The 71,238-nt window shown below is 48.7% G+C and overlaps 2 protein-coding genes across 3 annotated transcripts in view; both read right to left on the minus strand.

Moving 5' to 3' along the window:
• Positions 1 to 1,353: 1,353 nt before the first annotated feature.
• On the minus strand, positions 1,354 to 25,946 carry VSX2 (visual system homeobox 2). Of its 2 annotated transcripts, none has more exons than XM_030031728.1 (5): positions 25,347 to 25,946; positions 23,971 to 24,055; positions 20,980 to 21,103; positions 3,297 to 3,477; positions 1,354 to 2,286 (listed from the first exon to the last, which is right to left on the minus strand). In XM_030031728.1, the coding sequence occupies exons 1-5, from the start codon at positions 25,786 to 25,788 to the stop codon at positions 1,892 to 1,894; spliced, it is 1,227 nt and encodes a 408-aa protein (XP_029887588.1). In that variant the 5' UTR covers positions 25,789 to 25,946; the 3' UTR covers positions 1,354 to 1,891. The 2 variants fall into 2 exon arrangements, with proteins under 2 accessions (XP_029887588.1, XP_029887598.1); XM_030031738.1 differs by having other exon boundaries at positions 1,354 to 2,223; positions 25,347 to 25,935.
• Positions 25,947 to 48,723: 22,777 nt separating this feature from the next.
• LIN52 (lin-52 DREAM MuvB core complex component) overlaps positions 48,724 to 71,238 on the minus strand; it is a 73,008-nt gene continuing 50,493 nt past the window's right edge. The window contains exon 6 of the mRNA XM_030041805.2: positions 48,724 to 52,499. Coding sequence (XP_029897665.1) covers positions 52,375 to 52,499 — 125 coding nt within the window. The 3' untranslated portion in view covers positions 48,724 to 52,374. The remainder of the gene's footprint in view (positions 52,500 to 71,238) is intronic.

Genomic DNA, 71,238 nt, shown 5'->3' on the forward strand with positions numbered 1-71,238 from the left:
CCTTGCTGGAAATACCTGTTGGTGCCCTTCCCTCTCAACAAGCTCCCCTGCACTTGCAGCATCTGGCTGCCACATCTGCTCCTCAGGCTGGCTGGGCCCTGCAGCCTGCTCCTGGCGGAGAGACTGAGCCTGCCCAAAGGTCTGCCTGGCTCTCTAACGTCAGGGTGCATATGATATGGAGTGACCCAACGCACCAGAGCTGTTCTGGATGCCGAAGTGACTTGTTCTCTGACCAGTTGTATGCCATGACGCCTAACTTCTGTCCCATGTACAAGCACACCCCTTTCAGCTTTGTCTTTCACCACAAAGGCAGAGCAGCACCCAAGCCCTGTCTTCCCCATGCCTGGGTGGGGAGGAAGGTGCAGACGTCTCTCCGTGCTGCTTTGGAACTCTCACCTCTCTCTGGCTACAGTCTGATGTCCAACCCCCTCTCAGCTTTGGCTGAATTCACCCTCCTTGAACATCAGTGACCAGACTCATACATAGTATTCCCGTTTAGTTTTATTCTTGTTCATATCTTTACAGAAAATGGCACATAAATCACAGATGCTGGATGACTAGAAGTTGTTACAGCTCCATATCTCAAACACCTCAATACTGAATTCTTTTCTCACTGTATATACATTATTTACACACCATGGGCTATCATCTAACACGTCAAACGACCGGGGGACAAAGACAAACAGGGGCTGGATGGAGGGGCTTAACCTTTGACAGAAGAAAAACAGTAGCTCTGGGGAAAGGGTGCTCACAGCTGAAAGCAGGACAGAAAGGGTCGCCTGGAAGTCACTGTCCTACGGCTTTTGGGGGGGGGAACAGCGCCTTACCGGGATGGGAAGGTGATGGTACCATGGAGTGGGTTTGGCTGTGTGGGTCTGTGTGTGCTTGTGTGGGGCCGGCTGGGAGACGTATGTACACATTACAGGGTATATCGGGGTGGATGTGCATGGCTGTCATTCCCTTCAACACACAGAGGGCGAGCTGGACAAATTTAATTCAATAAATACATTAGGCGGATGTTGTTGTCTCGCCTGGAATAATGTATTCAGTAAATAAATTCACTGTTGGGCCCCTCTGCAGGGGTGCAGGGCTTTGGCGTTTGGGGCAGAGTCAGACCCGGCTGTGGTGGCCAGCCCTGCGGGAGCCAGCAACGTGGACTGGGGTCACCTCAAGGTTCCAGGTGGGACCCGGGTGTCGCACCCATCGGCTAAACCTGCCTCTCCCTGCCAAACGGAGCCAAAACTCAACCGCTCTAAAGCTGCAGCCCCTTCCCAGCAGACCCCAGCGCTGGGCAGGGAGAGACGGCTGGAAGGTGCAAACCACCCTGGACAGAGAGTCTCCATTTCATGCAAAAGCTGCCACGGGCTTGTCCTGCTGTGGCCTGGGCCAGAGGCAGAGATGATGGCCAGGGGAAGGTGGAGGGTCTGCCTGGAGCATGGCGGGACGGGGTGCCAGGGGAGGAGGCCCAGGCAGCACTGGGGGGAGACGTGCACCAAGGAGGGGCATGGCGGCAGGGGATAGGCTCGCTCCAAGATGGCAGATAGGGTCTGGGGCTGGAGCAGGAGGAGAGAGCGCCAGAGCTGGTCGTGAGGCTGGAGGGACCCAGAGCCTCGGTGTCCTCTCGGGTGCCGACGATGATGAGACACTTCCTGGTCCCCCAAAAGGAAGGGGAGGGGGTGAGTAAGGCCCGGCGGGGCAGAGGAGCGAGGGGCAGGGGGATGCTCGAGGGGAGCAGGCGGGGTGCACCCCTGCCAGGTAGCCCCAAACTCAGAGACCAAGGCCCCGCTCCCTGGGTAGGGGCGGCTGTGGGGACCTGGCAGTCCAAGGGGGAACGCGTCCCCCAGAGGACACAGTGTCTGTTGGGGCTGGCTTCCGCCACCTCTTCCCCCCCCTAGATCAGCTTCTCCTCCTTCTGCGACGAGTTCAACTTCTCCGTCTGTCTCTCATCCTCCGCCGCTGCCGCCTCCTCCCCTGTCTCCAGCTTCCTGCCTGGGGCCGGGGTATCCCCGGCGATGGTCCCCAGGACTTTGGTGCTGTGCTCCTGAGCTTTGGCCCTGAGGGCGGCAATGCTGTTTTCTCTCAGTTCCTCCTGGGAAATGGTGGTTTTGGGATCCGGGCCCCTCTCTTCCTTGTCACCCTTGTCAAGCTTGGGCAGGGCCTGGCGCTCCACCTCCGTCTTCCTCCCCGCCTCAGCCGCTGCCTCCAGAGACTTTTTGTGCATTCCTAAAAAGAATTGTTGGTATTCGGGTTTAGAAAAGCGCCTGGGCATGGGAAAGCCATCTTGAACTGAAAACAGCAAAGATAAAGAGAGGCCAGAATTAAGGAAAAGCAGAAACCCTCGCTTCATGCAGCAGTCACGGCGAGCCGCTCGCTCTGGCCCCCGCGCGAGGGCAGCCCAGGCAAGGCAGCTGCCTGCTGGGGCAGCCCGGCATCTGTGGCCTCGGGGCTGCCCCCGAAGGTCTATAATTACTTTCCCCTTCATTTCTCTGTGTGAACCTAAAGCTAACTTGTCCTCGCATGGGGATGAGAGTCTCAGACAGCAGCACAGTTGCCTGAGCTTCACCAAGGCTGGGCAGGGAGATCCCCCATTGCCTATTTCTGTATCAGCCTGCTCCTCACACAACCCTCCCTTCTGCCTCTTGCAGTTTCACACAGATAGAAGGACAGGACAGCCTGTCATCAAGATGCCAGACACTAGTTTTGGGGCAGAACCAGCCTGAAAGGTCAGAAAGTGGGAAGCAAAGAGCAGGAGTGCGGTAGGGTAGCTGCCACCTCTGTGTCTGCACAGAAAACCAAGCAAAACCAGGCAGAAATGCAGCTCCCCCAGGTACCAAGAGCAGGAGGAGGCAGCAGTGTGTTTCCCCTGGGATTTGGGGCAAGGAGAGTGCATTTGGGGGTCCCTGCACCCCACACAGCATCATGGGGCTGGGGAAGTCTGACTGGGATGACCTCCTGCCTTGGGAAAGGGTGGGAACCCCTGCTGCAGGGCTGGGCACGAGGGATGATCGTGCCACGGGAGTCGAAGGCTAACACCAGCCTGAGCACGGGGGGCAAATTCCTGCCCCAGCCAGAAACTGCAGGTCAGGATCCAAGCACCAGCAGAGATTTGGGATGAGTGGTGAGACCCTATTGACAACGGCTGTTGGGGGACGGGGGGGTGGAGGGCGGCAGGGTGGGGGGACCTCACCCTGCTGCCCTCCACCCGTGTTTTTGACATGGCTCCGGTTTCTTCCTTGCATCCCCCCACTTCATCTCGACCCACTTGCCATCCCTCATGAAGGCGGCTGCTCTCTTACCCAGGAGCCAAGGAGCGCAGGACTCCATGATGCCATCCTTGGCAGACTTGAGGATAGACTCGGGCAGTGGGATGGAGTGACGCACCATGGCACCGTAGAGTCCGTACTCGGCCATCACGCTGCTCCTGCCCCAGCACTTCTCCCTCTTCCGCCATTTGGCTCGGCGGTTCTGGAACCAAACCTGGGGCAGGCGACAAGGCAGGACATGGGGTTTTTGGGGAGAGAAGGTGTGTTGGTCCCCCTCCCGCATGGGAACACACATATGCTCGTGCAGTGGGATGAAGGCAGATGCGTGGATGCTCATCCCAAAAGCACCGCGACCTCTTCCCCATGCAGCAGCCACCAGGTATCTCTCCCTCCCTCCCTTACAGGAGCGGCAAGGGCCAAGCTTGAGAGCAGGTCCCATCCCTCTCCACAGGATGTAATTAATTTGCCATCGCAGCGTCTTTTTCTAGCGGCTTTTGGCTCTCATGCCTGGGATTTTCTTTCATTATTTACTGGGTGTCTGAGCTGCGGCACGGGGCTGTAGGCAGCGGTGCCTGCAGGGAGGGCTGGGATGGGGGCGGATGCTCAGGAAAGGCGGGAGAAGGGGGAAGCTGATCTGTGCGCTTTGCCCTGAATTCCCAGTTTGAAAAGCCCCTCATCTTCTCAGAAAATTGGCAGAATAATCTCTGAGCTGTGACCTGGGGGGCAGCGAGCAGAGAGGCGGGTGGCGATGGGGGGGGATGCTCGCAGAAATCTATTAGCGCTCTCTCTCTGATTTCCATTCCTCTTGTCTCCCTCGCCCTCCTCCCTCCCCGGCTCCCCTCCCTTTCTGCCGAGCAGAGGCATCAGCTTTAGATGAAAAATTGCTCGAGGTCTATTCAGAAGGAGGCAAAGGAAGAGTCAGCCCCAGGGGCAGCCCAGGCCTGATTGAAAAATAAGTTAATTTCAGTTTGAATCGATGGGCCTCAGGCACTGAAATATCACGGGAAATTAAAGCAGCTGGTCCCCAGGGAACCACGCCATTGACCTGCGCTAATTAATGCCATGGAGTTACCAGGCCCCTCTCCGAGAGGCAGCCCCTCCCTCCCCACGGACACCCCAAACACCTCCTCATTTAACTAATTAGACTCACAGAAAATTGGGTGTTAATTTGTTTAGGATTTTTTTTCTTTTCTTTTTTTTCCCCTCCCTTTCCCGGAAAGTACACGGCAGAATGGAAATGAATGGCGGGGTCTCGCTGGCAGATGGATGCTCGGGGTCACTCCGCAATCTTCTCCGACTTGATTGCTTGATTAGGTCGTTAGCACATTAAAAAAAAAAATTGCTTGCCGTCTGGCGCTGGCCTGATGAGTGGGATGAGGCGGGAATCGCCTGGGTAATTTATCTTTTTATACTGCAAAGAATTTGATTTCAATCTGCAGATATATGGAGGTGCCTTTGACACCTGTTTAACATTACAGAGCTGACAGCTTAACCCTCTCTTGTCCCCAACACCCGTAGCCGTGGGGGAGCTCAGGCTGCAGTGGGGGGGACTGGGGCACACCCCCAGCTCTGCTGTAGGGACCACGAGACTGATGCTGCAGTGTGATATCCTGCTCTCAGCTGGCAAGGCAAGCTCACCTCTTCTACCTGTGCAGAGGGGAACTGCCCAGCACCAAAACCTTATGGGGACAGAGCTGCAGGGTAGGCAGGTGGCTTGCTAGTGCTGGTGACAGCCAGCCTTGGCTGTTTCTGGGAGCCTGGCCAGCCTGGCCCCGCAGACAGGTCTGCAGGGCCGGTGGGGTGGTGGTCCCAGTGGCTGTGATCCCAGCTTCTCCCAGCAGAAGATACTCTGTGCATGTCAGAGGGGATTTTACAGCCAGGCTGCTTCACCACACGTCACCTCCTCTGCATGATAAACAGTCTGATTTACACTTCCATACTGCCGACGTGTAACCCCGTGCCGACCATGGATGGCTGCAAATGCACTGGGGCCTGAGGAAGGACCCTCAGGAGCATACAGCTTCTTCTCTCTGCCTACTCCTCCACGCCTGTGTGACACACGGGTTTGCTCGGTGGTCGTGCAGTCAGCAGGATGCTGGCAAGGTCTCTCACTCCAGGCCATGCGCTCCTCCCACTCCCAGAGCCCAGTGGGCAGACCTAGAGGGCACTGGTGCACTCCCTCTCCAACCTCAGCACAAACCCCTGTGGTTCCTTCTCACCCACCAGACCCGGGTGGTGGGGCAGCCACCCCCAACACCTCCATGCTGCGAGGGGGCAGCTTGACCCACCAGGGTCAGGAGAGGGATCCTGCCTGTTCTGCCCTGGATAAACCAGTACAGTTACGTCCCTCACCGCAGAGCTCCTCTATCTCCCTTGGCTTCAGGAAGAAATTCCTGCACAACCCAAAGGCCGGCGCCTGCAAATCTGCCTTGGTTTGGGGCTGCAGTGATACCTTTCCCTGTACCCAGAGCAGCTTGCAGGGCTGGGCTCTGCACAGCTGTTTTTGTCACCAGTTGCCACACCTGGGATCTCAGCCAGGAATAGGTTTTTCCATCAAGTACCAAGTGGGCAACTTTTTAAACTCTCAATCCTCTTTTATCCAGGTGCCTCTTCACTAATGCTTTCACCACCTCTCCCTTTCCCCTTGCTCCTGCCTTGATGCCCCAAACATCTTCCCCCATGCCTCATGCTCCCCTGCCCTTCTCCCTGGCCAGGTCTCAGCCTGCCCCAGCGCTGCCCACTGCCACTAAACCTGCTGCCTTGGAGCATCCCCTTTCCTGTGGCAGGGCCACGCAAATGCTGGAGCTAGCAGAAGCTTTGCCAGCTGGCAGTCCAATTTTGACTAGAGCTGGTGGAAAATTTTCAATCAAAAAATGCTGATTCAATCGCACAGGAAAAACTGCTTCCGGCCAGTGGAAGTGTAATCAAAATTATCTATGACTTTCTTCTGAATGCTGTATTTTAATCTTGGCCGCCTAAGACATGCAAAATCTATGCTTTAAAGCCAAATGGGAAAATCAAAATGACAGGAACACCTCAGTAAGATCATTCTGAGACTTCCCAAACTAATTTTTGTCATTTGATGGGAATTTCCTTAGTTTTGGCTAGGAAAAAGGAAAGTTTGAAATCTGAGAATTTCTAGCAGAACAGAAATCAGGAGGACTGACCATCTTGCTTTAATACCAGGAGCTGTATCTTCATTTCAGGCATGAAGCTGAGTGAAACCAATGGTGCTCAGTACTGAATATTGCTGGGATCAGACCCCAGCCCAGCACCTCTGCCACAAGCCCATCCCAAGGAGCACGGAGGGAAGAGCTCCAGCACTGGCAGTCCCCATGCCATTTCAGATCAGCAGAATTATTCCCCATGGTCCATTCTCAGGATTTTGCCCTCATTCAGATGGCTCCATCAGTGGGACTTTCTTCTGGGAGAAGATCTCACTGCTTTCTTCAAATTTCTTGACGTGCTACCAAAATTTTCCTGTGCTTTGATTCTGAGTTGAATTACACACCAGTTTTAGTAATTCTGAGGTATTTTCAGCAGTGTTGGTACATCGGCCACAACTTCCAAATAGGCAGTTATTTATTATTGCCACCTCACTTTTCCTGAAGAGGGTTTCACCCTTACACTTACATTTACTTGTGGTTAAGGTATTCCGTGTCTTCTTTGGCTGCTTGTTGTTTTTGCTTGGAGATATCTACTCTACAACTTCCTCTGGCTCTGTAAAATTCAGTCTGCTTCAAGCAATGTTTAGGTTTGTCCATGTTTCCTCTTGCCTCTTCGCATTATGTGGATCGGCTCAGCTTTGTGAAATACTTTATTGAAGTGGCTATGTACCATGCACCTTCCTTCTCACTTGCTTTCATCTGGTTCTCCATTGCACAGCCCCTCAGGGTACGATGAAAAGATTGTGTTTGTGCTTCCACACTTCACAAGCAGTGGTGAAAACCCCCAAGTAATTTTAGACTGAAACACATCAGATGTTTGTGCAAAGCTATCACAATCTGATGCGCAGAGGTGTCTTTTGGACCAATGTGGTACATCTTAAGATGATCTACAGCTTTTTATTATCACACAAGCACCCTCTGTGAAACACAGGAAGCTTGTTCCAGGAACCCTATCCTCAAAAAATGGACAACAGAGTAAAGAGGACAGGTTTGTCTTGCTATCCACCAGATGTGTTAGCATCTAAGTTCAGCCCATGCATCCATATTTGCTGTTTAGCAGCCCAAAGCCCTCTCCTGGTCTGCTCCCGAGGCTCTACAAGTGCCACCCTTGGCACACCAAGGGCTGGATCTGTGGTGGTCACTGCCATGGCTGAGCTGGGGGCAGCAGCCAAAGCATGCCTCTAACAAGGCTGCCAGACACCCGCTGTCCACTGGCAGCAGGATAAGATGATGCTCACTGCACACTGCATGCTGCAAGTCGGGTATGCCTGCACAGCCTACAGAAACTGCAGGCTCTTCTATAACCATGGGTTTTGGTCCTCTAGGCATAGAAAAGCTGCAAGACCAAAACCTGTCACCTTGCAAAACCTGCTCTCAATATGCAGGCAAATAGAGGGTGGTAACATAACACATCGCTCAGAGAGGATCTGCCCATCAACTCAATCCCTATCATTTGGTCAGAGCTGAGCATCACACTCTAACCCCGCTGGGCACATCACATTGACACTGGCTCCTCCAAGAGCAGCCACAGCCTATGAACCAAGATAGCAGCAAACGCCAGCACCTTCAGTGCCATCTCCTGGATCCTCGTTCCATATGCCTGTACTTCTGAGGCCCCCTCACCAAAATCAGTATTGCAAAGCCTTATAAATGGAGATGTTTATAACCTTAATCATCGTCTAATTCTCACCCTCAGTGCCTGCTGCCCAAACCAGTAAAAGTTGAGGCACTCTGTGCTCGACCGCAGGGTTGCAGTGTTTCGGAGTCAAGACTGGCAAGGTTATTCTTGCCAGTTTCCTCCTCTGAATCACAAATGATGACCGATACTTCTTCGGATTATTGATGATGCAGAAGAGCAAATTGTAGTAGGAGGAATCTCTCATTTTGCAAAGGGATGTGAGACTCAATGTGTCCTTGTTATCCGCATTCATCATATTAGTTAGTTTGTTTACCTAATCAGCTCCTGAAACATTGTCTGCTAAAGAGAGAAATCTCCCTGAGGTTGGCCATGAGCCAGGAATCTGAATTAGCAAAGGGATCTTTTAAGGCATCTAGGGTGTTACTGTGTATTGTTTCTGTATTGTTTCAACCTAAAATTTTCACTGGTTACACTCATTTTTTTGGCTGCTACTTTCCAAGCTGGGGCACGCAGACAGGAGAATTGGTAGTGGCCTTTTTTGTCTTTCTAATAAAAAAATGTTATTTTCCCTGCCCAAGCATTCCTCATCTCTTAAAGGAAGATTACAAGCTAGATAATGGGGAATTTTTGCTTCACTAAATCTCACATACTGCCTTTGACATAGCATTTCAACAGGGGCCTTTCAAGTAACAAGCTTTATGGAGCACAAGATGGTCCCAGCCCAAAGCAGTGCATGCTGAAATGTCCACTAGATGGCCACAAGCAAATGCACGTCCACACATGCACAGACACATAGACACACCAGCACTTGCCCCACCAGCACATGCCTTTGCACACGGCTGTTGGCAAACCAGCAACTAAGGCAAGGGACAAAATCCCAAGTCCACTCAGCAGCAACACTGAGACTATCTCCCCTGCCCATGGACTAACAGGCGTATCTTCTTTGCTCTCTGACAATTCCCGTTGTGCAAACCTTCAGCTTCGGGGAGCTGAACTGTCACTCTGTATGATCCCTGCAAAGAAGCCATTTCTGATACTGAGCTCTTCAAGTGAGGACAGAGCAGAGAAATCCTGTGCTGCCCAGCCAGGCAGCCTGGGAGCTTTCTGGACTTCTCCTGTGACACTGCCTTGGGTTGTAATCTGCTGTCATGGTCCCACCTGATGTGATGGTGCTAATGGCTTTCTGACCCAACACACTCATGTCCATCCAGCACCACACTCTTCTCCCAGGGGTCCAGACATCTCGGGCTGAACTATGCAGAACCTGAACTTCTCACGTTCATCCACCAGATCTCTTCCCTCTGTGGCATTTACTGCCATGGGAAACATCCAGGCATCTACACCAACACGCTGTAGTTGCTTATGTTCCTTTCCCTACCACGCTGCTCTGGACAGATCCTGTCACCTCACTGTATGCACAGCAAAGCACTGGCACAGAGAAGCTCTGTTTCTCAGTGCAAGCTCTTCACACCTCTGCCTGCATACTGGTTTCCACTGTCCTGGACTAGAAAAACCTGCTATCCCTCTCACAGCAGAATGCTGCTCCTAAAATCATGCCCAGTGGTATACCTGTCACTTCCCCAGTTGAAGCCCTTTGGTGGGTCCAGCTGCAGACCAGAGAACACCTCCAGCTCACCTCCATGCCCAGGGCCCTGCTGCCATCCCAACATTCAGTTCCTCCTGACAACCACACATCTGCCTTTCTACCTTCTTCCTTCCCAACCCAAGACTCTACAATGAGAGTAGTCAAAACAAAAACCTCCTCTGAAAAAATAGCAATGTCCTCATCTTAGTATGGGACAAGGCCAGTGGCCCTGGCTGGGTTCAGTCTGAGGATGTTAGCACTGCAAAGAAAAGCCTCATATCTTCCTCGGAGCATGTCCCCATCTGCACTCAGGGGCCCTGGAGCTTTATAATGAATTGCCACAGGAGTGTAGGGTCTGACCAGGTCCTGGGGCTTCCCCAAACACCTCCTCTGTAGCAATCACCCCAGGAAAGCTTCCTGTCCCCAGGCTGCTGGTAGAGACTGCACCACTTGTGCATGCCTGGAAACGGTTTATTGCTGTCTTTTCACATGTAATGTCAAAATTATTGGCACCATTTATAGTGGCATCACTTTCTATGGCTGGTGTAAAGTGGGTATGAAGTTAAATGAGAGCAGTAAAGATTGCACATGGGCTGCATGGCTGATCACAGGACTCATCATCCCTCCTCTTACTAAACACTGGGAAAGAGCTTTCTGAGCTCACATTAGAAAGAGCAATTCCCATACACAGCATGGCAAGAGTCCTTCCTGGTAATAGCTGGAGTCGTGTCTGGCCTACTCAGCTAACAGGTCCAACCAGACGTACCGAGATGAGCTGTGAGATGGTACTCATCCCTCTCGAGCAAAGACATGATGGTTCATCCAAGCCTAGGTCTCCTCTAAGCTAAACTAGCACAGGGGATACTTTGAATACAGGCTCAATACGGCACCCAGCAAAAATGTACACACTATTACCATGCCACCCGTCCTGCAGGCAAGGCCTGCGTCTGAATCCTGCTCTTAAAAGCACTAGGTGAGCCAAGTATAGCTACTTGTTGCAATTTATCTGACTTACGTAGCCAAAGCTGTAAAACCCCTCTCGACCAGGGAATGTGTCTTAAAGTCTGTCCCCTTGGCCACTCTGGGGTTTTCACCTGGCCTTGCCACTTCATGTGGTGACATGTTTTCTCACTTGTTGTTACCTTCAAAAAGTGGAGAACTTCATCAGGTGCAGGGCTCCCATCTTCCCAAAATAAAACAAGTGTGCACACGATGTGCGTGATAGGTATAGCGAGATCGGTGGTTCAGCACACAGTTGATCTGTGCAACACATCTGCACAGCAAATGCATACCTGAGACATTGACTTCATCATGGTCAGACCATGATGCCAGCTGACCAGCAGCTCAGCTGGAGCTACATATAGGCTGCCAGATGCTGGGACATGGCAGATAAACACCCAAATTCCTCTTTTCCTAACATGCCGATTGAAAAACAGGAAAAACATCAGGGTTGTGGGTGCATGATAGTCACAGAAAAGCTGGCAAGAGTGTTCCCATCATCCTAGTCCACACAAACCCAGGGAGACATTTGTCATCGTCACAAAGGGTGATACTGCACATCCATCCTTTGAGTGCTCACAATGCCTGGCTCCATTAACCAAACTGCTATCCTGCCTGTATAACTTCATTTTGCCTCCTTTTCCATCTCTAACACTGTTCTGCAGGTCCTCTGGCACAGAGGAAACCTTAGCATAGGTCTTCATAAACATCCATATGCAATGCACTCTGTGAACAAGTGGGGACACACCATATTATCACCTTCATGTTAGAGCAAGGTGAGTCAGGGCAGTCGGAGGAGAAATGTAAGATCCCCTTCATGATGCCTTTCAATGGGCACCAAAATCAGAGCTTAGGATGCCAGCCTTCCTCAAAGGCTGTGGAGCGTTGCCTGTGCTCTAGGGCTGTCCCTTGCATGCCAGAAGCAGCTGCATGTTGCCCTTTCGTTTATCAGTACACACAGAGCAAAGGACAAAGGTGCACTCTGGCCTTCTCCACAAAAAAACGCAGGAGCCAGAGGCTGTGCCCCAGCAGGAGATGGTGTCTGCAGCACTACCTGGTGCCCACCATTTCCCAAGATAAGCCTCAAGCCCACCCCTGGGTGCGTAGGGACAGCCCGCAAAGTCCCCCTTGAAGGCTACAGTGTAGGTTCACCAATGCACGGGAACTCTTGGTGCGTCGAAGCATTAGCTGGAAGATATCTACGGAAATGTGTTATGTATTGTAAAATGTTGTAACATGTTGTAGGAAGTTTCCATGCAGCAGCTTGGACTGGGCATCAAAAGGAGAAAGTTGCAGTCCTTTACAATCTTCCCTTAGGAAGACACATGGTAAGGACGGTGTTTCCAATTCCTTGACTCATGCAGTAAGAGGTATCTAATCACCCAACCTCAGCAAATCCTTCACTGGGCTCTCAAATCTGGGGAAGGAGGAGGACCACCAGAGCCAAAGAGCAGGCCAGAATAGCAGTCTGTCCCCTGACCACCACCCAAGAGGTCAGGACTGGCAGTTATGTTGGCTGCACTGGGGTGGCCCTTCAGCACTCTACTCCTACCATGTGTCCACTCCTGGCTCTAAATGTTCCTCAGCTCTCTGTACCCTTAACCTTCTTTGGTTAATTCATGACTCCAGGAGTTTTCATACGACACCTTACAGCTGCAGAAGACTCATGCTCCAGGCACTGGCTGCTGCTGTGCCACTGATGCCTGCAGCCAACATTGTCAGCTTGGGCTAGTGCACAGCACAGCTAATGGTGTGACCTGCAGATCTGGCGACACACAACATGCTTGTGGACGCTGCTCGCACCAGAGCAGCACATCTGAGCTCACCAGGACATTCCCAGGTATCCTGTATGCTTAGCCCACCCAAGCTAAGATCTCCCAGGCAGGGACCCTCCCTCAGTTGTCACTTAGCCACTGAAGCCTTGATCTCAGTCATGGTCATCATATAAGTTCAACAAGTTGATCCAACCAACTAACAAATGTTGGGGTGCTGTAGTGACAGTCATGGGAGACTCTGAGTTGGAAGGATGGCAGTGAAGCCAAAGATGCGAAGGGACCTAGAGATAACAGAAATACCTGATGGACATAAAACAAATTATCTTGGAATGGACATCACTGGCACGTCTGGCTAAGAGGAGTGACCAGCACACATACTCATCATGTACATTTACATGGATGGGTTGGCTAGATCCTTCCAAGGGTTTGTTTTCCAACAACACTCACAGTTCAGCCTCCCTCTGGGTGAGCCAAGCAGTGCCTTTAGAGAGGAAAGGGTAGCATGGATGAGAAGGTATTTCCCCCAGTGGCATACCCTGCAGACCCCACAGCTGCAGGTGAGCCAGAGCTTCCCAGAGGCATGGGTGGGCAGCCTGGCTGCACACCACTGGTACGGGCTAACCCAGCCTGCAAAGTGCTGCTGCTTATCCACATTGTAGCAGGTCGGCTTCAACAGCCAGGCAGGAGTCAGTCAGTAGGTTACTTCTAGACCACGAAGGGGACATAATCCCCATGTTTATGAATACGCACCATGCGTGCCATGGGCCCTTATACAAGTCACAGGAAGGTGACCAGGTGATAAGCAATGCTTCACTTGCATTCCCTTGCTATGAATTTGGAGAGAAAGCTGCAGCTGAAAGCTCTAATAACTACCAGCCAAAGTTTCAGCTCTGCCTTTGCTCAGACAGTCCGGAGCCTAACAGAAACCCACTAAAAGAAAGTGGGGAGAAAACCGTGCTTCTCACACCAGGCAGGTCCTAAACTGAACATCTCTTGCTGCTCTTAGGGCTGTGCCGCTCAGAGTAGACAGAAGAGCACCTAATGCTTTCTCACAGCCTCTGATGAAGGTGGTCTCTGGAAGCCACCTTTGCTGTAGGATATTGTAGCAACAGTTTGTTTTCCAACTCAGTTTCTCTTTTCTGCTCCACAGAAGGACCTCACATGTAGGGAGATCAGGGTCATCTGTAAGTCTGTTGAGGACTAGACTTCTCAACAGCTTGGGGCATGAGGGAGATGGTAGTATTATTTTATATTTCTGCAGAGGCCTGTGCAAAACCTGGTTCACAGAACACCCACAAAGAAGGACAATGAAAAGGCAGAGGAGGTTCGTGCTGCCAGAGAAGAATGAGAAGAACTTATTGAGATCTATCGGGGTAAAAGATAAACAGTACAGAGAAAAATAGATCCATTAAGAAATAAAGGGGAGAGTAAATTAACCGTGTCTCTAAAGTGCCTGTGTTATTGAACTGTTAAAAAAATCTCTATTCAAAATCAGGAAAGGAGGAAAACTTTATGATAAAGGGTCATTAAAGGAAAACCTGAACACACAACACTCAGCTGGTCCCTCTGCCAGGCATCCTAAGGCTGGAGGGGAATTAACTATTGAACTTGCTGGGCTGCCCAATTATTTTTTAAAAATCAGTTGTAGAAAACTGCAGCAGTATCAGGGGAGAGAAAAGAAAGTTCATCATTAAAAGAAGGAGTGAATGCAAGTGTTCCGAGCACACAGATTTAGGGTAGCATTTCCAGAAGAGCTTATGTGATCAAGGAACCACAGTGCCTAGGCTAACTCAGAGAAGTGTTACCTTTAAACTACTGTTGTTAAGAAAACAGGGGGATAAATGAGGGGAAGACAGTCTGAGTTGTCACAGCCTGGCATTAAGCCTGCAGAGCCATTCCTCATTGTCCTGGCCACAATGGGGAAAGTCCTTGACAAGGCACTCCCCAGCAGTGGGCTATGGCATATTTTGTTGCCTGCCTGTCTTTCCTCTCGCGGGGAGCTTGAGCGCCCCAACACTTGAAGGTATCTGACCCTCAGTGATGGTCTCCCCAACCCATGGAGAGAACAAGGAAGGAGCTGTCACTGCAAAGCCCCATTTCCCTCCCGATACTGTGGAGGAGCACACCAAAACCACACTGTCCCTCATGGGGACATGCTGTGACAGCCATAAACATCTTGCAAGAAACAGAGCAGAAGGCAAGGACAGTCAAGTTTAGTTTTATTTGTCTTCCTGTCCCATTTAGAAAACTGGTCAGTGGCTGAAGCAACTCAGGGACTGAACATAGAGGGATAAAGCGGTACCTGGGTATACAAAATATTCATAACTCTATACCTCCATCTCTGCCCTAAAAAACACCTTTTAAACTGTACCTACAGCCCCAGCTGTAGCAGGGTAAATCCCACAAGCTGGGCAGGTAACCTGCATGGTCTAGCAATGAGCAGGAGAGTCCCCACTTCACAGTAAGCTGAAGAGATGTTCCCAGCCCTCCATTTTCCTTCCTGTCTCCTGCCACATTTTCTTCCACTGTCCAAAGGCGTGCAGTGTAAGACTTTTCAGACAGTAATCCCTTTGGGAAGGCTTGCCGGGGCCCCTGCTCTTGCCCATCACCCACCCCCTCTGTCTGCAGCTCCGGTAATTAACTTGTAAACAAAGTTCTAGCACATGGACTGAAAACGGGCCATAGATAAAGGGTAATGAAAACACTCCATTACAGAAAGGGCCAAATTAAGTAACTCTTAATTGAAAAATGGAAATTAATATGAATTTAGATCAACTAAACAAGCATGTTATTGAAGAGGCAGCAAAGTGGATGAACTCCTCACATACCAATTAAAGACATGGAGGCAGAGACACACCATACGCCATGAGAAACACTCATAACAATATTCTCATCAAGCCAGTAAGTTTGATTAGTTTTATTACTCTCACTTGTACACTTCCTACATTTCTAAAAGCATAGGGGAAGTTAATGACACTTATCTGGTATCATACTGCCGTGGCTTGCCCCAGCGCTCAGGAATTATTGGCAAAGGTAGCCAGCATTAGCTGCTCAGCTCTATTTCATGATTAACTTCTTGCAGGGCTTGCAGGGTTCTTAAAAAAAATTAAGATATTGAAATGGTTGGCTCAGACAGCAGCAACACTTTCAGCTTCTCCACCACCTTGGTGATCTTGGTAATCTACCTCCAACCACACTAATCACTCTGGTAACTTCGCTCCAGCGACATGATCTCCACAAACATGCTGTATAGAGATACAGGTGGGAAGTCGCTGGCACTGTGCCTCATGCTGCCCTTTCTCCCAAGTGTGAGAGTCACCCAAAGTTTTAGCTAGAATAGACAGGTCCTCACTTCTTATTGAGAGTAATAGTGACAAGCATAAGCTTAGAAAAACCAACACCACCACTACTTTCTGCAGCACTAAGAAATCCCTTGGCGGCCATTCCAGGCACAGGTTCAGGAAAGATCAGCAACTGCATGGAGCAATCATCCCCATTCCACACTTACACCATGGGATTAGGACTACAATTCACTCTGCAGCAAGCAAGAAAAGCTGACAGGAGGGGGAGAAGCCAGGGCTGCTAAAGCTGCATAAAGCCCATTTTTCCTTCATACTTTCTATCATGGTTCCTGAGGGGACCCTGCAGGTTCACTCCTGAGCTCCTGCTCAGTGCAATACAGGTTCCTCAGGGCTTTCCAAATTACGTTCACCTCTAAATACAGAACATTTATGCAAAACTGAAGCAAGGTAAGCATCTTGTTCTGGAAAAATAATCTTGGTACAAATGCTTCCCTCCAAATGACCACCCCGCCCAATTCCTCCATCCCCATTCAACTCCTAAACGGGCCACAATGTTACTGTTGCCAGTGTTACTGAAATGTGTTAATCTGATAGCAGCTAAAACAATAAATTTTCAATTAGACTTTTAGTTGGCTTTGTTTTGTTTTTAGCCAAAATGTACCTCTTAGCTCCCTGACAAAGCTTGCTGGATACACAGACTACCCCCACTCCTCACATACAGCACCAGCATCTCCTTGGGGTTCCTTTTGCTTACGTAAGCAATTTTATTTGTCCCAAAATTCTTCATCCATGTAATTACCATACAATCATTTAACAACAAGAACTGACAATTTTTAGCACTTTTATTCTCTTTTTTAATTGATTAGTTCCCTTAAAAGGTGAATCTAGTGTCCCCACAATGGCAGTCAGGATCTTATTTTTTGAAAATACTGAACTGATTAATCGATTTGTTTGATCAGTAAGAGACATACTGTAATGACAGACATACACAGTCATTTCAATAATCCCAAATCAAACTGTTACTGAGCTTTAATATTGTAGATACTGGGTGTTTAAAGCCTGGAACTGTCACATACTAATAAATTCAATAGGGATAACTTATCTAAAATCTACACATTACACCTAGAGTATATGTTACGAGAAACATACTGATTTAAGCCAGGTGTCAGAATACTTGTCAGCTTGAGGCCATTTTGAGTACTTCAAGTTGTCTATTAAGGATATACTTCCCCACAGGAATCTACTTACCTCACCTGGATTTTACAGAACAGTCTGCGTTTATTGTAATAGCAGCACTTCAACTCTTCTGAATATTCTTTCAAATACATTACTTAACGTAGTCTTTTTCAAGTATCTTGCCAAATGGCCACAGTGACATCTGGTCTGACTTGTGCAAAGTGTCTCACTAGGAAAATTAAATTCTTTTCCCACATTGCCCAACGGGAGGATGCTCATGTTCCTTCCAGGAGCAGCCAGCTCAATACGGAAGGAAGATGCATGCAATGTGAAAGAGTGCTTCCTTGAAAAAAAAATACACGTTCATCTTCTCTTTAAACGGAGGATTTGAATATTTTTTCCTGAATTCAATGTTCTCTCAAACCAATAACTTTCTTGGCCTCTGATGGCTATTTGTAGTGTTCTGCTGAAGGTTTTACATGCAAGCAGTTCCTATATATCATTCTCTCAATTGTACTCTTTGAATTTCACTTTCATATTGAATTTCATAGGTGATTTACTTTCTCTTTGACTACTACCTCCTGAGAAATAATTCCATGAATGAAAATAAGGGGTAGATATCACTCTTAGGTGTGGATCCAGTGGGAACCCGCATGAAATGCTGTGAAAGTCCACAGTATGTGATGCTCACAACAATCTTAGAAAACACTTTCATTAATGACCTACAAGAGGGAGAGAACAATATTGAACAATGGGAGGAACTGCAAGCTACAATGAAAATGTAAAAATATAGAGCTCCCTTGAGCAGATAGAAACTCATGCAAGGAAAAAAAATACAATGATGTGAAATTATAAATATTATGAAGAAGGGAATAAAGATTAATTGTCAGCTGTCTTTTTCAAGGGGCATTAAATGATGCTAATAGATTCAAAGCAAGATTTACTTCACTTGTGCAGTTCTGCTGCAGAACGTCTTGCTGAGGGATATTAAGATATTTACATGTGTTCAAAATCCCAGGAGGCTGTCAAAGTACTCAGTAAGTATCACTAGACAGATGCCCTGCTCTCACACTCTTCTTTAACATCCACTTCTTGCCAGTGCCAGAGCAGGTAGGGCTGTATTATGCTTGTTAGCCAAAGTTAATAAAGTGCCATATGAAACCCAGAACACTGAAGGGAAAATCCTGAGGATAAAAAAAAATCTGTCTAAAAAAACCTGAAGTGACTGAATTAGATAAATAGAAAGAAATAAACATGGAGGCAAGTAGACCAGTGCTAATCCAAGGCTGCTTCTGCAAGGACTCAGAAATCCAGCTGAACTGGTGTGAACACACCCAGTGTGCAGCTGTAGGCGTGTGGTCCCTTATCTCCAGGAAGACTGACAGGCAGGATGGGCTTCACAGAAGAACAACCACATGATTAAGAGACTAGCATGTGATTTATGAAGAATGATTTAAGAAAAGATCTTCACAGCTTGCTTAAGCGATGAAGAAAACCAGAAGTGACAGCCAGAAGAAATAGCTTAGATTTATTTGAAGAGTGTGAACATCATAACAAGGGAGAAAGAATTAGGGTCATACAAAAGGGGCTGAAGTTGAAAAGGAACATGAGGTGAAATATCAAGAAGCATGACCAAGGCTGGGAATCATCTTGTCACAGCTTGTGACACACAAAAAAGAATGGACAAAGAAACTTCATAGAAGATGTGGTAAGGGACAATCGGGTGCTGACCCACTGGAAAGATCAGTGGTGCTTGAGACTCCTACGTGACCTTGATGCTCACCCTGGCAGGGTGCTCATGCTCACACACAACAGACACCACAGAAATTCTGCTGTTTCTTGTCATTTCCCCTTTCAGGATAAGCAAAAGTGTTACTCACAAACACTTTTTCCTGGAATACATGTGCCATTAGCAACACCTGATATTCAGAACAGCCACACCATGGGGTGCTTCTGCTGTCCAAGTTTAACCTGATCTCTAGGGCAGAAGGGTCACAGCAAGGAGCACTCCTAGGTTTAAAAACTCTGCAGTACAGAAGAGTAGACAGTTGTTCCTTAGCCAGCTGCAGAATGACATGCTGGCAGCAAGTCAGTGACAGCTAAGATACGTTAGCCACTATTTCACTCCCAAATCAGATAAAACCCTGAGACTCAGCACCAGAAGGATGTTCCAGATGCAGAAGCCGTACGTGCAGTGTCCAGCTCTGCGCTGTCTGCCATAACATCTCCTCCGCCTCATGTGTAGTGAAGGCCCTCAGCTCTGGCCAGAGAAATGGTGCCTCTGCAGTTCAACATATACTGTGCCACTAGATGAACCTCTTCCTTGAAAAGGCCCTTTATGGGAAATCAAAGGATCTTCTTCCCAGCCCAGCATCAGATGGTGGGTGCAGGCAACACTGAACTCCCAACAGCTCTCTCCTCTCTTGACTTGATGTCCTACAGGGTCACAAGTGGAGAAGTGACCTTCCATCCATCTCACTCTCTAGAGGCAAAGCATCAGGACCTGTTGCTCAGAGCAAAATCCTAATGCGTCAGGTAGGATTTCAGATGATGGGCCATTATTTCTGAAGACCAGTGGAAATCTTGTCAGCATGCAGGCCATCTACAAGCTGTTAGGTCAGCAGGAGCCCTGCCAGCACAACAGGATAAGAAGCCCAACTTGCTTTTATAAAAATGTCATTCTTGATTGAGCACAAGAATGAGGGTGGTGAGGGTGGCTCAGGACTGAGGGAAAAAGGGCTGCCCTTTTGTTTGGGAGGATATCCCCGTCCCTGCACAGGGTCATGCCTCAGCAGCTTCCAGCATCCACGTTATCTTGCTAAATGCCCTCTGAGCTACCTTCCAAACCCACGAGGGAGCAGCCTCCTGGGCAGTCTCTTTAGTAAAAAAAGAACACAGGCTGAAGGAACAGATCAGCGGGTGCTGGGCACACAGGAGGGACTGAGCAGAAGGAGGAACCAGGGAAACCAGGACCCTCCCAACACCACGTGGCAGTCAGGCCAATGCCTCTTGTAGAAACTGCTATGCACCAGCCACAGAGGTCAGCCACTGCCACTGTGCAGGGGACCAGGCCAGTTTAACACCCAGCCAGCCAAGAAACATCACCTGCACCAGCAAAAATGGGTTCAAGGCTTGGCGATTACAGCCCTGTGCCTCGTGCAGCAACCTGGCAGGAGCGGGGCATGGGGAGGAGAGAGGCAGCAGAAGCTGCTGGAGTCCACCCTTGTGAACGTCATGTTTGATCTGTCCAGGCACATTGTGCCTCCCACACTGTACACAGCCGCTCTAAGTCTTCTCCGGCTTTTTGGGCTGTAATGATTGCTTGCATACTGGCTGCCATGCATGCCAAAGGCTGGTGCTGGCACAGCCCTGTGGCTCAGGCTGCTCTTACCGCCGGAGGATTCACCACACAGTGGCAATACCCCACACAGCCTCATTCTACCTCTTCACAGTGGCACGACAGGACTGGCATGCAATTAAACCCCAAACATTAAAAATCATTAACTAAAAATTATCCCCAGAAACTTTCAGGGAAGCTTCACTCGAGGAGGCAAATGCAGTGAATGTGCAGAGATGGTACAAACACCTCGCTGGGACTCACCCGACATTCCCACGCTGCGGTCCTACCCACAGCAGTACTAGCTGCCTACGACATCCCTGTGCATCCTCCTGTGCTCAAAAGAGCAGAGATGAGCTCTCTCCCTCCCATACTGCCCACCCAGACCTGGTCTCCAGGAGGGTCTCTTCTTGCCTATACCACTAAGATCTCGAAACACTGCGGTCTTTCCTTGCACACCAGTTACCCTTCAATGATTTAGGATTCCCTCTGTTACATGCCCCCCGAATCACCAGTACCACACACCATGTACAGCACACATTGACATACAAACACCAAATACAAATCTGCCACGAACAGCTGATCTGGCTGCCTACCCATCGAGAGCAGGTGAGTGGACAGCCTGGGGAGGTTTATTCAGAGCAATGTCAGCCTGCCCATGCCGCTACCTTTTCTTCAGGGAGGGATGAACGTGGCTGAGAGGAGCAGGATGAGGGGTTCTGAGAGATATGATTACCTGTATCCTGTCTTCTGGCAACTCTGTTTTCATGGCCAACATCTCTCTAGCATATACGTCAGGATAGTGGGCCTCATTGAAGGCCTTTTCCAGCTCCTCCAGTTGGTAGGATGTGAAGATTGTCCTGAGGGAAGTAAAACTCTTTGATCAAAAAACAGAAGAAGCAGCAGCAAAGATGACGAAGAGTCAGAGAAATGGACACAGAAGCTAGAGAAACCTGGGTAACCTGCTAAGGCACAGCTTTCCCTCATCTCCTGTGCTTCTGTGCACAAAAGGTCAGGTGCCAGGGTGAAAGGAGAACCAGAAAATGCCAGAAGACAGCGCTTTAAACAGTTACAAATCACCTTCCCTTTCAGGGACTTGCCTCTGGAGACGGTCCCTCCCCAGCAGCGAGCACCCGCAACCAGCATAGATGGCAGCTGTTCTCACATCTCGGACTCTGCTGCCTCTTGTAAGGATCCGGGGGGTGTCCTTATCCCTCACCCCCCCCTACAACAGCGCACCCACCCCTGGCCTGGCTTAAAACCACCTCCCCCTCCTCCTCTTGCATCCAGAGGTTTCTTAACCCTTTGATAGTCACGCTGAGATAAAGCAGCATTCCCTCAGCGCCCCATCTGGAGGGGTGCTGAGCCCTTCCCCAGCTGCTGGTCCTTAGCCTCTTCAATCTCCACGAGTAAATAATCCTCCCCTGGAGCCCCGATCCTCCATCCTCGGCTGAATCCTCCAAAGGTTTTAACCACTCTGCTCCCCACTGCTTTTCACCAGTCCTTCCCCACGAGAGCCAGTGCCAGCTCCCTTCCTCTGCCTTTACCCTAGTTGCTTCCACTCTGATATCCCGTTAGCTGCTTCCTGCCAGTTTGCATTACCCCATTATCCTCTGGAAATCCTCCTGGACCGCCCTGGGCGGGCAGCAGCCCAACCTGCCTCTGCGCAGCCAGTTCTCAGCTCGGGACAACCAGATTGAAAAATCAGCAGCTGGAAAGCCGAGACAGATGAAAGCCCTTCTCCAGGGGATGGATGAGAGGTCTCGGACCACTTCCACTCCCCCGAGGGTTAAAACTCCCACCCTCCAACGGCCCCCCCCACCACCAAAATGCAATTTTTTATAAAAACTAACAACACTCCAATGGCAAAAAAACCCCCAAACAACGAATTGCAGCATTTGTTCAAGGTAAATGTATAAATATGCTATCAAACTAAGAAGCATGTAGCTCCCAGAAGGGGGAAGGAAAAAGGAAAAAAAATCTTTTTCTAAAAAAATCCAAATTTCAGAAAAGACCTGCAATTCCAGAGAGCATAAACAGAAAATCTCAGAAATATCCTCCACTATTCAGAATCGAAAGGATTCCACCAGATCGATAACATTACTAACAAAAGCAGCATGCAAATGCAAGGGACCTGCCTGCAATCAAAACCCCTTCTTTAAATTCACTCCTAAATCCATTCGCTTTTCAAACAGTTTTCCTTCAGCTCTGACAAATCTGTGAACTCTAGGGACAACAGACGCACATTAACTCGTGTATTTTTCTCTCTCTGGGACCCCAGGAAAAAATATTGCAATTTTGATCTGGTTTACATTTCAAGAATTCCCCTCCACCCTCCCGACAGAAGTGCCGAAGCCCAGCAAGGCTCACTGGCGGGAGGGTTTTGCCTGACATTCAGCCGAAGTTTTCTCCTTTTAGCTCTCATCCCTGGGTAGCCCCTGTCCCTTTTGCAATACACAATCCACCATCCCTTTTGGTGTTTCTATTCTGCAGCTATTTGCAGACTATTGGCCTGTCATCTCCCAGCCCTTTCTTGGTACAACTAGAGGTCTTAACCATTTAGTACAGAATATACAACTACAGCTAAATGTTGCAGGTCTGTTTCTGTCTAGAACTGAAAATAAAACAAATCTGAATTTCTTTTCCTCTCTCCCATTCAGACCATGACCTGTACACCAGCCCCTGCTGTGTTTTCACCCAGCCCTGTCCAGTCCACAAAGAAAACGAACCCGTATTTACTCCAGAGCACCCAAACTGGGAGAATTTGCCTGGCGAGAGACCCCGGCTTTGGGATGAGCCCTCCAGACCAAGCCTCCTGTTGCACGCATTGCAGGACGTCTCCTGGGATAGTCGGTCTCCTTCCACCCCGCATCCTGCTAAGCTTTCACTGGGGCATCTTTTAATCCACCCTTCCTGCATCGTGGCAGGATTGATTTAATTATTCCTAAATCACCCTCTGTGGATGGTGTCTGGCCTTCCTTTGTCCTGACTCTCTGGCCACAGCAATGCCAGAACCCAGCACGGGATTTTTCGTTTCTGTTTATAAGGCGCAGACAATCCAACTCCATTTTAACTGTGGGAGAAGTCAGGCAAGGTCTATTACCCTGACCGTTCCTGAGGGGAAACCAAATCCCCTCCGGATCTCCCAAAGTGGATCTCTATTTCTTTAACCAATTCTCCAGCCTTCTTCAGCTTCTCTGCAGGCTGTGGCTGATTCCCAACTATTTAATCTATTGGCAAAACATTTATTTACAGGTAATACGATATTTAAATCATTGATAGAAATTCTCTCTTGCTGACAGCCAATATTAAGATTGCTATGTGCGAAGCAGGGGACGTTTTTGATGATTTCGGAGAGGTTGATGATTTTTTTTTCCCCCTGAACACCGGTGATCCACATCCCACCCAAACGCTCACAGGCTGCTCAGGCTTGCGGCTCGGCATAGCTGGATCCGGAGCCAGAAAAATTAAATAAAATGATACCTGTGGCCGATCCCCCCTCTCCCTAAAGTCTCCAAATCCGATTTTGGACAGGGAGAAGGAAAAAAGGACAGTGCCCGGGGGAAAAGCCACAAGGGCGCCGGGGCTTTCCGGCGGCCGCTGCCGAGAGGGGTATTTCGCTCCGGGCCGGAGCGGGGCGGGCCCGCCGGGGCGGCGGGGCTCTGCGCTGCCGGTGCCCTGGGGAGGGGGGCGGCGGGAGCCGGCGCGGTGGCGGCCGCTAGCTTACCTGTGCCGCCTCTTCTTTCGTTTCTTGCTCTGGTTTAGGGAGGATTTGGACATTTTCCGGTCGCTGGAGGAGACATCCTCGGAATCTGCGGAGAGACAGGCAGCGGCCGTGGGCCGGGGCTCCCTCCCCGCCGGGGACCCCCGGGCAGGGCCCGGCCCGTCGGCTCCGCTCCCTCCGGCGGCTCCGGCCGAAGGTTTCGTTGCGATCGCGCCGCGGACGGGGCCGCGCCGCCGGCCGCTTCCTCCAGCCCGGCGCGGCCCCAGCGCTGCTCCCGGTCCCGGCGCCGGTCCCGGTCCCGGTCCGGGCGGCTCGGGGCGATCCGCCCCCGCCAGGGAAGGCTCCGGGCCGGGACCGGCCTCTCGCTCTCCCCTCTCTCCCCCCGGAGTCGTTTGCTGGGGCTGCTGTTGTCTCGCTGCTAAAATGCAGAGCCCGGCAAGCACAACAAAACCGTAGGAAAATAGGGGAGCTGCAGCCCCCTCCCCGCGGCTGGGCACCTGCCCCAGCCCGGGGATCCCGGACTTCCCCGCAGAAACACCGGAGCGGGGAGGGGAAAACTGATGCTCATGGAGCTTCCAGAAAAAAAAAAAAAAAAAAAAAAAGAAAAAAATCCCGGGAAGAGCCGGTGTCTGTCCGCGGCCCCCCCGCTCCCCAGGGGTGACCCGGCCGGGGGGTGTTAAGGGCAGCGCAGCGCCGCCTTTGCCCCGAAGGAGCAGCCGAAGGAGTGAACCGGGACTCGCATTTCGATGCGCGCCGTTCTGCCCCGCGGCTGCCGGGGCTGGCTCCGCGCTCCGGCCCCGTTCCTGCCCGCGGCGCCCCGCCACCCGCCCGGCCCCGGCGCCGCGCTGCCCGGCGGGCCGTGGTGCCGGCGGGCACCGCCCGGGCCGGGCACCGCGTCAGACGGCGCCGGCCGCTCCCGGGAGGAGGCTGGGGGTTGTCCCCGGGGCCGCGGCCGGAGCCGGGGCCGGGCGCTGCTGCCTGCCGCTCCGGGGGGACCCGAGGCGGCCTGGGAGCGGGGCCCGCGGGCAGGGTTGCGGGCGGCTGCTGCCGTCTAGGAAAGGGATGCCGAGCGGCCCCTAATTCCCCGGCAACGAGTTGGGGCCGCCGGGGCCGCGGAGGGGCCGCTCCGCCGGGGCTCCGCGCACCCCCGGGCCGGGCGCCCCCGGCCGCGCCATCACACCGCGGCCGCAGCCCCGGACGGCGGGGGGGAATACGGTCCCGCCCGCCCGCCCTTCCCCTCCTCTTCCTCCTTGGGACCGAAACGAAATCGCCTTCCCGCCGCCGGGCAGCGGGCCTCCCGCCGGGGCGCCGGGTGTCGGGGGCGGTCGGCGGCGCTGGCGGGGCGCGGCGGGGTCCCCGGGGGCCGGGGACGTGCCTACCTGAGCTGGCCGTCTGGCTGCTGTCCAGCTGCCCGGGGGCCCGGGCCAGGGGCTGCAGGTGGACGCTCTGGGGGTCGGAGAGCACCTCCAGGAAAGTGGGCTGGGTATAGAAGCCGGGGATGCCGCCGGCCCCCAGCAGCCCCATGCCCACGCCGCCCACGCCGGCGGGGCTGAGCACGGAGCGGGCCGCCAGCAGGTGCCCGGCGGGCAGCGAGTCCAGGGCGGCCCGAGGGTGCGACGGCGGCTCCTTGTTCAAACCCAGGATCTCCTGGATGCCGAAGCCGGTGCAGCGGGGAGGGGTGGGCCCGGAGCTGGGCTTGGCCCCCGCCGCGGGGGGCGGCGGAGGCGGCGGCGGCGGGGCGGCGGGGGCGGCGGCCGCGCCGTCGGGCTTAGGCTTACCGGGCAGGCTGGGGGCCAGCGCCGCGCCCGCTTTGCCCGTCATGCTGCGGCCGGCGGTCCCTGGTGCCCGCTCCGGGAATGCCTGGGAGCCCCCGGCTCAGGCCCCTTTTATCCGCCCAGCCGGGAGCCCGAGCGGGGTCAGAGCCGCGCAGCCAATCACAGGGGCCAGCCGCGATTAGGGATGCCAAAAAGCCGGCACCGGCGGCGGCGGGGCCGCTGCTCGGCGGGCTGGGGCCGGTGCCCGCCGGCGGGCTGGGGCCGCCGCCGCCCGCCCCCGCGCCGAGAAGGGCCGCCCCGGCGGGGCAGGCCCCGGCCCCGCTTCGCCTCCAGCCGCGCTGGGGGAGGTGGGCCTAGGGAGGGATGGAGGCATCCGTGCTTCCATAAACACGGCTCCCGCCTGGCCGCGCACGGCGCGGGGCACCGGCCGCGGAGGAGAGACGCGCAAAACTGCCGTGCCCGAAAACGCCGGCGTCCCCGGCTTTCTTGCTCAGCCCGTGTTCGGAGATAAAGACGGGTCAGCGGGGAGATATGAGTGCGCGGAGGAAACCTAAGGATTAAAGCCGAGCTGTGTTCCTTGAAAGCGTGGAGCTGGAAGCATCGGATTTTGGAGAAACGTCTGGCTTCACGCCATCAGAGGTGGTGAAATAGCTGCTTGGACTCCCGAGACACCCCTGCCCATGAGCACAGTGTCAGAGCCACACGGTTCTACAGGAACTGAGAGTGCCTTTTGCCACCCGTGGGCACGATACCACACACCTCGTCCCTGCCAGCCCTGCGCCAACCAAAGACATTAAATTAAGAGAAACCCTAAGGCATCCTCTGTTTCACTCCAGCTGAAGCAACAGCTCCACCACAGCATGTACCTTGGTAGTTGTAAATAGTCCTCAGCAATTTTAGGCCTGTTCGTGGTGGCCAGTTAATCAGTGAGATGCCAAGCTGGGGTGGGACAGCAGCTCCAGATCAGCACCAAAAGCCCATCTTCCACCTCAGCTCTGAGGGGGAGCATTTCCCTGTTCCACCTCTTCTCAGCTTTGCAGGCCTTTCCCTGTTCCACCTCTTCTCAGCTTTGCAGGCCTTTCCCTGTTCCACCTCTTCTCAGCTTTGCAGGCCTCTGGGCCAGTCTGTCAGGCCCAACGGCTCCTGCCTTCCTCCAAAGGGGAAGCTCTCCTGGTCTCCGGAGGAGGCTCTGCAATGCCCGGTGCGTTATGGCACAGCAACGGCTGGGAACTACCTCTGAAATTGGTGGGATCCATCCAGGACAGCCACAGGTGTTTTGGACTGCTCACATGCCATGTCCTGCATACTTTGGGAATCCTGGTTTAGAGTCTTGGCCTGCCAAAGGATTGGGGCTGCTGTGGATGTTGAATATCATGCCTTCCCTGAGCAAACCAAGGGCACCTCCACCCCAATGGCAGTATTGCTGAGGCCGTCTCCTGTCACAGCTGCAAGGGAGTCGTATACCAACTTGTTGTTCCAGATATTCCCAGCCGTGATTGTAAAGCAACTTCTGACTCCACAGTTATGGAAGTGGTTCATAAGAAATGAATGAAGACTGCCAGGGCACTGTGGGGGCCAGCTGCTCCATAAGGGACAGGGAGCTGGGAGCCAAGTGTGATAACACAGCCATCAGGGCAGGATCCCCCCCAGCCAGGGCCCCGTCCCACCATACCTGAGCAAGGCAAGCAGAGCAGTTTGTGGGCAGTAGCCAAGATCAGCCACCAGTGCAGACCATCAGACAAGTCAATGGCTATGAGGCAGATCCCAGTTCAAGCCGGGAAGACAAGTCGCCAGATGTGGCTCCAGATGAGTGGGGTACATGGCCAGGTACAGGCCACAGCTGCAGTGTAGCTCAGGCAGGAGCCAGGAATGAGAGCCTCAGCTTAAAACAGTTGCCAAGCAAAAGAGGGGAGAACCCCTACTGAGGGTCCCTCCAGGTTTTTCCTAACAATAGCCTGTATCGGTGAGCTGACCTTGAGCAGCCAGCTTCACTCCTAGAAGGTGGGGAAGTTGCACTACGGGCCCTGTCAGGGATGCCACAAGCCATCCTACCACCTCAAATCTTGGTTGTGTCTTGTCTGCATTACCTAATGCATGGTTTGCCCTCTGTCCCACCCCACTGGGGCTCCCCGGGTATGGTACGCGACTTCCTTCCCCAGCATTCAGCCTGAAGTTACACAAACCCTGCCTCAGCATGACTGGGTCTGTTAGGGTAAAAATGCAAGCTATCAGGTTGCCAATAAATTATTCAGAACTGTATTCTGATTATTCCTTTAATTCTCAAGTTCTCCAGGAACTGATTCAAATTTCTCCAGAAACAGCTCCTCCCCAGACATCTCCCATGCAGCACTGCATTACCTGCATTACGTGGCCCCAAGCTGTAGTCTGCTGCAGAACCAAGACCACCAGGTCTGAAGCCCTCTTGTTGCAACTACCTCTGTTCGGTACCAGCATCGGTGTGAGGAGATGCACGCTGTGGCTCTGCCAAGAACAGCCCGGGGCTCAGACAGGGTGTAGAAATGCACAGGGACTGCTTCTCAACTCGAGCCCATGTTGTCATCACTCTTTGTGCACCACCCTTCCTCCCCTTTTTCCTTCAGAGCTAGCTCTGCATCCCTACCCAAGGACAGGTACAGGGGTGTGGGTTATTTCAGTATGACAACATTTTCTAGCTCAAGCAGTACTGCCACAGAGCCCAACTTGACAAGCCCATCAGAGCTTATCAGCCTGAGGTCCACTCTACAGCATGCATCACCTCTATCATTTTGTGTCTCCTTGCCTGGTGATTTGAAGCAAGCACTGTAGTTCATATAAAGTTAATGCTCTGAGTGCTGCCAGGCTGTAGAGGTATAGACATAGGGTCTTGCTGATACATACCGGAGTTTCTTGGTGTTTTCATTGCTTTGCTCCAAACACTTCATCACCTGCCCATGGGGGTGTCTTGCTGGCTTTGCAGTGGAATGTCACCCAATGGTACCCTGCATATCCTCACCCCCGGTTCTCCTGGGGGTGCTGGAGGGCCCTCTGTTCTCCTGACTGTGCCTTCAAAGCTGTGAGGACAGCTCTGTCCCCCTCTGCCAAGTTCTTTGTGAGCCTCTGGTCACTGAGCTGCAAAACTCAGTGCTTGGCTGTCTGCTTTTCGGTATGCCTTCCCGCATTCCTCTTTGCCCCTCTGGAAGCTTTTGTGATTAGGAAATATAACTTATATTTCAATACTTACTTATATTTCAAAACCTTTGTGACTAACCTATGCCAGCATTTTCAACCTGTCTTGACCAGAAGAAATTCTGGCTTTATTTGAGCTTTCCTCAGCTAAATGGCTCGGACGCTCTCCTGGGGAGAGGAACTTCAGCAACCTCAGATCCTCCCACATTTTCCTGATCCAGCTCATCCTTTGCCTTCTTCCATTGTTCTGCTGCATTATCCTTGATGCTGAACTTTTCCACTTCTCCCATTTCAGTTTGTAACTCTGTCCTTCATCCAGGGCACACATATTGAGCTGACTTGGTTCTTCATCCAGTCTTGACTTTCTCCCAGCCTCCTTCTGTGTCCATGGACACAGCATCCTGAATCCCAGCAGAAGCAATGTTTGTCATCACCCCCTCAGCCTGCAAAGAAGTGTCACTTCTCCTCCATTTCTATCACGTAAGTATGTTGTGTGTCATTTCTTTCAGCACGCAGTTCAAAGCTGCCTTGCCCTTTGTCTAGACAAACTTCAGTGGATCACACCAATAGGTCACAGACCTGATCTCCCTGGGCTCTTCCATCTCTTCCACAATGGCTTTTGGGTCCTTCCAGCACAGCCCCACTTGTCTTGGTCTCCTCTGCATGTTCTCCCATTGGAAGTGGCCATGCAGCTCCTGTCTATCTCCTTTCAAATCCTATATGGGGAAAAATACTTCATATAATAGCCTCTCCCAGTACATTTTTATTTTAGCTGTGTTCTTTAACTTTGGGGAGCACTGGTGATCTACTGAATTCACAGGCATTTTCACGTTATCCTTGCACCATACGTTGCACTGTAGATGGATATAGGACATGATAGTACTAATATGACAAGAACAAACACTTGCCGTATTAATAAAAACTGCTGAGACAAAAAGAGCGACTAGAGCTACATACCCACAGATGTTGTAGATTCTCTCTGTCACATAAAGTCTTCAAATCAAAGCTGAAAGTCTTAAGAAATGATCTGTAACCCACCCAGAAGCTATTGGCCTGATGCAGAAATTATTTGGTCAATTTTTGTAGCCTATTTGATGTTGAAGTTCAGGCTAGAAGGTTGTATTGCTCCCTTCAGGCACTAAAATCTTGGACTCCATGGACTGCATGTTGTCTGTTAGATGTGTTCTATCTAAAAAAAAAGCCTTCACATATAAGAAGCTTCTGACGTCTATTCCAGTGTCCCATTGAACATATCTTTTTCTCTACATGTCAGTAGATTGATTTCTAAATAATTACTGGAGATACAAAGCACATGATGACAAGGAGATTATGGCACTTGTCATGCCCATTGCTAAATGGTCTCAGCTGGCAGCTGCTGGCCGAGTTACTGCAGCCCTGAGCAGACCTCTCCATTTCTGCCTGCTCTGAATTATCCTGGTAGTTTTGAGCTGCACCTCTTAACCCCTGGGTAAGATCCTCGTCCCACTGAAGTCAGTGGGACCTTGGTCACTGACACTTAACAGAGCTAGGATTTCACTTTGCGCAACACTTCTTCTGGCATTTTGCTTCTTTCCCATTATACTTCATCTTCTTTCCTGACACAGATGCATCCATATTTCTCCTGTTGTTTCTCTCCTGTGGTGGAGCACCTCCATACATGCCATGTAGAGCATCCAGCTGCTAGGACTCAACTGCACCACACCAGAGGCCGTTCCTCTGTCCTGCAGTTTTTCGGTGGTGAGGACAGAGTAACTCATGACACGTTTCCCTCTGGCATCTTTCAGCTTGAGGCATTGGGCAGCTCTGCCCTGCTCAGGACAAGGGGATAGACAATATCTTTTCTGCGTGGGGCTGCTGAGGGATAAGGGCTGGACACCAAGGCTCTCTGTTAGCTGAATATATCAGCTACTCCCAGTTACCTGTAAATCAGAGGGAAAAATTTTAACCCTTTGGGCCAATCTGGAGTGCATACTGCCTGTCAGTGCCCTGTCACATCTGATCCCACCTCCTCTCTCTGATACTGGGTAGTACTGGATGGGGCAGCACCAGTGGTTCCTTGCCACTCTTTCCCATCCCCTAAAATGGAAGAGAATAATATGCAATAAATAAATGTTTCTATCTCCTTTTGAAAAAAGTTTACTAAAAGTTATTTTTATACCAAGCTATACCCATAGTGTAGACATGCTTTTAACTCTTCTGGAGCAACCCAGCTTATTTTTGTTCAACCAGTTTCAAGTGCTTATGGTGTGAATTCATTAGAAAATAACAAAGTGACCAGACATGGGCTATACCACGATACAAGCGAATGGACTAAAATATATTCAGCAGAGATAATTTTAAAGCCAGCTAAAATGTGACATAGGAAAGTAATAATGCTTGACCTGGACATCCTAAAAGAAGCTGCCATGAATGTATATAAAGATTCGCTTGATCCACTGGGACTGTTGGCCATCTCATTAGCCATTTAATTCTAATATTAAGTTTTGTGTGAGGATGTTCTGCTCAGTTCTAAATAATGTTTTGGCATATAAGTACCACAGGTAAATTATACACTGTGCCAAAGAATTTTCTCTGATGCATGGTTCTTTAACTGTATTAAGTGTTCCCTTTTCTTGGTTTGTGAGAAAGAAGAAATTTGGGAATCAATTTGATGTCCTTTCCAAAATAGTCTGCCTCGTTTAAAGAAAAGGGGCAGGGGGGCTTGGGGGGAAATCCAGGGAGATCTAATTTTGTTCCAGGGCATGGAGCCTTTAAGGAAAATAAAAATATAGGAAAATATTACTAAATCCAACTTCTGCCCATAGGTGAGTGTCCATACTGGGGACAGTACACAAGATAAAGGCAAGTATCTAAAGCAACTTTCCAGCCAGCGCATGGCCTGGGTTGCACCCTGGTCTACCCGTTCTGGGTACGGAGCTTCAGGACAGATCTGGACTAATTGGTGAGGGACTGGAGAAAAATAATGAGAAATGAGAAAGCATAGATTTCTTTGGTCTAGAGAGAAGATGACTGAAGTAAGATACCATCAGGTCTTCAAATACATTTAAAAAAATGTAGCAGTGGTGAGCTTCCAAAATTGTCCACTATATCTACTGAGGATAGTAGATACAGTGGACAATTATTGGAGATGGCTTAGTCTGGAGCAAGACAGTAGGACAAACTCTCTAACAGTACAGAGAGTATAGTACAGGCATTAGGACAGGATGCCTATCTTGGAGAAACTTCATTGGGTAGATTTAAGGACAGGTTACACAAACATCTCAAATGATTGGTTTGTGTATAGTGGATCCCACTTACAGCTGGGGGAAGGACTAGAGGGCCTGCCGAGGTCCTTATGAGCTGTAATTGCTATATTTCTATGAATAAGACATCAAGATGCCAAGAACATCACTTATTCCACTGCCATTCAGAAGACAGAAACTCTCTACCAAGGGTGAAGTCTAACGATCAAATTTGGGAAGACGAGTGTTTTTTCTTCCCAGAGGAAGTAATCTTGTTTTCCAGACCCTAAGCATTAGCTAAAGAAAAGATTACCTTGCCTATAAAATTGCATCAATAATCTTAAAATAACATAGTGAACATAAAACGATGCTGGGGAACCTAAGCAGCCTGAAGCTCCAGCGCCACAGAGAACTGCTTTTACTCATGTCACATATTGCTAATGGGGACAGTTCAAATTTCACTGTCTCACTTTCTCCCTTTGGAAACAAGTTTGCGTTAGGTACAGGAGAGAGAAGTCTGAGCAGGTAAAGGCTTGTTCTTATGGATTTGCCAGATGTGTTTCACGAAGTTGGTTGTGAGGGAAGTCAGCATCTTCCCAGCTTTGGCAAATGTGCTTGGCTATAACCCATTGCAAACGTCACCTTGCCTGGGAGTGTGCCATGGGCTGGATTTAACTTGTGGCTGTAATGTTGGGAAGTGCCCTGGTGGGATTTTTCCTTCAGTGCACCCACAAAGAGGTTGGGGTTTCCAAAGCTGAAGCACACAGACAATCTCAAAATGATCTGACAAGGTGGTGGGACCAGCTGCAACCTTCCTCACCGCACCCAGTGCCCATGGGGAGCATGTGCGAGGAGGCAGGGTGCTGCGGCAGCACCCACCAGCAGCTGCCGTGCCGTCCTTCCCACACCCATGACCCCACCATGGGGTCCTGCCCCCTCCCACTGGTCCAGAGCACAGGTCATGCCTGGAAGCTGCTTTCCCATGGGCAGGGGCACTGTGGCCAGGACATTGGATGTGTCCAGGCAAGGAGCTTGGGAAGGCAGCGTGCCCCAGCAGTGGGGACGGGTTTCCCCTCTGCCTTGCCCCACTGCTTTTGAGCTGCTCAGGTAGCAGGAAAGGAGAGGAAACTCACAGTTCCCAGATCTCTGCTCAGGGTTTCTGTGCTCAACATAACCACCCTGGGTCCAGTGTGCAGCAAGCTGGGTTTCCAGGTCCCAGGGGTGATTTTGCCCAGGGAGGCCAGCTGGGTGAGCTCCTTGGGGACCCTCCTCCTCAACAGGGTTCTCCCATAGAGGGACATCACCCAGGTCCCAAGCTGGGCACCCTGCCATGCCCAGCATGAGCTCAGGGTGACACTGGGAGCTGCCACAATGCGTAACAAGTCCTGGAGCGTGGGGGAATCCAGCAACCCAACTGAAGATTGTGAGTGGAATAGAGACACCCTGGGCACACGGCATCAGCTGGGGCAGGGATGCTGGGGCCAGAGGCAATTATTGACATGGGCTGGTATAACCTCAGATGCTCAGGGGTTTGGGGATGCAGTACAGGGCCATGGTAGGACGTGGGTAAAAACCACCTTGGGGAGGTGGGGTCAGGAGCAAAACTTCTTCCCCGCAGCTACTCAGCACTGCATCCTGCCTTCCCCTGTATCCAGAGAGGCTGCGTAAGCCCCTGCGTACCAAGAAGGACCAAGACCGTCCAGTGGCCTCCTTACTCAGAACCCTTTTAGGAGGGATTTTAATTCGTGTAAATGAGTGATTTTAATTTGTTATACTGGCCTTTATCTCTATTACTATCTCATTTGCTTTTAAACCTAGTTTTGCCATCCTGACTGAATTCCATTTGATGCATTAGGAGTAATTCTCTTCCCAAAGGGTTAGACATTTTCTCTCCACATAAAAGTCGCTTATTTTGGATAAAGAGACGATTAGATTTATCTTTAATATTTTAATGGCAGCCAGGATTATTGGGTGGGCAGCCCCGGTTTCGGTTGTTGTTGGGGGATTAGACTCTAATAAACTCTTCAGATTGGGATTTTTTTTTCTGTTTTGCACAAAGTACTTGTATTTATTTAAAAAAAATTCACTTCTTTTTGAGTCATAAATTCCATTTGCTGTTTCCTATTAGTATTAAATCAAGTTGATTAAATTTGTAGTGACTATTTGCACATATATCTTTTTAATTTTAACATCCACAACATAAAATCTTTAATGGTGCAATTTGAAATACCTGCAACATACATTGCTGTTGCTGTTTAAACAGATGGAAATGAGGTTCCAGAAGGAGGGGGGGCAGGAGAGAGGAAGGGATGGAGAGATGGACAGACAGACAGATGTTGAAGAGGGGGTGAAGCGGGCACCCCCATCACGTGTAACGTTAACGATTTGGGGGGTTATAAGGAGATAGAATTTGGAAAGAGCTCCCTTCTTCCCCTCAAAATCACCAGCATCTCTGGTGCGCAAAAGGAGCTCGTAGCCCTCCCAGGGCCACAAGGCCAGCTCGCCTCCCAGCCTTCCCAGCGCCAGGAGCCAGGCAGCCCCTGGAAGGTGGCATTTGCGCAGAGCAGATGCTTGCGGGGCTGGGCGGGTGCAAACCCAAAGAGCGGGCGCCCCTCGGGGATCCGCACCCTGCCTTGGCTGTCACGGATCCACGTTTAGGCTAATCGGAAACTTGGTAATAGAATAAAATGTCAGCAAAGTAGAAATCAATAAGTGTTAATGCTCCAGGACTTTCACTGCTGGGCTCCCCTCTCGGGCTCCCCCCTCCCACACCATCCTGTCCCTTTGATTTCAGTCCCTTCTCTAATCCCCACCTCATCAGCTCCGGGAAGGGCTGATCTGCAGCAGAAAATCCCTCATTCGGGGCAAAATCAGCTTAATTTGCAGCAATTTGTAGCAGGTCTTTGCTGGGATTTGAGTCTCAAAATTATCCCGCGGGTGGGGGCCGCAGCCCCTTGCAATATGGGCAGAGATTTCCCCGCTCCTCTGTTTGCGGAGATTTGTCTGGGGAGTAATTACGGCCGGGGGGCGCAGCCCGGCCCCCGGCCCGGCTCCGCGCCCCCTCCGCCCGCGGGGCCTGGCACCGGGCGAGCGGCCGAACACGCAGCCACCCGGATTAGCAGCATTAGCAGCCAGCGCCGAGCCGCAATTAATCATTTGCTGGTAAATACAAGCGGGAGCCTCCCCCGGCTGGCGGGGCGGGGCGGGGCGGGGCGGGGCGGGCGGGCGGCGCGGCGCGGCCACCGCCCCAGCCTGCAATGGAGCAGTGAGGGCAGGGCTGGGCTGGGCTGGGCAGGGCTGGGGAGGGCATCGGGGGGGACCTCATGGCCTCGGGACGGGAGATCAAAGCAGGCAACTTTCCTTCCGCTAATGCCGCTAATTACAGGCGGCAGCTCCGGCGTCGGCCGAGGAGGGATCTCAGGCCCGGGCACCCCCCCCGGTTCCCCCGGGGCAGGGTCTCGCCGGCAGGACCCCCCCGACCCCGACCCGCAGCTTCGCCCGCGCCCCCGGGCGAGCGCCTTCCCGCGGGGCCAGCCCCCGGGCCAGCCCCGGTGGAGCCGGACCACCTCCAGGCTGCTGCCGTCCCGTCCCGCTTCGGACGGGGAGGGGTGAAGGTGCCCAAATCCACAATCCCGATAATCCCGGGGGATGGGTGCCCGAAGGGGAACGTTATTTGGAGTGCAACTCGTTTTCCAGGAGAGGGAGAAACAAAGCGGTGTGGAGGTAGCTGTTGTCGCGGCGGATTTAGGAGTGAGGTTAGCGCTTTGCTTGGCACCCCATCACCTTCTTGGTAAAAAATTAGCTGGAGGTGAAATCGGAATTACGCCCATTAAATGAATTAAAAACCAACTAATTAGTGGTTCTGAAAAATTCAGCCGGGAATTGTCCACTGGCGGGGAAGTTTTGAAGACGGGTGGCCTAGGGATCGGTTCTTGGTCCATCCTGTGTAATATCTTTGTGGCGACTTGGAAGAAAATACGAAATCAATGCTGGTAATGATTTCTACTTGACATAAAAATTGGTGGAGTGATAAATAATGATGGGAGTAGGTCAGTTATACCGAGCAATCTGGATCACTTGGCAGGCTCTGCTCATTTGAACAATATGTGATTTTAATATAGCCAAATGCAAGATCATATATCTCAGAACAGAAAATGAAGGTCACAGGATGCTGTCATGGGAAGCAGTGGCTCTGAGGAGGATGGAGGAGATGTGACAGATAATAAAAACTAAACGTGGATTTTTGGTGTAATCTGCTCTATCGGAGCTATGCGATTTTTGGCTGTATCAGCAAGAAAATATTACCTAGCAGGATGAGGACGAACTTGGCATCCCAAGAACATAACAGATTCATATTGTGTCCACTTCTGGTGTCTGCATTTCCAAAAATAACACCAAAGAACTGGAAACCATTCAGACAAGAGCTTCAGGAACAACCCATGAGCTGGAAAACCTGCCGTACAGTGAGAATTAAGAAGCTCAATCTATTCAGCTTGTTAGGGAGAAAATTAGGAGGTAGCTTGGTCACCCTCTGTAAGTAGTTAGGAGAGAAGCTTTCAGAGGGTGGAAGGTTCTTTAATTTGTTAGACAAAGGCATAACAGGATTCAGCACTGGAAGGTCAAGCTAACTAATTCATAATTAAATTAATTAAATATAAGTATTAATATAAGGCCTGGATTTTTCACAGTGAGGATAATTAGTAGAGTAGGCAAGACATTTTTTAAAAGAGCTTCTTGTTGGAAAAAAGCTATTTTGATGGAAACATTTGGGGTTTTGATAGAAAAATAGATAGTTGCTTCCAGAAATTCCTATAGCAATATATTTTGAAACAGTTTGTTTTACAAAATTGTTCTGAAACGTATTTTCTCATGTTAATTTATGCATTTTCATTCTATATTATTGTACCATTATCACATTATGTAATGAAAAATCATTGAAATCTATTTTCATTTTACTTTTCAGACTGTTAAGTACATTTGCTACATAGTTCTGAGTGAATACTAGATTGATGGAAAATTCTTTCATTATAACACAGCAGAGAATCTTCATGCTGCCAAAAGTGTGAAATATTTAATGTGCCGTGAAGTTTCTGATGACCTTAATGATTTTAAAATATAAAATAGGAATCACTATCTCTGTTGTCAGTCATGGTGTGTTGCCAGCAATAGGTGTGTGTATACTGCAGGCAGGGCTTGCTGTCAGCTGTTGCTGATGACCTGTAAGACTAGTAGAAAAAAAATGAAACGAAGTTACAAAACATCGTTTTAAAATTACGTTAATTCTCCACAGAAAGAAAACACTTTAAAATGTTAGAATTTCCCACAGTGTGAGCAAACCTGATTTACAGCCAACTCTAATATTCCAGCATTAAAACTCTTTACCTGAGGAATCGTCTTTCCAGCTTAGACCTTCTAAAATACGTGCTCCAGCACAGACAAAGTTTACAGCCTTGGCACAGGTCAGACTCGGTGACTAACGAGTCTGTCTACATTGAACATGGCTTTTGGATCCAGAGTGTGCTCTGGATGCTATCGTGGTTTAATCCCAGCTGGCAACTAAGCACCACGCAGCTGCTCGCTCACTCCCCAGCGGTGGAATGGGGGAGAAAATCGAAAAAAAACCCCAAACCTCGGGGGCTGAGATAAAGACAGTTTAATAGGTAAAGCAGAAGCCATGCGCGCAAGCAAAGCAAAACAAGGAATTCATTCACCACTTCCCATCGGCAGGCAGGTGTTCAGCCATCTCCAAGAAAGCAGGGCTCCAGCACACGTAACGGTTATTCAGGAAGACAAATGCCATCACTCTAAACGTCCCCGCTTCCTTCTTCTTTCCCCAGCTTTATATACTGAGCATGATGTCATATGGTCTGGAATATCCCTTGGGTCAGCTGGGGCCAGCTGTCCTGGCTGTGTCCCCTCCCAACTCCTTGTGCACCCCCAGCCTCCTCGCTGGTGGGTTCAGAAGCAGAAAAGGCCTTGACTCTGTGTAAGCACAGCTCAGCAATAACTAGAACATCCCTGTGTTATCAACATTGTTGTCAGCACAAATTCAAACCACAGCCACATACTAGCTACTGTGAAGAAAATTAACTCTATCCCAGCCAAAACCAGCAGAGGTGCAAAGGTCCAATCACCTCCATTGCTGTGCTTTGCATTGCGCAGGGGTCACAGGAGATGCAGCCTGGTGTCCTTGCGGATGAAACAGAGTGCGAAGATAAGGTGGTACGGGCCCCCCCCCTCCCAGCACCCTCCAGCTGCTAATGGGTCTTCAGTCCATGGCACCAGAGTAGAGCTAATCCAAAGAAATGGTCCCAAACATCTACAGTGGAGGTGCCAAGTCTTCAGCACCAACTGTCATTAGTGCCTTCTGGCCTCCCCTAATGAATTAATAACCTGCGGGGGAGGCAGAGCCATGAAATATCTAACCAAAGCCACGGAGCCAACAGAGAAGAGTCATGGGGAATCAAGGTGAAGGGATGGAGTCAAAAGATCCCTCATTTGGGCAACCCCAGGAGGGTGTAAACAGGTGATATTCCCAAAGCAGGACTGCGTGGAGGCTCACCGTGACCCCACGGTACCCTTGCTCCTACAGCGGGGAGGAAGGTTGTGCTCCAGCTGCGCAGGCATCTAGCAGCAGGTGTCACTTACAGCACTTTGGTGTGAATCACTGGAGTCCCATCAGCTCTCTGCTTGCCCCTTGGTGACCCAAAGGACTGAGATGGCAAAATGAGCCCAGGGTGCCCATTTGTTTCCTCAGACTCCGTATTAGCATCTGGGATATCTCATGTCTATCCCAACTTTGGGTTGCTTGGGATAGGCCCATGGTTTATGAATGCTTCTGGGCCTCTTTCTCATCTTACATCCTTGCATAATACCTGCCAACGTGCATCCCATTTTGTTGGAAAACATGTCCCGTTCTGTTGGAAAATAGCCTCTATGTAGCAACACATCTCTGCTTTCATCCTTGTGTGGAGCTGAGCAGCCCACCTTCAGGTCAACACGGATTTCTGAAAATGCCAGTCTCACTCCCCGGGCTCTTTACAACCCAACCTAGAAGACTTAAAAGAGCATTTTGACCATCTGGGCTGGGGGAAGCCTCTGTCAGTGCTGCTGCTCTGGTGTGATGGAGCACGGGCAAAGCTGGCTGACAGCCACCTGCCAGAGGTTTGGTTTGCGAGGCAGAGGTGGAGCCCAGGGGAACGAGTCAGGACATAGGCGTGTTTCTTAGATGGGAATGGGTGAAAGAGACAAGGAAATATTTTGAACTGAACTAAGGTGTTTGGAGGCCCTGGGAGGGAAGCGGTGCTCCCTCCTCGGGGCTGAGGCTGGGCGAAGCCAGTGGCGCAGGAAGGTGCCACTGCCTCTCCCTGGCGGCGTGCAGGGCTATCAGCTGGGGAAGGTCCTGCGCACACCTTGGCCCGGGGAAGTCACCCGGCTTTGGTGTGCTAGAAGCCGCTGCCTTCTGATGAAGTTAGGGTAGGACTGGACTGCAGTGCTCCTGGTTCCTCTGCTCATGCCACGGCACTGCCCTTCGTCTTCAGACTCCTGACAAAACCTGTGCTGAAAAACAAAGCTAAACGTTGCTCAGGGCATTGCAGTATGTTCTTAGATTTGTTGTAATTGAACATCCTTTCCCCCAAAACCTCCATAACAGCCATCAACAAAACCAGCTTCAAACTGAGGTTCCTCCAGAGGTTAATAACCATTAGAAAAGCAGATACCAAAACCCTGATGGAAACAATGCAAAAAAAAAGGAGAATGAAAAGGTAACGTGTGTTAAGGGTTTGATTATGCTTCCAGTTCACACATCCTCTAACATAAATCTAAACCTGGGAAAATTAACAGTAGGGAAACATTTGAGCAATCCCTTTAACTTTGAATCTCTGCAACAGAAGTACCAAGATGCTTAATGCTTTCATGTGGGCTTCAGAGATGGATTTATAAAACAGAACAAAACACTTTTTTCAAAACATAAAGCATTAATATACTTTCAGTAACTATGGCTTGTCTTGCATTAACCTAAGGGACAGATTTGCTACCCTCTCCTCATATTATCATATTGAATAATACTCATAGAAGTCAATGGAACTACTTGTGAGTAAAATATTACTCAAAAAGGTAAGACTATCAAAGCCAAATCATATGTAAATAATATTCTTCAAAGTCTGCTGAACACGTCTTCTAGCCACAGAGCACTAACATTTTAATTATCAAAATATAAAAATGCTCACTGCAAAAACCCAAGAATCCAAAGGTTTTGAATTAAGTCCATAAAAAAAAATATATTAGGATGAAAATTATGGAAGTCTTTAAATAATGTATTAAGCTTTTTTTTTTTTTTTGAGCATTAGAATGGCTCTAGCTGGTGTCAAACCTTTTGCAGCAGTGGTGGTGAAAACACTTTTTAATAAAAGCTGAAATTTTCTTGTAATCTCTTGATTCTTAGAGGTCTTTGTGAAAACCACAAATACAGTGAGATGCAAGGCAACATCATAAAATTTGGCAACAACATAGAAATTAAAATTAATGAATTCTTTTGCTTGCAGTGACCTGTAAAGGAGACATGTTAGCTTAACAAGATCTTGATCAGCTTCCTTTGGAACTGACAGTTCATCCTGGAGTTACCAACTAAACAGGGAAATATGGACCCTGTGCTTCCAGCACTTATACAGACTAGCTTACCAGAATAAACCTTCATAAATATTTTTGAAGGGCAGGGTGGGCTTTCCACAGGAAAAACAAGATAATTGACCCAGACTGCATGTTACTGGAATGATGAAGTAAATCTTCACATTTACATTTGTGCTAATGAAAGGGGATGAATGACAAGGTAATCAAAACTTTACACATTTTGTAGTAAGTAATTTCTATTACTTTTTAAATGGTTGGGTTTTTTTGATGCTAACATTCTTGAAACTTATTTTGTGAAACATTTGCTGGTTGTTGGTGCAGCTGTAGCGTTAACTAAATTCTAAGATGAAATTCCTTTATGTCTAGAAATACCCTTCTATTTTAAAGAAATAAAAGGTGCATTAAAGGGTAAAATAACCACCAACTGCCATCACAATGTCATCAGTGACCTCAGCAAAATGGTCTGCAGCCCATTAAATCATATGTTAATTTTTCTCTCTGGGCTTTAGACCTTTGGTCTCTCTGACCTCTGCTCCTCCTCAGTAGACACAACCAAGGTTATGCTCTCCAGCTGCACAGAGCCAGGCTGCATGCCTCAAAATGCAGCATCTGCTGTAAAGCTGGCAGTACAGTCTTTACCTAAGCTGAGGAAGTCTGTAATAATTAAAAAGGCAGAGAACTGATCACCATACCACTAAAAGAAACTCCTCCTTAAAGTTTTCTTTGACTAAGTGGTGTAGAAGATAACAAAAGGTATAGAATAAGGGGTGAATCCTGTCTTGGTTTTGGCTGGGATAGAGTTCATTTTCTTCCTAGTAGCTGTTATAGTGTTATGTCTTGGATTCAGTGTGAGAATAAAGTTGATAACACACTGATGTTTTCAGTTGTTGCTAAGTGGCGTTCAGACTAAGTCAAGGATTTTTCAGCTTTTCATGCCCAGCCAGCAAGAAGGCTGGAGGCGCACAAGAAGTTGGGAGGGGACACAGCCAGGGCAGCTGACCCAAACTGGCCAAAGGGGTATTCCATACCATGGGACATCATGCCCAGTATATAAACTGGGGAGACTTGGCCTGGGGAGATCGCTGCTCGGGAACTAACTGGGCATTGGTTGGCGAGTGGTGAGCAATTGCATAGTGCATCACTTGTATATTCCAATCCTATTATTATTGTTGTTGTTGTTGTTGTTGTCATTTTATTGTTGTTATTATTATCATTATTAGTTTATTCCTTTCTGTTTTATTGAACTGTTCTTATCTCAACCCATGAGCTTTACTTTTTTCCCTGAGTCTCTCCCCCAAGTGAGTGAGCAGCTGTGTGGTGCTTAGTTGCTGGCCAGGGCTAAACCACAACAGAGCATTGACATAGCAAGCCAAGACATTGAAGGTTTTAGATATCTGGTACCTTAGTACGGGTAGATGAGTCTATGACAGTGAATATGTTTGGGTTTTCAGCTTCATTTTTCTTGTAAAAGAGTGTTTCTCTAAGCCATATCCCTAATCATCACTTCCCACATCTGACAAGCTCCGTGTTGAACTAGGGGGTAAATCTGACTTCTCAGGTTGTTAGCTGCCAGTTTCCGAATCATATTATGAAATTACCTGAAATAAACGGTTCACTCCAGCTTGGCAGTGAACATCAGCAAATGATTTTTTTCCTTATTCTAATTTACAAGAGAAGTAAAAATAAACTAATAACAGTTTTTAGTTATTCAGCTTCATGCCATTGCAAATCACAGCAAATGATGGAGGTTTGCACCAGTAGTCCCAGCTGGGAGAGAGGGAGAGAGGTCTGTTAGACAAGGTGGGGGACAGTGGAGGATATGAAAGACACCCATGGAGTATTCAAGAAGCAGGGTGTTGTATTTTTCTCTCCAATTTTTTCTGCCTCCGATACTTAGACAAGTGCTGCACTCTCTCTTTCAGCCTGGCTCTGGGGTATTGTGGCTGTATGTTTGGGAGAGGAGAAAATATCACTGAAAAAATAAATCCATGACAAGTTTCCTGGAAAAGTCTGGGCACACTTCTGCAGGAGGAGACACCGTGGCGGCTTGGGGACTTGCTGCTGGTTCTTCCTGGTGCAAGAGGAGGACCCGGAGCCTCTGCACTGCTTATGGTTTTATTACATCCAGCACAATGTAGAAATTGCTCTGCACAGCTCCGAAAGACATGGAGAGGGAAACCTGAAAAGAGTTTGGCTTAGGAACCCAGGGAAAAAGCAGCAATTCCAGAAATGTTTAACAGAAAAGTGAGAGTATAAAGACACATCATTAACATGGCTTGAAAGACAGGACGTTAATGCAGCTGAAAGCTTTTGCTGGTCAGACCTGCCAGAACATCCCCAGCTACACGGGTATATCAGCAGCCAGAGACGCTTTGACTCTGTTGACGTAGGTACGTCAGGAGGAGAAAGTGGAGAGAAGGTGAAGGAGGGACAGAGACCAAGTAACGAAAAAGAAAAGAGAGAGGGGAGAGAGGGAGGAAAGAAAGGACAGAGAGAAAAGGGAAAAGGAGAAAGAGAGAAAATGGGGGGGGAGAAGAAGAGAAAAGGGGAAGGCGAGCAAGCGAGACTATTTCTATAATTACTGTGGATTGGCTCGGATTAAGGGCAACTAGCTATCTCTTGGTTTTTCCTTTTTATATAACAACTAATCTCCTTCTAATCAGTTATTATTAAATTATATTCCATTTTTAATTCATTCACAGATCACTCGTGGCACAATTCGGACATCTGGACAGATAATTGAATAGAGATAATTTATGTAAATGAGGAACAGTTGTGTACAGAGGTGGGGGAGGGGAGATTTCGGCTCCCAAGGCCGGTGACCTAATGAGGAGTCTCCAAAAGCTGCCCTTGCTCCCTGGGAGGACTCAGGTGCGAGGGGGGATGCTGGAGATATTTGGGTATTGTGTGCTGGATATTAACACATGTACAAGAGGCCATCAAGCCCGAGCTGTCTCACTTGACCCGAGGGACCAACCTGTATTGAACATCATTTCTCCCAAGGCAGAACATACCAGCCAAATTGGCATCTGAAGACACCCCTTGCCTCCCAGGAAGAGGTTGTTTCTAACCCAGTTCTATTCACCACCCCAATTTACTGTGTGATGCCCCAGCGCTGCACTGACCCAGCCATGGGGCTGGGGCAGCAGCGCAGGAGCTGCCCCATCTCAGTTATCCCAGGAGGAGCCGAGCAGGCTGCGGAAAGGCCCTGGGCGATGATGGTCTCTCCCGGGGAGTAAGTGTCCAGCTCAGCCCGCTCAGGGGAGCTGGGTGCCCTGAGCCAGGGCCAAGGGACAGAGCAGGCTTGGCTCAGTGCAGGCACACCAGGCTTCACAAGTGACCGAGTGTCATTGCCCTATGACCAGGGGCTGCTATCTTGCAAAATGAAAATCTCTCAACAGCTAGCCACCTGCCACCAGCACTGCTGGGTGGATGAACACCAGCCGGCTTCCCAGCCTAGTACCTTGTGCAGGCCCAATCTTAACCCCAGGGACTATTTCTTACTCTTCAAAAATGCCTCTGTGCTCTTTGATAGACGTGGTCCAATCCCTCATTGCTTGTCCCGAACCCTGAATTTGTGAATCAGGACAAACTTATGTAGGTAGCCTTCAAAGAGAGCTTTCATGATCAAAGGCAATAGCTGAGCACCACAGGGGACCTGAAGTAAAGCATTGTGTTAGCAGCAATAGGAAAAAACTTCCCCCAAATTTGTGCTTATTGTCATCTATATGGGAACTACCAGAATGAGCAAATGGACGTCTGGAGTCAAATAATGTCCAGAGAGAGAACACAATGCAGCAATGGCATTCATCAGACCCAGCGTGAACACCTACAGCATAGGGAGTCTACATTGAGCACATTCCCATTCTAGCCAGAGGGCTCTGGTCAACAGGCTCAACAGAGCCTAGGGCACAGTTCATCTTACCTTGAAATAGTTGTCCGCACTGGATTAGAGGAATTGCATCTCCATTGACTTTATTGACAAGATTGATATCAACTACAAAAGTAGCCCATGACTAGCTTAGGTGTAGGCATCTAAAGTTAGGCGAGATGGATCCCACGCTAAGGGAGACAACGTATTATTATGCTTTTGCAGTAATGGAACAGCACAAATGCATATTCCTCTGCCTCAGAACAAGGGCGAAGATTAAAAAGAAGTTCTTGTTCTGGGCTGTGGCTGTATTATTTTTCTGCTACATTTGGATGCCACAGAGCTAGGTGCTGAAGAAAGAAGCATGATAGGTAAATTTATCTTCCAAAGGGGGAAAGAATGCTAGACGCAATTGCTATGGCAAAAATCTAATTTCCATCACTCTGTCATAACAGGAGGAGTTTTGCTATGCATACTGAATTGTCTTAGCATTAGGGAAGTGTTAGAGGAAGGGAACACCACAGACGCATTCAACTTGTGGGAAAACTACTCACAAGATTTGTTTGTCAAAATAAATTCAGGTTGAATTGCCAAGGACACAATCCAAATGAAATTAAACTGGTTCAAGTGACCTTCTTGCCCGGTGTCAAAAATACACCGGGCTTTGTTCAGCTCTGTGGTTTATTTTGTTGACTAAAAAAATTCCCTTTTCAGGTCTGTTCTTGAGGTTCTAATTAGCAAAATGTGAAATTGTCACTGGGAAAACGACTGTGAATTTTCAGATAGGAGTTATCTGAAATGAGAATGAGAATGCAGCCAGATTACTGTAAATAATAGGCTCTGAGTGTAAGTGTCAGGCTGGGACAGAAGTTCTCCAGCAAGGAGAGTTTAAATCTGCCCTTCTTCAAGTCTTCATAAATGATGGAGAAAGCAAGCCAAGCTGTGTATTAATGCCATTTGCAGATGATACTGAGTTGGAAGAATTTGTGCCCATCACAGGGAAAGATCCAGAATGCAGCAGTGAAGAGAACATAGGTGGGAGTCAACTCAGCAAACTGTCATAGGGGGAAAATCCCAGAGCCAAAAATATTCCTGAGAGAGCTGGACAGTGAGAACAGCTGGAAATAATAATAGTTTGGTGTGATCACAATGTCCATTTGCAATATGACAAAACTCTAAAACGGATTGAGACAGCTCCACATTCAGAAGCATGACATTATGGAGCAGCCCACTGATGCTGTATTGCTCTGATGTTAAGACTCAAATTTTCTGTGCATAGTTTTGCGCATTTGTTTTTTAAAGAAATACTGACGAACTGAACGTAGTCTAGAGAAGAGGAAAGAAAATGACTGGGAACTTGTGGTTTTGGCCTGTGAGCCATGCATAGATGTGCCTGACTTGCTTAAGTGATAACTAAAGGGAGGGGAGTAGTAATCCTTCAGCTACCAGAAATGTACAAAATCTGATGAGGAAGACGAAAGATTTGGGCTCACATGAGGAAGAGGAGTGGTAGTCACTAAGTGAAATGCAGGTCACATATGCACAGGATAAAGGTGAGCACTGAGAGGGGATGGATGACATTAGACTGTAGACATTTGCCCAGAGTAACTGGTAGGACTGCGGGAGCTCTGTCATGGGGAGCATTTGATAGATCAGATGTTTTCACTCTCACACACTTGCCCTCTTACTGGTGGTAGCCACAATTGCCAGACACAGGAGCTGTGCAATGCTGCCCACCCCTTGCATCCTGCATGCTTGGCTTGTATGGGTCCTGGTGAAGGCATCTGCATTGCAGGAAAATCCTACACCATGTACCACATCCTGTCCCAAACCTCCTCACCCCCCTCCCCAACCTCTTTGATATGAGTTCCCGCAGTCTGTACACTGTGTTTTTCCCAATACTGCTCTTCCTTAAGCATACTGGGAGCTGCTGGATGTCTTAGGGTCTCAAACCATTCTTCCCTATGACCATTAAAATATTTTGGTAACTGCTAATATAGTCTGTTAAGAAGGGACTATTGCTTTTTGTTTGTTTGTTTGTTTTAGTTATACTTTATAATATTAAGCCCTCTTTTCTGTTGTAGTGGAAAAGCTTCTTAAGCAAGGGAGCATTGCTGTGTGTTCTAAACGTATCTAGTTCGGAGTAGCGTATTCCCTCTGCAAACTTATTCAGTAGCCAAACCTCCCTGACATTTATCTCCGTTTCATCTCCAGTTTCCCTCACTTTGTCATGGACTTAGTCAACTGCATTTTCCCAAAGGAACAGGTGGGCCGTGATGAAAATGCAGACTCAGACATAATTGACTCTGAGTGAACTTTGAAGACCAGAGCTAATAACCTGGCTTGGCAGACAATGCAATGTGAGAATCGGCACAACTGCAAGAGCACAGTGGTGAGCTGCTCATAGCAGCCCGAAGAAAGATGGAGCCTGGGAACGTGTCCACCTTTAATCCCGGATATAGCGAATTTAAGTCCAAGGCCCATCTGGCCAAGGGACCATGACCATCTCGTGGTCTGTCTCTCATCTCAAAAGAAAGCATGAAAGGCTTTGTGCTCCCCAGACAGACAAGGGTGTGTGGAACATGAAGTGTGATACAAGCATCTTGGCTTGTATCAGAAATAGTGTGGCCAGCAGGACTAGGGAAGTGATCATCCCCCTGTACTCGGCACTGGTGAGGCTGCACCTCAAATACTGTGTTCAGTTTTGGGCCCCTTGCTACAAGAAAGACATTGAGGTGCTGGAGCGTGTCCAGAGAAGGGCAACAGAGCCCTGAAGGGTCTAGAGCACAAGTCTTGTGAGGAGCGGCTGAGGGAGCTGGGGCTGTTTAGTCTGGAGAAAAGGAGGCTGAGGGGAGACCTTGTCGCTCTCTACAACTACCTGAAAGGAGGTTGTAGCGAGGTGGGTGTTGGTGTCTTCCCAAGTATCAAGTGATAGGACAAGAGGAAATGGCCTCAAGTTGTGCCAGGGGAGGTTTAGATTGGGTATTAGGAAAAATTTCTTCACTGAAAGGGTTGTCAAGCATTGGAACAGGCTGCCCACAGAAGTGGTTGAGTCACCATCCCTATTTAGGTATTTAAAAGACGTGTAGATGTGGCACTTAGGGACATGGTTTAGTGGTGGAATTCGGCAGTGTTAGGTTTACGGTTGGACTCAATGATCTTAAGGGTCTTTTCCAACCTAAATGATTCTATGATTCTGTGATTCTATTCTATGAACAGGAATGCATGGGGCCAAGGAAAGAAGGTGACAGAGGACAAACATACAGACTGAAAATAGCTGGCAATAGAGAGAAAGAGGCAAGGAAAAGATTTCAAACCTTTACTTGAAACTCCATTACTTGAGGTGGATACTCATTCCAGCCTGATACATTTCCAACCTTTCAAGATTTCCCCAAGGAAATGTTGCAGAAACAGATACTTCTATTAAGGTATATAGACAGTTCATAGTAAGTCTTCAAGCCATCGCTTGATTTAGATTTCCTAGCAGGGAGGAGCAGTACCAGTAATCAGGTCTGTCATCTGGTGGTGATAGGGAGGCAGATGCTCACACCACTGTTTTAACTCTAGCAGCAATGCTTAGTCAGTCATGGGCTGGCATGGCAGTGATCTGGGTGTCATGCTCCCGCCCTTTTCTTTTAGCCAGATCCCAGAAGGTGGTAGGGGCCAACACTTTGTCCATCCTAAGGGTCTGGTCATCTTTTAGGTCTCTGTCATCTCTCAGGTCTCCATCCTGTCATCATTCCTGGTTAGTAAGCATACGCTGGGGTGTGAGTGAGGAGGGCAGCGATGTGTTCAGTGAACCAGTGGCACTACCTTATGTCTCATCCCTCTCTGTGTACTTCCATCTCCAGTATTGCTGAAGGTTAGATGGTAGATGTCAGAAATGAGGAGATGGACTCCTAGAAAACTAGGGCTGGAAGGGACCTGGAGAGGCCATCTCTTCCTCCTCTCCATCTTGTGGCATGACTGGCTATACCTGTCTCATTCTTTACAGATGGACAAGCACCTAAGTCATCTCTCCCAGTGTCTCCCTTGCAGTCTCTGCTCCCCCCCCCCCCCCCCCCCCGCCTTTTTTCTTAATTTTGCTCCTAATGTCTAACACAGACCTTTCTTGTTACAATTTCCTGTGGACTTACCTGCCTGCCATGGGCACAGAGGACTGATTTTTCCCTCTCCCTTTACAAATTTGTGGCTGGGGATTTTCTTTTATCCTCTCTCAGTCTTCCCTCTTCAAGTTACGCCACACTACTTCATTCAGTTTTTCCTTGCAGGACATGTCTCAGATCTGTGATCATTCTTGTTGCTCTCCTTTAGACACCCTCCAATGGGTCCACATTGAAAGGCAATGCCAAAACTGGGCTCAAAACACCAACTAAAGTCTCACCAATGCTAATTAGAAGGAAAGGTAATTTCCAGAGGTCTTGACAGCTGTAGTCTTATTTATTCCTTACAGTAGGAGGTTTGCTTTTTTGTGACAGCATACTATTTTTGACAGGGCTTGTAATCCATTCTAACCCCTAGTGCTTTTTTTGAAGAATTGCTGCCTAACAAGTTATTTTCCAACCTCTGTTTATGTATTTCATTTTTTCTGCATCACCGACATTCTTTGCATGGTTTCTTACTGACTTTCATCTATGTTTTTTCAACCACTTTCCCAATTTGCCAAGATGATTTTGAATGCTAAGCCTGTCCTCCAGTGTACTTAAAGTGCCTTCCAGTTCTGTGTCTTCCTGATGTGCCCACTCTCTCTTTTGTCAACCATGTTGTTAATTAAATCAGTGAGCAGAACCAGACCCAGAATAGATCTTTGTGGAGCTATTCTCAATACATCCTTTCTTTTGATAGTAAACCACTAAGGACTATCTGCTGAGCACAGTTTTTCAACTAATTCTTTATCTATCTAACAGTAGCTTCTGCTAATTTATATTTCCCTAGTTTACTCATAAAGATAGCTTTTGAAATTGAGCCTAAACAGCTTATTGAAGTAAAGATACACAACATCTTCTGTTCCTTCCTTATCTACAAGACCTGTTGCCTTGCAAGAGCAAGAACTTAGAGTGACTGGAAGGGACTGACCTTGACAAATCCATACTGAATGCAATTGATTGTCTCATTTTGCCTTTGATATTTAGAGATAATTCTGTGATTTATTCCAGCATTTTAATGGGAATCGGAATTAAGCTGATTGGTCCATAATTACCCATCACTCTTTCCTTTGCTTTTTAAAGAGCGATGCCTGTGGTTTTCCTGTGCTCTACCACATCTCTACAGGTTCTGGAAGACAGCCACTACTGACTCTGAGAGTGCTGTAGCCAAATCTCTAAGTCCCTACAATGAAGCTCATTACACCCAATCAATCTGAATGCATCTAATTCAATAACATTACCTCTACCATACTCTTTCCTTATTCTATGCCAGGATCTTACCTCTTTATCACTGTTACTAGTTTCTCTGATATTATCCTCTGTCAATAATTTTCACTCCCTGTTGAGCAGTGATCCAATATTTTGCTTAGTCTTCTTCTTGCTACTAATGAATTTACAGAATGATTTCTTGTTCCCTTTGATTATCCTGCTACTTGCAAACTTCTTTTATGCTTGGCCTTTCTGATTATATTCCTGCATGCCTCTGCTGTTCTTCTATACTCACCTTTTGTGCTCCAACCTCCTTCTTATCTTCTGCATCCTTCCTTCACAGGTGCGAGGTCAATGGGGAATTTGTGAACTAACCAGGTTGGTTTTAAAATATTTTTTCCTATTTTACCAGGAGGCTGCCCCTCCTGGAGCAGAGAAGGATGAGGTGGCTCAGCTACACAAGGCTGGTGCTGCACAACCTTGCTGTTCTCCCACCTTGTTCCAGTGGAAGAAGAAGGTTAAGGGGCAGGTTGCAGGTTGGCAATTGGATTAGGAGATGCCAGAAGCAGTGAAATGCAGGAGAGCTCTTTTTCCCACAGTTGTGTTTGTTATGAAGGCAACTATGTTGAACATTATTAAAGATCATAATCATAGCTCTAACAACATTTGTGTGAAGGCAGTGTAGGCTGCATCCTTGGACTCTGCAGCCTGAGGTGTCAGCCTGCTACTCCAGCCCGGGTGAAGCTGGTTGGTCTGATCCTCAGCCCACTAACAGTGCCAGGAGTGGGTGGGTTGAGGAGGTGTGGGAGACCACTGTGCTGTGCTGCAAGGAGGCCCTGCACTGCAAGGCATCCAGGGACGATGCCAGGGCCCCGGCGTGCCCCCGCAGTGTGGCCCTGTCACCTCTCAGTATGCCACCACCAAGCCCTCCTCCAGCATCCCGCCTTGTCAAAGCCGGGGGCTGAGTGCATGGGCAGAGGGCCTGGGGGGATGCCAGGGTGAGGTCCTCCTCAGCACCCCGTCAGATCGCCTTGCCAATGCTGTCCCGTGCCCATGTCTTCTCCAGCATCCCAGCGCCAGTGTCCTTGCCCCTTTACACCCCCCTTTTTGCCCTGACAACAGGTCCTCCTCTTCCTCCTGGTACCCTGGGGGTCTCTGCAGACAGCTCCCCTCCCTGCGCTTCTCATTAACACCCCTCCGAACAGGCGCAGACACCACCAGCAGCTCCTTTCCCCTCCAATCCCCTCCCCTTCCCTTCCATAATCTATCTACATATTAAAATGAGTTTGTCCCTGATTTACATGCGTAAGAAGGGATGTAATAATGAGGACGTAGATTAGAAGATTTAGCACAATCGTTTGTGTAGATTGTGTCCCATCAAAGGGCAGCTCTGACGAGCCGAGATTAAGGAGCAAACAGCTGCCGCTGGAATTCAGTCCATTTGTTTGTTTGCTGTTTTCTCTCTTGACTCCAGGAAACAGTCTCATTAACATGCAAGTGATTTGCCCCTTAAGCCTTTTCCTGTTTATTATTGGGGGAGTTGCTGACGAGGGCTTTGTAGAGTCCCTGGCCCACTTCTGAGAGATCGACGTGCAAATCAAGATTAAAATGGGAAGTAATTAAAAACAAAGAAGGGGCCACGACACCTTGGTCCCCTCTTCCCTTTGAGGGGTCTTAAAGTTAGGGCACCGGGAGAAGGTGTGGGGTGGGAGGAAAGGGAGTGCTGCCCACCACGCCTGTGTGCTCGGGCGGGTCCCTCTTGGCCACGGCACCGGGCTCTCCCTTTCTCCCGCTCTCCTCCACTCCCCCCTCTGCCTCCCCCCTCCTCAAAATGTCTGGCTGTCTACTAAACTCATTTGCAGCCTTTGCTTCAACGGCCTCGTTTGGCGGCACCTTCCATATGGTCCCTGCTTGCTCCCCGCCACGGCCTCGGGACGCCGGGCAGCACGCCCCGCACAGGCTGCTGCTGCCTTCACATGCGTGGCCTCTAGCCCGGGCCCGTCTGTGCCCTCTGCCCCCTTAGCAGTGGTGTCCCCTTCCAGCGCCATGACCCCACCAACAGACCCTGCAGCCTTCAGCATCGGCGGTGGGTGAGGGACTGGGACGCGCAGGGATGGTGCAGCGGCCGCGCTCTCAGGCACGGACAGTGATGCACCGGGGGCTCCTCATGCAAGGGTCTCCTGGAGCCGCTCCGGTTGTGAAGGGTAGCTCAGGTCACTGGAGCAGCACTGGGAACAAGCTGGCACAGTGTCCGTCTTTCAGTAGCACTCAGATTCAGCTGGGTAACTCTGCCGTGGCCCCGGGCAGACGCCGCTGGTGAGAGCACAGAGACAGTGATGGCACGCTCATCCGCAGGCTCCCCGGGTCCGGTGCACCCTATCCGCAGCTGGCTAGGGATGCCAACCGTGAGGAACGGCACGAAGGATTTCCTGGGCTGAGAGGGAGACTGTCACATAAATCCCCTGCAAAGCAAGCAGCCCTTTCTCTTCATTTATCAGAGCGCCTGCTGTATCCCCTGCAAGACAAGTAAAAATATAATGAAGCCTAGAAACTTGCTCTGGGAAGCAGTAATGGTTATTAAGTGTGTGCCTACACAGACAAGCAGGGACAGATGCGGGTTTGCTGTGGCTGGCAGCCGGCTCCAGCCTGGCAGCACGGAGCTGTGCTGGAGCATCTCCACACCCAGCCTCATGTCTTGGCCCCCCTCAAGGCTCCTGGCTCGGACACAGCTGCTCCTGGACCCAAGGTGGCTCCTGCCCAGGAGCGCAGCGTGCTTACACCTTGCTAAACAGACTTGCACACCTGTGTGCACGCATACCCTCAGTGCCAGGATGAGGCTGTTCACCAGGTGCTACCACACGACATTGAATGGTTATGAAATTTGTGACCTTCTTTCACAGTTTTCTTAAGTGCCTGATGTTGACAGGCTGCTGTGCACCTTTCCGTGGGGCCCGGGGCCAGCAGGAGCTCAGGACAGGCAGCCCGCTCTAGGCTAGCCCAAAACCTCTGGCCCAGGGGGACTGGCCATTGTTATCGGTGAAGTTACCCAGTTATGGCTGAAGTTAGTTTCAGGCATGACCGGGGAGAGACTGCAGCACTGCAGCTATGTGATTGCAGATTGCATTGTAATGAACAGGTGTAGGAGAATCACAATGCACGTTGTAAGTATTTTCTAACCTGAGCACTTTCTTTTTATAATCTTGGGGTAGAGCTGCACAGAGGATTGGTCAGGAGGAGCTCACTCTCCACCTTGCTCCAGTTAGCTGTCAAGTCCAGAGGAGCTCACGCCTTTCATAGGATCAACTGTCTAGAGCAGCAGTGCCTTTCCCTCAAACCACTGCTGCTACTTGCCAGGGCAATGCAGCAAGGAATGACCAAACCAAAACGTGGCCGGCCTCGATGTTATGGCATTGCGCAAAGTAAACAAGATGGTGGTCGTGATTCTTACAAATACCCAGTGTTGCGTACAGACAGAATGACAGGTGGGTTGTTGTTAATTCCCTACTGTCGTTTCTAACTCCTTGGCCAAAACAATTAATGCAATAGTTACAGTCTTTGCTTTTTCAAACTCGGAAAATGGCACGGCTTCATTGCTCACCCAGCTTTTTTCTTGTGTTTGTTATGACGGTGCCAAGCAGGAGAAGACCATTTTCCCAGCTGGGGCACTACCTGCAGGACAGCAGAGTCTGGTACAGCTGGAGTGGCCAGTAAGGTTCAAACAAGGTCAGGGGTAGGAATAAGTATCTTTTTCTGTCTTGTACCTGAATAGCCACTGGATTCCTCTCATCTGCTCTGGCGCTGCCCCCGTACCCTTCCTCCTCCTCTCCAGGAGGTACCTCCCCAGCCAGCGGCCGGGCTCCAGCGGTGCTCCCCCAAGAGGTGGCCATGTGCAGTCCCAGCCGGGCCCTCGACTTCCCCAGTGAGGCAGCGCTCGGCCATACCGCGCCTTGCACGCTCGCCCGCCGTGCAGCCCCGTTGGCAGGGAGGTCTCCAGGCAGCAGCAGCAGCAGCAGCAGCAGCAGCAGCAGCAGCAGGGCCCCACCAGCAATAACACTGCCTCTCTCAGCACAATTTTTCGACCTGTAACAAGTCAGCTCTGTTGCAATTGATTTTCAGTGGATCATTGAAAGCTGCTCCATCAGTCTAGCCCTAACAGATTTCTACTGCCTGCTTCTCTGTTGGTGGTGTGGTTTTTTCATTTCCACAAAGATAGAGTTTTGGTTTATAATGGGATAAGGGTTCTGTGGCTTGGGCACTTACCCTCATAAACACCTGAGCCCTTTTTGCTCAAACACAGCACAGTCAAAGCAACCACCACTTCCTTGGATGGAGATCAGATCTGGAGAACTTCACACTCCCAGACCGAAAGAGTTATGAGTGATTAAGAAGGCAGCTGATAATAGAAATGCTTAGTCAACCTTGATGTAAGTCATTTGAGCGCTCCAGCTCTAAATGGGAATGAGCCAGTGAAATCAATGTGCATCTGCAGCATGCCTGTAAATAAACAGGGAGCTGCAGGAGAGCACTGCTCGCCCGCAGCTCATGTCACCATCCGCAACACCATCACACAGAGCATCCCTCCCAAGCTGGTCCTCTGGAATGTGCTGATGGACCCCAAAGAGTGGAGCCAGTGCTTCAGCCAAAGGAAAACACATGAGGGGGGGGGAAGGCTGGAAGAAAAACACTCATAAATTGAGGAAAAAAAAGAGCTGTCCCCCCAGGACGGCCTAGAGATTCACCCTGAGACGGCAGGCACAGGGGAAACTCTAGAAAGTGGTGGCTTTACCAAGCGGACAGAGGGGACACTGAGTCCCCCAGCACCTCATAGGCTCCTGAATTATGTGTGCAGAGGGGCCCATGCCCAAACCTCCTGCTGCGGTAATAAGCACTTGACTGAGAAAAGGGCAGGCAGAAAAAAAAAGAGGGGCCTCGTGGGCCCAGCTGCAGCATGTGCCACCGTGTGAGCTGGGAAGGTGGGGGAGTCTCAAATCCCGAGGGGCCAGGCCGGCTGCCAGGATCCAGCTCGCTCCCCAGCACAGCAGCAGCGCAGCCCCTCTCTCCTCACCTGATGACACCCTTTGTGGGGCAGGGGCTGCCTGCAGCCTCTCTTCTCTGGGCTTGTGCTCCAAATAGCTGCAGGCACAGAAATGCCACTTTGATGTGCACCTCCTCTTGAGAGGTCCAGGGGTTTTTTGGGACCTTAGGAGGGTCAAGGGGGCAGGTCACATCTCCTAACTTGCCCCTGTAGTTGCTGGTTTTTTTCGTGCACCAACTTTGCCAGACCTGTGCTGGACAGTTGTTTTTCCTCTCTGTCAGGAATAAAGTCATCCTTCTGGACACAACAGAGGGATTTTTAATCAAAGCCACTCCAATGCAGGCAGCTTTTCTCTTCAGCGCCAAGAGATCTGGCTCACCCGCCGCTGCATCCTTCTTCTCTCAACTATGATTATTGTTTCACTACTATTGCTATTATGTCATAAATTGACGTCTTGTGTTCCTGTTTGCTATCCGGGGATTCTGCTCTAATCTTGGCGATCACTAATGCAGTGTAAATCCAGCACGCTGGGTGATAATCTGGCTACATAAAAAAAAAAAAAAAAAAAAAAAAAAAAAGACTTTCTAGGCATAATCAAAACCTTTCACTTTAATATTGCGCACAATACTTTTAAAGTGAAATTGCATTTCCCTCGGCCCTTCTTCTCTGTGGCTCAGAAAGATACTGTGCTCTGTTTGTGTTTAAATAAAGCCGGTGCTTGCTGGGCTTCAGCACACAGGGTGCAGGATCCAGCCCCCGGCACAGCAGAGAGCGGTTTGTGGCCTGGGCTCCGGTGACATCTGAAAGTTGGCAGGAGCTCTGCTCCCTCCCCTGGCCCCGGCGGGGAACGTCTCCCCTCCGCCAAGCAGAGCTCTGGAGGATGGGGGGTTTTGGGGTTGCATTAATTCCCCACGAGAACTCATTTTTATGGGTAGTAGTGAATACCCGCGGAAACTCCATTTTCCATCTCGGTGTATCTTCACGCCGTTAAGGTGTGCTCACAACTGAGGTGGGCCTGGGTCAGCGAACGCGGGGTGTGTTTCAGCCCCCCCGCCTCAGAGACGTTAGAAGCACACGAGCGCAGAAAGCACGGCACACCAGGGAGAGAAAGCGGGGAGGGCGAGATGATGTATTAAGGCAAGTCGGCACAAATATTAAGCAAGAACACCCCCCCCAAAGCGGCTTTTTGCAGGCCGGCCCCCCCCGGCAGCGCCCGGCTGCTGCCCCACGCTGTCGGGGGCAGGAAAGGCGCCCGCCCCCCCGGCCTCGGCGGCCCCCCCGGTCCCCGCCGCCCCGCCACCGGCCCGCCCCGCCGCGGCAGGCCCGGGGGCGGGGGGCGGCGGAGGCCGGGGCGCCCGCGAGCGGGGCGGGCGCCCGGGTGTCGGTGGCGCGGCGTCCGGGAATGCGCCGCTGATCCTAACCAAGTTTGCCAGCCATGCTTTTCTCATGGCTCCTGCACAATGGCCCGTTTTCTGCCCACCTGCCGATTATGCTTAATTAGGCGAGGAGTTGATTAATTTGAGGTAATTGACAGCTAATTACAGGCCTGAAGGCTCATTAACTTGACGTCCTGTCTGAGGGAATCGGCTGGAGGGGGTCAGGTGATGTGCAGCCCCCCCCCTCCGGTGCCCGCTCACCTGGGCGGCCCGGGGACGGGGACGAGCGAGGCCGCCCCGTGGGAGCCGGGGCGCGGCGGGGCCGTGGCCGCGGGCGCCTGGGGAGGACAAACGCCCCCGGAGGGGATGCGGCAGGAGGGATGCTGCGGGGCGGGAGGCCTCCCTCCCCCCGCGGGTTAAAGCAGGCTGCGGGTGGAGAGGGGCTTTGGAGGTCGCTGATGGGGCGGGGGGCTCGGGCAGAAAACAGCCAAGCGCGCAGGTAGGAGGGAAGGGGGACGCCGATGGGGCGAGGGCTCCCAAGGCTGCGGCTCCCCGTAGGCTCGGCCAGCGGTGCCCCCCGTGCCCGTGGCCCCGGTGGGGGGTCCGTGGCGGCGGAGGGGGTGCCACCGGTCCTCCCTCCCCCCGTGACCTCAGAGCGGTTGCTGGCAGGCTGCAAACACCCATGCTCACCGTACGGCAGGTCACTGGAAGGCATCGTTAGTCACTTCGTATTTACATCAGAGAATACAACTACTGATCGAAAACAGGGAATTTTTTTTCAGTGAGGCTTTTCTCAGTTGCTCTTTACTGCGTGCAAATCACGAGACAGCAAGAGAGGGCTGTTTACCTAACTAACACCCTATACGATCTCCCTCACTGGAGAATTTGGGCATGTCCTCTGGATTTACAAATTTATCCTTATCTTGCCCTTCTGGAGCAGGCAGGATCCCTGCACAGAGAGAGGCTAAATGACATAACCAAGGTCACATTGAAAACCTAAGAGCTGAATCCAGCTTTTCGAGCCCTAAACCCAGGGCCCTGACCATAAAACCAGCTTCACCATATTCCTCAAGCACAAGGCAGGTTACCTGAATGTGACTGACACCTACCAGAGGTCTGGCCTCGTGGCCACTCTTCCCCTGGGGGACAGGGAGCTGCAGTGGAGCGCTGACAGGTGTGGGGTGTTCACGACAATGCTGAGGAGAGGGGCAGAGGAGGTCTTTTGAAAGTATATACCTTGCTGCCATCTAATTATGTAAGGCAGGATGTGGCTGAAGAAATGTACTTGAAAAGTCACAAAGGGATGGCCGAGGTTTGTGATGGCTTCTTGTTGCTGTGGGAGTGCTCACCACCCTTAGACTCCGCCTCATCGTTTGGAAGTCTTGTCCCAGATACGGTACATTGTGGATGTAACAACGGATTACTACGCTTGGTTCAGGATTCGGTGGTAAGCCAGTACAGAAAGTGGCAGAGGCTGAATTAAAAGTAAGTCATGCCTGTGAGCAGAGTGACTATGGGACACTGTAATAGCTGGACTGTCCTAGCAGCCACAGGCTTCGTACCAAGGTACTTTGCACTGCTACTGGCACTTAAGGCTTGGATAACTGAAGTGGAAGAAATGGGATCTCTTGGCAAAATTGCAGACAGTTCTTCCTGGGTGCCCACGTGGAAGTCCGGTGAAGAATCCCAAATATCATCATAAATCACAGTCTGACCTGACCACTGGGGCTCTTCAGCCAAAGGAAGCTGCATCACACCTGCAGCCTTCTCAGATACTCCCCTTCGCCCATTGGCATCATCCCTCTGCCTTACTTGGGTCTTACTTCTGCTTGTGGCTCCCCTGAAGACGCTGTGCTGTCCTCACCTTCTTGGTGTCATCAGAAGGGATGAAGAATAGTTAGAGGTGTCTCATCTGCATGTTGCTGACAGTGGATTTTAGAAACCTGACTAAACAACTTGCTTTGATATCCTGCTATTGCATTCCAGAGCTAACTTATACACTGCCCTTTATCCCTTTGAAAGGTACTGGGGTTTCATTTTCTAAGCTCTCTTGTTTAAATTTCATGGACTTGGGTAAAGGTGACTGGTGTCTATGGTAGTCATTATTTAATACCCTTCTCCCATTTGTTGTTCTTTCTTTCTACCCTAAGGACACCCAGACTTGGTGATGATTCATGGTATGGAGGCCAAATGGACCCATGTGATGAATAAATTTTGCTCACCTGTGCAGAACCTCTCCCCTGTCTGTCTCTTTCAGGAGAAGGCGTCCATAATTTAAGTTGTATTTGAGAGGAGAACACCCCAACAACTTTTATTATGGCATTTATCACTTAGAACCTGGAAGAGGAGTTATTTGGAGGAGCCCAGACAGGTAGTTTCCTCTTTTTCTCTCTAGATCAATTGTTGAAATTGGCTAAACCTTGGCCATTTCTCATCTTGACTATTACAAGGCTGTTGCCTTCTAGCGTAAATACAAAGACTATACATTGGTGCACTGATATTAAGCATTAGGTATAGCACTGGGCTACCTAGTAGTGAATTTCTTCCTCTTTTCTGTGTTGACACAGATTCCGTCAATAGCGCATGAGAGTCTGTCATGGTTAAACCCCAGCCAGCAACTAAGCACCATGCAGCCGCTCACTCACTCCCCCCCCTCAGTGGGATGGGGGAAGAGAATCAGAAAAAAAAAGTAAAACTCGTGGGTTGAGATAAGAATAGTTCAATAGAACAGAAAGGAAGAAACTAATAATGATAATAACAATAATAAAATTACGATAATAATAAAGGGATTGGAATATACAAAACAAGCGATGCACAATGCAGTTGCTCACCACTTGCCAACCAATGCCCAGTTAGTTCCCGAGCAGCCATCTGCCCCCCAGGCCAACTCCCCCCAGTTTATATATTGGGCATGACATCACATGGTATGGGATACCCCTTTGGCCAGTTTGGGTCAGCTGCCCTGGCTGTGTCCCCTCCCAACTTCTTGTGCCCCTCCAGCCTTCTTGCTGGCTGGGCACAAAAAGCTGAAAAATCCTTGACTTGGTCTAAACGCCACTTAGCAACAACTGAAAACATCAGTGTGTTATCAACATTCTTCTCATACTGAACCCAAAACATAATGCTATACCAGCTACTAGGAGGAAAATTAACTCTATCCCAGCTGAAACCAGGACAGAGTCTTATAAACAGGGGTACATTTAACCATACACATTTTCTATGAGATCGGTTAATGTTATTTTCAGTTTACAGATGGAGCACTAGGACCCAGGCCGATTAAGTGGTTGCCCACATTTAAAAGGATGTCTGAGGTAGATCCAGACAGGAGAAGTGCATTTGCTGTGTTTTAACTCACTGAACCTTTAGAGCTCTCTCTTGCTATAGACAGCCTCACCTACTAAGCACCACACTGTGATGCCAAGTGCCCTTCTGAAGAAGGAAAGTTTTGTGGGGACCGTGACTCTTCCAAGGCCTAAGGTTTAAGAAAACTTCCTTTTTGATACTGAATCTTTGCCTGAATTCCAAAGTCATTGCTAGAAGCCAGAAGCCCCACTCAACTGAGTCAAGAGCTCCTTCTGCCTATAAGGAAATTGCTGAGTCCAGTCTTAGGGGGTTAGTCCTAGTAGCAGGAAATTTTACAAAGCTGTAAAGCTCTGGGTAGGCAGCAACAGATATGATCCTTGAGGCAGCAGTAAGCAGCCTCACTAGGATTGTCATGTCAGATCTATGGATGAGGATAGTGTAGGATCATTCATTGAGAGGTGGTCTTCAGAGCAATCCACCCTATAGCAGTCTATTTTGACTTCAACTGATGTCACTTCAGCCAGGGAGACTGGTTATTGGTATATGTTCATGACAAGTTATTGGTATTTGAATACAGGTCTCTTGGACATGCAGAATTTCGTTAAATTTAGGCCATCTCCTTTCTGTACTAAGTCTGTGGATGCTGGAGAAAAAAAAATTGGAAAAGACACCAGTACTCAGAGAGAAGTGTTTAATACCAGCAGTCGTCTGTTTTAGAGTAGTAGAAGTGCAAGTATTCCCTACACAAACTACACGCAAGCTTTCTAAGTGAGTTAACAGAATGGAAAATATTGCTGAGATCAAAGACAGGGTAACCTTTTTGAATTTAATTTGGTTTTTATCTCAGAATTTTTGGCTTTGGAATCCTCTGGCTCTTGGGAATCCAAAGAAGAAGGGAAGGTCTCAGCAAATCATTTGTCCATGGGAGGCAACTCTACTATTTTTGAAAAGCAATCTGGACTTCCAGCAGGTGGGAGTGTTTTAGAAAGTCTCCAGACTTCAAGGAAGAGGGCAAGATATTCCTGCATTACCTAAGTAGTTGCAAGGATGTAGTTGCTGATGCCCATGCCAGTGCAAAATGCTGCATCAGCCATCATGTGAAGCAGTCATTTGTGTTGCCTGGATGAGAACTGCGCTCAGATGTGGACTAGCGACATGGCTTGTTCTTTCTGGGATACCCTTTCCATTGCTTTCCTCTTTGAGCATAGCTCAGGCCATTTCAGGAGGAAGAGTGTTTGATCTAAAATACTAAGATTTTCTTGAATCTTCATCTGTTCTCCGATTTGGCAGGTATGAGTCATTGTTTAGCACTAACATCCCTGGACCGCGTGTCCAGCCACAGATGCCTACCTCATAACTGCATTTGCAGATGAAGCTGTGTCTGAGCCTATTAACAAAACGGTCTGTAATCAGTGACTTTTTAAAAAGCAACCTACTGGTTCTCCAATGTCTTCATTTAATTGGTGTGAGATAATACAACAGGCCAAGAGGACTGCTCTGAGCCTGAGAAGTATGAGTGTCCAGAGGGAGGGTTTCTTAGGTCTGAGTTTTCTGAAAAACTTCCAGCTTTTTTCTTAACTAAGATAATTTCCTCTGTAACATATGGAGGGAGTGGCCACCAAAAATAAGCTCTTCCTATTGAGCCAGGCTCCAGAAGTAATTTTTTTCCAGATACACAGGGTCTGTGTGAATTGACACAAGGCTGTGATACCAACAACAGCAGCTTGATGAAGTGTTGCTTTAAAATCCAGGTCATAACTACTGTATATGTATATATGCCCACGTTTGTACATGTGTATGTTGGCATCTACTCTGCAGAGGCTGGAATGACAACTCCCCCAGATCAGTAAGAAGGCTGGTAGTGGCATCGCTGAATTTTAGGTCAAGATCCTGGTAAACAGCTTCAAAAACTGCCATAAATATCCTTAGCCCATGGTTACACCAATTAGGTCAACTTCCAAGTTCTGAAGTCCAAAGAAAGATATTTTTCAGGTGCTGCCTACGTTAGTGACATAACTTCTAATCACCAGCAAACCAACCTGTATTTTAAAGCTTAAGTGAGACCTCAGGATCAAAATTCTACACTTCCAACCCAAATGCAGTACATGGTGCACAGATTACTGATACACATGCTTAACTTAATGTGCCTGAGAAGCCAGTTAGCAGAAGAGTGTACACAGGTGCACAGGTTTTTTTATATCATTTTGAACATAGTTCATCTTGAGGAGCTTTTAAGTAACTATTCTCTATCAATATCTGAGTTTCAGAAGAGAAGCTGCCTGATCAATTGCCCTGCTCAGGAGTAAGAGGGTTACTGTAATTATCTTGTTTGCAAGAAGAATAAGAACATTTTTCTCATTTTACGTTAGTAGAAGAAATAGCAATTGTGAAATCTATCATTAGCCCAAATGTATTTTTATTTTGCTGATGAATAAATGTTGAATGACTGACCTTTGTGCTAGTATTTTTCCCATTATTTCTGCAGGAATTTTATATTAAATTTTCCGTAAAATGCTGGAATTTTTCAAGACATTTGACCCAAATAAGAACAAACTGCTTTATTCTTATGTCCTGTATTTTTACATTTTGAGGTGAGAGGAGAACCAAAAGCCATCGGGTTCCATGCTGTAGAAAATAAAGAATATTTCTGAACACTTAGCTGACATGAGACTGTTTATGTTCATGTGCAGCAGTACTGACCTGTTGAAAGCTTGTTTGAATTAAACTGAAGGGTCCCAAGGGAGACCTCATATCTAATTTGTTTGAACATGCTGCAAGACAGTGTGAACCACAAGAATCAGAGAGAAGGAAGCCTTTCTTTTTAGATCAGCAATTCACCAGGAGGGCTAGTCTCCTGGAGTCCCCAAGAGTGGTTGGTTACCTTGCAAAGAGTAAGCCACCAAGTGAGTTTCTCCTTTCTAGGATCCACCTCTCCGTACATCCAAGTGAGGACCACAAGTCCGGAGTAAAGAGGGCACTTTGGTAAATGTGGGACTGGCATGGGGGTATCAAATGATCTGCCATCCAACAGCAGAAGTCAGGCGCAAGCAGTAGAAGGTTTGCCTGTGCTCCGTCTTTTGACTAATGCACTGACAGTACCTCCTGCAGATCTGGAGAAGTGACTCTGAGGAAAGGAGTGAGGGGACAGCTGATTCAGAGTATCTGTCCACAGCTTCTCCCAAATAAAGGTATTTTGAAGTTGTGTAGGTGCTAGACATTAAAAGACATCAGATACTAACCCCTTCAAAGAACAGATTCTGTTTACTTTGGTGTAACTCCGAGCTGGGATTTATAACCAATTTAGCAGGACAGCTTCTCAGAATTTATAGAGGTTGATTATTTTGGCATTAGTTTGATGACTGATCTCCAATCCAATGCTGAGAATAAATTAATTTACTGACCTGATAAGATAGTGTTCTTTTTGTTAGCTTCCCTCAATAATACTTATAGCTTACATATGTATATAAATATGTATGTAGCTTATTTGGATGCTATTTTTATTTCATTTTAGTTTAAGACTTTTATGAACATTATAATAAAAAACATGTACAAATACCCTCCTGATACTTCTTCAGTAGGCAATAACAATTGCCCAGAATGGATATTACCAGGCAAAAAGCCTGACTGGATTCACTTAAGAAGTTAATGATTCCCACACGTTTGTTTCATTGACAGCACATTTGGCTTGTCAAAGATGTAGCACTCTGCCTGTACATTCAAGTTTTCGGGATTGGGGCTTGTGATGAAGAGACATCTATCTACCCACTACAAGGAAAATGACAAACTCACTTTTTTTACCATGGACAATAATTTTGGTAAGTTACAAAAACTAGGAAGCTGCCTGGAGATTAAAGGAATTGTGCCATTGATCATTAAAAAGGGAAAAGGCAAATCTAGAGTTCTCAGGAATATATATTGCCAGTAAAATAAAAGAATAAAAAAATGGGAGGAAAAAAAATCACTAACCACCTAGGGATAAAGATAAGAAAACAATTATCAGCACTAGGGATTTATAAAGGACAAATTGTGCTGGAGAAACCTGATTGCTTTTTTTAATAGAATTGTAAAATTAGTGGATGAAGGGAACACGATGGATTTGATACATTTGGATTTTAGTAAAGATTTGTTACATAAATCCTACTCAAAATTAACTCAGATTGGCTTGGCTACATCACCACATGGAATGAAAAATTGGCTGGAGACACACAAATAAAGGATAATGATGCATAAAAAGGTATTGTGTTGGAAGGAGAGGTCTCCCTCCCTCCCAGAGATCAGCAGTCAGTTCTGTCCTATTTAACACCTCTGGACATGACACCTTCTGCCTGAAAATCAGGAAATTTTGTTCAGAGAGTGAAATATAGAAGGACATGTGGAATACACCAGCTGAAAATAAAATGGGATCCCAGTAAAAATTCAAGTATTATCCAAACCACAGTATCCAGTCATGAAGAGGTCCCTAGAAAACACCACATGAGAATCACTGCATCAGAAACCAATGAGATGGGAATTCGCAGTGAAGGACAGCAGAAAAATAGTTGGAGCATCTGAGTAATAGAGCTGCAATTCATCCCAGTGTGGAAAGACCAGAAGGCTTTTGCAGTATCTGTGTCCCACGTATGCTGTCAACGAGGTCCCAGGCAGGTTTTGGTGGTGTAGCTGGTAGGGGAGCTCCTGGAGTCTCTCCTATTGCATGCTGGAGACAAAACTGCAGTAAGAGATTTTTCTCCCCAGAAACAACTAGTGCGGACACTCACAGTGAAGTTAGCCTGATTAGGGAGGAAGGCTTTAAATAGGTCCTCATTAATTTTATTTTTTTTAATGTAAAACCAGGAAGAAAATGGCAGTAAAGCCAATTAAATGCATTAATAGCAGACATAAATCCCCATTTTCGTAATGTTTTCCCTTTCTCTATCACTCACTCAATCCATTTGCAATTTCAGCTATTCACCATCTTACCTTACCACCCATCGACAGGTGTACGTGAGTGTTCCAATAACTTTGGAACCTGTAGGCCAATTTCAGACAACTTTGTGGAGGGCAGACAATATATTTCTGTGTTTTGTTACATTAAGCGGCTGACAAAGAAATCCAATGACTGCCCTCACTTAGTGTGAGCACACCCTCTTTTAGGCGTCAGAGAATCCACAGATAATACAGTCTTGAGAGACACATCCACAAGGAAAACCACACTTCCCTGGCTGGTTCCACTGCTCATAAAACTTCTGCTTTTCTCTGACCTCCTTCTTGCTGAAAACCACTACCCCCTCCTGTTTGCTCCCCTTCTGTTTTGCTTTTTCACTACACTTATTCTTAAACTGCACTTGTAGCAGTATGCCTTCTTCGCCCTTTTGCATTCTCCCCAACCTCCTGCCCATGCCTTGCTGTCTTCCGAACTGTGCTTTCTCACCTCTCTTGGTCTCCTCTCCTCTGTTTTTAAGTCCCTGTTTTTAAATTCTTCTCACTTCCCTGTATTTTTCATTCAGTCTTCCATATCACTCCATTTCCACAGTCCTCTCCCACCAAAATAGCTTGCTAATAAGATTTCGATACTTGCTAGTGAAACTCCTGTAAACCTTACCCACACGCATTACACTAATGGGGTAGGCCAATATTTATTGTAGCAAGTTCTCCCTTTCCAGAATTATTGAAGTAAATGAGAGGAGTGATGTCTCTTTTGCTAGAGCAAATGGTTTTTGGCTCCCTAGAGAGCTGCAGTGATCACTTTAATAATGTTCTCTGTTAAGGCAGGATCAGACCCACAGAGCATCAGAGCAAGAGCAAAGATTTCAACATGGCAGAATTAGGAAAATTACATTTTCCTGCCCTGGTCTGTCAGCAAACATGTGGACTGAGCAAGTGTAGAATTACATGAAATCTGGAAAGTAGCACTTACACCCTCTCTGCATGAGTGTGAAAGGCTTGGGAAGTTCAGGATAAGCATTCTACATCAGTGAAGATGTTACAATTATTATTAGGATCTCTGTAACGCTCATAGCTCTCCCAAATGCATGTGTACTCTGTTGTCCTGGTTTTGGCTAGAATAGAGTTAATTTTCTTCCAAGTAGCTGGTACAGTGCTGTGTTTTGGATTTAGTATGAGAAGAATGTTGATAACACACTGATGTTTTAGTTGTTGCTAAGTAGCACTGATCCTAAGTCAAGGACTTTTCAGTTTCCCATGCTCTGCCAGCAAGCAGGTGTACGAGAAGCTGGGAGGGAGCACAGCTAGGACAGCTGACCCAAACTAGCCAAAGGGACATTCCATACCATAGGACTTCACGCTCAGGATATAAATTGGGGGGAGTTGGCTGGGAGGGGCTGATCAGTGCTTGGGCATCGGTCAGCGGTCTGCGGGTGGTGAGCAATTGCATTGTGCATCATTTGTCTTTCTTGGGTTTTATTTCTCTCTCTTTTTGTTATCTTACTTTTCATTGCAATTATTACAATTATTATTATAATATTATTATTATTATTATTTTGTTTCAATTATTAAACTGTTCTTATCTCAACCCATGAGTTTTACTTTTTTTTAAGTTTTCCTCCCCATCCCACCAGGGGTGGGAAGGAGTAAGCGAGCGGCTGCGTGGTGCTTAGTTGCCAGCTGGGGTTAAACCACAACAACCATGCACAGTGTGGCAGTTAATAGCATTGTAAGAAACCTTCATTTTTAGTGTTCTGTTTTTAAATTCCCAATCTTTAACACTGCATTAAAATGACTTTTTAAAAAATTTAATTCTCTGAATAGTTCTTACAGGTCTTTAAAAAAAGATTAAAATGTCTGGTATTGCACTGTAATTTATTATTATTTAAATTACTAATGCCTGTCAGTTGCTTAGGCACTTGCATTTTTATTTATTTATTTTTTTAAAAGCCACATCTATTTAATGAAACAACAAGGCAGATGGCAAGCAGTGGAAGGGCCACAGGACTGTGGCTAAGAAGTCACAGGGTTTGAGCTGTGTTTGCTGCATAAACTCTAACAAGACGCTTTACATCTTGGTGTCTCCTTTTCTCCTCTTACTCTTTTACTGCTTCATCTGCTCATAAGCTCTTGAGGACAGAGACCTTCACCTACTTACGTGTTTCTATGACTCCCAGCACAATAAAGTTTTGATACTTGCTGAGGTCACTGTGCCTTAAATGACTACTGTAATGTAATTGATAACTCACACTGCTAAAGAGATGTCCTCCAAACACCACTTCAGCCCACAGGCCAGGTAGCATACTATTTGTAAGTGGTACGTGAATGCCAGAAGGTCTTAGTGAAGGACACAAGAAGACATCACACCTTTTCCCTCCATCCACATATTTTTCACTTGCCTTCACAATATTCTCAAGTGCTGCTAATCTGTATGAAGGATGTTCTTCAACAGAACATCCTCCTCACAAGGACACAAACCCAAAACTTTTTTATACTCAGTCGATCCTCATTTGCATTTGGAAGTCAGAAATTTGGCATGATATTATTTATACAGCAAGATGACAGGCCAGTAAAATGGAGGTGTAACAAGCAAGGACCCTAATACTTCTTTGAGCAAAGAAGCTGAGATAAAGTGGGAAAACCAGCAATGTGTCTTCTTGGAGACTTTTCTCCTGGTGTCTGCCAGTGAGGTCCAGTTTCTCGAGGGAGGCTTGACATGGGAAGTGTCACCAGCCCTTACTTAGGAAGGTCACTCGACTCTTGAGCTTCCAGAGCATGAAAATGCAGGTGGGTATGATGGTCTTTAGTTTTCTGCCATTGATTTGGGACTCCTCCTTAGACCAAGATGGAAGCATCTGGAAGGCAAGGTAAGTGGCCACTCGGTAGCCATCTGCAGGCAGTGACAATAGTTCTTCCTCTTCAGAAACTGGCATTACGGATCTGTTCTGCTGGGACGCTTGAAAGCAGTGGTGATGTGGGTTTCACTGAGCATCCACCAGAGCGCCTCAGGTCAGGTGGAGTAATTGCATTCAGATATTTCTCTCTTTGTGTCTTTCTATTTGCGAGGCAGCATAAAAGCTGCTAGCTCACTGGGGTAAGGCAGGAGCAATAAAGCTGTTCACCTTTCCTCTCTGGGTTTTAGTAAGAGGATTACATATCTCTTCCTTCTACAATAAACCTCTTTGCAGGGAAGATACTTCTCAAGCCCTCCTTGGAGATCAGTCCCTGCATCAGGACTCCTAAGATTCAAGCCATCACAGCAGCCATAGGAAATGAACCCCAGTTAAAAAGGAAAGGCTTTCACAGCTCTGCAGGAGTGCAGGGCTAGGACATAGTGTACATGCTGCCATGGTGAAAGGGTCCTTGCTGGGTTCACAGCTACTGAAGACAGAAAAATAAGGAAGCACAAGACCAGAGCAGAGTTCAAGCTCCATCCAAGATGACAAGAGGCTGTTGCTGGAGCCTTGGAAAGACATGGCTAACCCTCTTGCTGGAACAGCTTCACCATCAGGGACAAATAACCCAAGAAAGAAAAGTGGGAACCTCTTGTAGCTTTAACACTTAACCAAATATGTCTGAAAACAGTACCCAAGCATGTATGAGTACATGCAGTGAGCACAGTGTTAGAGAAAGCAAATGGAAACCTTCAAGACATAATTATATGTTTTACTACATCTAGCTCAAATACACTGATTAATTAAGCACCTTTAGAAGGATCATAACATCCAAATCAGACTTAATCACTAATACATTCCCATAACTTTGGAAACATCAACCAGCAATTACTTCTGCAAGTTACTATGTTCCTTTACAAAAACACCTACGCATTAAAATGCAAGTCTGTGTGACAAATAAACAAAACTACTCACTTCCACTGACCCTCCTCAGCACCCACCGTTCTTCCTTTCTGCTGAGGCTGTATCTCAGCCGCTGTGACACTACGGACCTGCTCTGGCTCCTGTTTTGTCTTCCATCTCTCCCATCACTCCCTCTGCTCTCACTGTAGCAGGTTTAGGCTAATAGCATGAAGTGCACATATTTTTTTAGCGTTTCCTATGGCTCCTTTGGCCATCATCTTCACCTGCCTTAACCTATATGAATGATTTCAATTTTGCCTAGCTCCCTTTCTGGGGCAAAAGAAACATCCTGATACGTACATACATCTTGCTTCTCACCTCAGACCATAAGCGTCCCACCATCAGCGTAGAGAGGGATAGTCTGATTCACCTCCATGTCACCTTGTCTTTCCAGCTTTCCCCTTCCTGACCACACTGGGACCTGTGATGATCACAACAACTCACAGGAGCTATATTTCTTGACGGCACCTGGAGGCCCTGGCAATTCCTCAAGTCTCTCCCTGCTGCCCACTTCCCACCTCTGCAGGGCAGAAGACAACACTTTGCACTCTATGTGAAGGGACACTGGGGAGAAGGGATTGCTGGAGCTCGACCCACTGCTGCTGCAGTGCTATGCCCTCTCCCTCTCTCTGTTGACCATTTTAATGGTTCTTCTGCACTTTTGGATGGCTGATGGATGCATCATATGTAACCCCCCTTCCCCTCATACACACAGCGTTTGCCTGGCTTGCCCAGTGAGATGGTTGGGTTTTGGAAGCACCAGGTGCAGCTGCTGGGACTGCTGGTTGGAGAAACATTTGCCTCCTGAGCCCGTTAATTAGCACAGTAACGGTAACTGTGCTCCATTAGCCAACCCATGTGGTCGAGTCCCCTCCCCATCCACCAACCTTGCCCTTAATGAGAGCTGGAAGGGGGACACTCACAAAACACTGCCTCAGAATAATATTCGGCTTTGTCCGCGCCGGTAACGAGAGCTGACAGGATCACTACGTCCATTTCTCTTCTAATTAGCACACTTCCAGCTCGGCCTGAGCCAGCAGCCAGAGAAAAGCGATCGGACAACCGTACCGAATCACAAACACAAAGAGGCCCATTCCCCGTAATTAGGTGAGACAATCCCTCAGTCTTTTCTCGGCTGGAGCTTGCCGGTAAGACTCTCGCTGTTTTGGTAAGTCCCAGCAACACAAGTTACACGTCTCCCCAGGACACTAATAAGCCCCTAATTGTCTTCCGCTTCACACGGCTCGTACCATAGGTCTGACTTGGGGGAATTCTTCTAACGAGCGGCAGCCAGCACTCCCTGCGCCGCAGACGGACGGGGAGCCGCCTCTTGGGCACCGGGAGGAGAAGGGGGACGGGGAGAAACAGCCAGAAAAGCAACCCAGGCGCTGGGGCCCAGCTATGAGGCACGGGGCCAGTGGCTGGGCAGCAGCCACCCATTGCTGGGGACACGGACCTTCTCCACCCTCTCTCCATCACCACCGTCCACCTGCACAGTGGAAGCCTGAGTTCAGCTCTCTGGCCTGCCTTCTCCTTTCTCGTCTCCAGCGGTACACAGCAGAGTACTCTGCGCTTCCACGCAGAAATGCACCATCAAAACCAAGTATTTGATTGCAAAGATTTGCCTTAAGTCTCTGCTAAGGCTCGCTGGGGGCTACCTTTAGAGAAACGCAGCACCTGGCATGTACTTTTTTCCCTGTGAGGCCATGCTGTGGGTCTGCCTCAGAGTTCAGGCTGGGAAGGAACATGGGTGTAAACAAGACCCTGTCAGTTCCCGTAGAAGGGAACACGTGCTGGGTCTCACAAGACAGGTTCCTAAAGATGCCCACAAAATTATTAAGAACACGAGAACTTTCAGAAGTTGTGAGGTGAGTAGGAGACCTCAGCTCAAACTCCCTGATCAAAACAAGGCAAAGACAGACACATACTCACCCTAACTTTTAACCTGACACTTTCTTGAGAAATCGTCATCAACCAAGTATTTTCCAGCAAAACATTTTCCCTAATTTTTGATGACAAGCTCATTGTGAGCAAAATATCTCAGCTGATCCCATTAAGGATAGCCAGGGCCTGCAGATCCCTTTGCCTCCTGTGCAGCTGATTACAAACCAATCCCTCCTGCAAATCAGGGCTCACCCTGATCCCACCTGCAAGGAACCTCACCAGCACAAGTGATTTGTCTCCGTTTTACATGCGCTATTTGGCTTCAGTATACTAAGGAGGGGGAGAAGCCTAAGACAGGGTGACAAACTGATCCACGTAGAGTACAAGAGAAAGACAGGCACTGGTGATTACCCTGAAAGGCAAATGAAGATAATCAATATACATATATATAAATAAATAAATTAAAACTAGCTATAACTACTAAGTTACTTCAATACAGGGAGAGGAAAACAAAAGAAAGGCCACAGAACCAGGCGGCCTGAGTGTCCGTGCCCACTTGGGTCACTTTGCTGGTGTCCTGTCCCTCATTCTCATGCAGCTGATGAGCCCTCTTCCTGTCTTTTCGTACACAACCTGCTGCGTTTTGGGCTATTGTAGTAAGTGGAAGATGGCCAATGGCAAATTTCTGATGCTTCAGAATTAGCTTTAAAATTCTGTGATTACGAGGAAAGTTGTTAGATGTACCCGGTATTTTTGGGAGGGGAATCCTCCCTGGCATCCAGGTGTCTGCAAACACAAAATTTAATTACCCTATATTATTACGCCTACTCATCAGCTATTGGCCACAGAGCCAGCCTTTCAAGTGATACAGAACCA

This window comes from Aquila chrysaetos, chromosome 2 (genome assembly GCF_900496995.4).
Source record: "Aquila chrysaetos chrysaetos chromosome 2, bAquChr1.4, whole genome shotgun sequence".
NCBI classification, from domain to species: Eukaryota; Metazoa; Chordata; class Aves; order Accipitriformes; family Accipitridae; genus Aquila; species Aquila chrysaetos.

Coding starts and splice junctions, on each gene's coding strand:
- VSX2 (XM_030031728.1), bottom strand. CDS start 25,788: ATGACGGGCAAAGCGGGCGCGGCGCTGGCCCCCAGCCTGCCCGGTAAG. Junction 24,056..25,346: donor CAGCCAGACGGCCAGCTCAG/GTAGGCACGTCC, acceptor GTCTCTCCGCAG/ATTCCGAGGATGTCTCCTCC. Junction 21,104..23,970: donor CGAAAGAAGAGGCGGCACAG/GTAAGCTAGCGG, acceptor TACTTCCCTCAG/GACAATCTTCACATCCTACC.